Source organism: Pipistrellus kuhlii, unplaced genomic scaffold, assembly GCF_014108245.1.
Source record: "Pipistrellus kuhlii isolate mPipKuh1 unplaced genomic scaffold, mPipKuh1.p scaffold_m20_p_3, whole genome shotgun sequence".
NCBI lineage: Eukaryota > Metazoa > Chordata > Mammalia > Chiroptera > Vespertilionidae > Pipistrellus > Pipistrellus kuhlii.
Genome location: NW_023425529.1, coordinates 89508315 through 89580403, shown reverse-complemented (window position 1 = coordinate 89580403; position 72089 = coordinate 89508315). Strand labels below are relative to the sequence as shown.

Below are 72089 nucleotides of genomic sequence, written 5' to 3'. Positions count from 1 at the left end.
AAAGACATCAGCATCTGTGAAAGATCTTGAGTGACCTGGAGTTTTGATTCTGCAAAAGGAAAGAAAGTCAGTGTCTATTTCCAGTCCTTAGAAATAGCACACCCTTTCAGCAAAGGTGGAATGAGGAACTTGGGGCTTAAGAATTTATTTAGATAAGACCATGTGCTCTGGCTCTTAAAGCTATAACAGGCCAGGAAAAGAGAAACAAAAGAAAGAAAAACATGCCACTAAGAAGACAAGATTAGTGAATTCTGAAATGAGAAGTATAAGAAAAAATTTAGATTTATCAAAGGAAGACCTCCATTGAAGGCTTTTGAGTATTTGGGGATTCCATTTGATGGAACTCAAATTGTAAAGTGAACTTAGATTGTGCTTTTCATTATTTCATAAATGTTTTAAAAAAAATGCCCACATCATTTTTAAAATGGGTAAAAATGCATGGAGAATTTTCTTCCATCCCTTCACTTTCATTCTGTGTGAGTCCTTTGTTCTGAAGTGGGTCATGTTTTCTTTTCCATTCAGCTACCTTTGTCTTTTGATTAGAGAATTTAAGCCATTTACATTTAAAGTTATTATTGATAGGCACTTATCTTTTGCTATTCTTATTCTTTATGTCTGTGTTCTTCTTTTTCTATTTCTTCTTGCAACAGTCCCTTTAGCATTTCTTGCAGTGCTGATTTGGTCCTAATAAACTCTTTTAGCCTTTTTTTTTTTTTCATCTATGAAGCTCTTTATTTCCCCTTTAATATTGAAAGATAGTCTTGATGGAAAGTTTACAATAGCTAAAATTTGTAAACAGCCCAAGTGCCCATCAGCAGTTGAGTGAATAAAAAAATCTGAGGTAGCCCTGACCGGTTTGACTCAGTGGATAGAGTGTCGGCCTGCACACTGAAGGGTTCCAGGTTCGATTCCAGTCAAGGGCATGTTCGTTGGTTGCGGGCACATCCCCAGAAGGGGGTGTGCAAGAGGCAACTGATCAAGGTTTCTCTCTCATCGATGTTTCTAACTCTCTATCTCTCTCCCTTCCTCTCTGTAAAAAATCAATGAAATAAAATTTTAAAAAAATCTAAGGTAAATATACAATGGAATACTACACAGCTATAAAAAAAGAAAGAAGAACCGGTCGTTTTCCCGTGTGGGACGGGAGATGCCCACCGCAGAACTCTTACCACTTGCAACAGCATGGATAAGCCAGGAGAGTATTATACTAAGCGAAATAAGTAAATGATATGGGTTAGAGGGGATCAATGGGAAGAAAGGGGAATATCTATAATATTTTCAATAATAAAAATAAAAATTTAAAAATACTACGAACAACTCTATTCCAACAAACTGAACAACCTGGAGGAAATGGACAGATTCCTAGAGAAATACAACCTTCCAAAACTCAATCAGGAAGAATCGATAAATCTCAATAGAACAGTAACTGGGAAGAAATTGAAACAGTCATCAAAAAGCTTCCAGCAAACAAAAGCCCAGGGCCAGATGGCTTCACAGGAGAGTTTTACCAAACATTCAAGGAAGAACTAAAACCTATCCTCCACAGACTATTCCAAAAAATCCAAGAGGAAGGAACACTTCCAAACTCCTTCTATTGTATGAGGCCAGCATCACCCTAATACCAAAACCAGATAAAGACAACTCAATGAAAGAGAATTACAGGCCAATATCCCTCATGAACATAGATGCCAAAATCTTCAACAAAATTCTAGCAAATCAGCTCCAGCAGAAAATCAGAAAAACCATACACCACGACCAAGTAGGATTTATTCCAGGAATGCAAGGATGGTACAATATCCGCAAATCAATAAACGTGATACATCACATAAACAAATTGAAATATAAACATCATATAGTCATATCAATTGATGCAGAAAAAGCATTTGATAAAATCCAACACCCTTTCCTGATAAAAACTCTCAACAAGGTGGGAGTACAAGGATCATACCTCAACATAATAAAAGCTATATATGATAAACCCACAGCCAACATCATACTCAATGGGCAAAAACTAAAACCATTCCCTCTAAGAACAGGAACAAGACAGGGATGCCCACTCTCACCACTCCTGTTTGACATAGTACTGGAAGTACTAGCCATTGCAATTAGACAAGAAGAGGAAATAAAGGCATCCAAATTGGAAGAGAAGAAGTAAAGTTATCCTTATTTGCAGATGACATGATACTGTACATAAAAAAACCAAAAGACTCATCAAAATCTAATAGACTTAATAAATGAATTTGGCAATGTAACAGGATACAAAATTAATGCCAAGAAATCTATGGCATTTCTATACACCAATAGTGAACTTGCAGAAACAGAGACTAAAAAGGCAATCCCATTTACCATCACACCAAAAAAATTAAGAATACTTGAAATAAACTTAACTAAGGAGGTAAAAGACCTATTCTTGGAAAACTACATGACACTGAAAAAAGAGATAGAGGAAGATGTAAACAGATGGAAAACATACCATTTTCATGGATTGGTAGAATCAACATCATCAAAATGTCCATACTTCCCAAAGCAATCTATAGGTTCAATGCACTCCCCATTAAAAAACCAATGATATATTTCACTGACCTAGAAAAAAGCTCTTCAAAAGTTCATTTGGAACAACAAAAGACCCCGAATAGCCACAGCAATCTTGGGAAAGAAGAGTAAAGTAGGAGGGATCTCAATACCAGATTTCAAGCTGTATTACAAGGCCACTGTTCTCAAAACAGCCTGGTACTGGCACAAGAACAGACATATAGATCAATAGAATAGAATTGAGAACCCGGATATCAACCCAAATCACTATGCTCAGTTAATATTTGACAAAGGAGGCACAAATATACAATGGAGTCAAGAAAGTCTCTTCAATAAATGGTGTTGGGAAAATTGGACAGATACATGCAAAAGAATGAAACTAGATCACCAACTTACACCATACACAAAAATAAACTCAAAATGGATACAGGACTTAAACATAAGATGGGAAACCATAAAAATACTAGAGGCATCCACAGGCAGCAAAATCTCAGACATATGCCAAAAAAAACTTCTTCACTGATACTGCTCCTAGGGCAATGGAAGCTAAAGAGAAAATAAACAAATGGGACTACATCAAAATAAAAAGCTTTTTTACAGCAAAAGAAACCATCAATAAAACAATAAGAAAGCCTACTGTATGGGAGAATATACTTGCAAATGTTATCACTGATAAAGGTTTAATCTCCAACATCTACAGACAGCTTATGCAACTTAATAAAAGGAAGATAAATGACCCAATTAAAAAATGGGCAATGGACTTAAATATAATCTTCTCAAAAGAAGACAGAAGGAAGGCTAAGAGGCACATGAAAACATGCTCAAAGTCACTAATTATCCGAGAGATGCAAATCAAAACAACAATGTGGTACCATCTCACACCTGTCAGAATGGCCAACATCAACAAATCAACAAATGACAAGTGTTGGTGAGGTTGCGGAGAAAAAGGAACCCTCTTGGACTGCTGGTGAGAATATGGACTGGTGCAACCACTGTGGAGAACAGTATGGAGATTCCTCAAAAAACTGAAAATGGAACTCCCATTTGACCCAGTAATCCCTTATATACCATATAAACTATGGTATATATACACAATGGAATATTATGCTGCCATAAAAAAGAAGAAGTTCTCCTCATTTGCAGCAACCTGGATTGAATTGGAGAACATCATGCTGAGTGAAATAAGTCAGTCAATAAAAGAGAAATACCACATGACCTCACTTATTTATGGATGATAAAAAACATTATAAACTGAAGAACCAAAAGATAGATATAGAGACAGTAAAGCAACAGGCAGACTGTCATATTACAGCGGGGAGGTTGGGGAGATCTGGGGGCGATAAGAGATCAATCTAAGGACTTATATACATGCATATAAGTACAACCAATGGTCACAAAACTCTGGGGAGGGAAGGCATGTACGGGGGGGGGGGGGCAATGGTATATGTACAAAGATAATTTAATAAAAAAATTTTTTTAAATCATATGAAGCATCTTCTCAGATCAGAGTGGAATGAAATTAGAAATATATATATTGATATATTCAAACACATAGAGACTAAATAGAATGTTATTAAACACTGAATGGGTTTCCAATGAGATCAAGAAAGAAATAGAAAAACTTCCTGGAAACAAATGAAAATGAACACATAACAACCCAAAATCTCTGGGACACAGCAAAAGCAGTCCTGAGAGAAAAGTTCACAGTACTACAGGTCAACCTCAAAAACAAGAAGAAGAGAAAAAAATTATTTAACCCTAAAATTTAAAGAATTAGAGAGCAACAAGAAAAACCCAGAATAAGTAGGAGGTTGGAAATAATAAAGATTAGAGCAGAGATAAATGACATAGAGACTAAAAAATAAAAATAAATTAAAAAAAATACAAAAAGATCAATGAAACCAAGAACTGGTTCTTTGTAAATATAAGGAAGATTGATGAACCTTTAACCAGACTCAACAAAAAACAAAGAGGACCAAAATATATAAAATCAGAAACAAACCCTACCCAGTTTGGCTCAGTGGATAGAGCATGGCCTGTGGATTCAAAGGTCCCAGGTTCAATTCCTGTCAAGGGCATGTACCTAGGTTGCAGGCACATCCCCAGTGGGGGGAGTGTGCAGCAGGCAGCTGATCAATGTTTCTCTCTCATCAATGTGTCTAATTCTCTATCCCTTTCCCTTACTCTCTGAAAAAAAAATCAATAAAATATATTTTTAAAATAAAATCAAATCAGAAACAAAAGCAGTGAAATAACAACTGACATCACAGAAATACAAATTATTGTGAGAAAATACTATGAACAATTACATGCCAACATGATAGACAATGTGGATGAAATGGACACATTCCTAGAAAAACACAATCTCCCAACACTGAATCAAGAAGAATCGGAAAACCCTAATAAGTCAATAGCAACTGGTGAAATAAAAGCAGTAATAAAAAAACTACCAGGAAACTAAAACACTGGTTCAGATGGCTTCACAGGGAAATTTTACCAAACAATCAAAGAAGAACTAATACCTAACTTCCTTAACTATTTTAAAAAATCCAAGAAGTAATACTTACAATCCCTTTTTATGAAGGGCCTATGCGGCAGGGGCCAAACATGGCGGGGATCTCCCTTTTCCGCTTCCAGCACGGAAAGAGAGATGATGTTTCCTTTAACAGATTTAAACATCAAACCGGTTCTAAGTGGAGGCAGCCAGGGATTTGAGGGAAGAAAGAAAGAAAGAAAGAGAGAGAGAGAGAGAGAGAGAGAGAGAGAGAGAGAGAGAGAGAGAGAGAGAGAGAGAAATATATAGAAAGAAAGAAAGAAAGAAAGAAAGAAAGAAAGAAAGAAAGAAAGAAAGAAAGAAAGAAAGAAAGAAAGATTCAGAAATAGATTTAAAGCTGGAAGCTGGGTGGGACCTCATCCTCTCTGATGGAGAGATAGCATGACAATGACCTGACCCCTCCCAGCACATTTATTTTATACCCCCAATACCAGAAAGTAACACCAAAACATCAGTTTCTTTGAGTATAAAATGGAAATAATGATAGAACCAATTGCAGAGGCTTCCACAGCAGCAATTAAACACATTTAACATGACCAGAGTGGGCAATCATCTAAAGAATAGACTACACAGTTGTTGCCACGGAAGACTGTCACAGAGCCCATGGGCGTCTCCGAGGTGTGCAGATTGATCCTGGGATGGGTCTCAAGGCTTCTACATCCCACGGAGCCCTGCCCCTCCCCAGACAGGCTGAGGGTTGGGGGCACAGGTGTGATGTCCAAATCCTCCAGACATTTCTGGTGACTTGGTTTCATACTAATTTTTCTTAATGGTCCCACCTGAACATATTTGTCAAGATGCGCAATACAATGTAGGAGTTGAGAAATATGGTCACTGGTGATATTTTTTATACTGTTTACCGGATCTGTAGGGAAGATTGTGGAAGGTGCCATGGTGTGGACCAAGGTTGATCCAAATTTAATAAGTAGATGCCCAGGTATGGAGCCAACTGTGCACCAACAGGAAGTAGATTGAAGTTCTAAGCAACACCCACAATTCTAAATTCTGAACTGCTTGAGGCGAGTCTGCTACAGGATGCTATTAAGATTGTGGCATCAACATTACACAGATGGGGAGGAAGGGCCTCAGGAGAAATGTCTGTCTTTCCTTGGTTCCAAAAATAGTTACTCTGAAGAAATTGATCTGCTTTTATGTCAAACACCCATCCGGTTCTATGTGTTTGTTAACTCCTAGTGCCAAACCTATGGTCCAATGGAAGGAAGCATATAAAACTGCACAGTATGTGTTGTTTTCTTCTCCTCGTTCCTGGCATCACTTTATGTAGCTACCTTTCTTTCCTTTTTCTCCTGCTCCTATTTTAGTGTATATTAAAGTTATATTTGTATCTTTGTTGTAAATTGCCTTAAGTCCTTTGTGAAACAGAGCAAAATATAAAAGTTAAAAAAAATTTAAATAAATCAGCTCATTCTCTCTGTGGCATAGTATTAGGTCAAAGGGCTCATGAAGACTTGTTATCTGTAATCCCTTGAAGGAAAGAGAATTTTAAAATTCTCTGCCAAACTGCATTTTCCAGCACTACTTATGTTGCCCTTGACTTGGGTTAACCTTTATTTGAATACCTCCAAGTAGTGTCTTGTACACTTTTCTCTTTTGCATGTAATACATGAAGCTTCATCTTTCTAATTTTAGAAAGTGTATTCTAACTTCTCAGAGGACTTAGGTAGATTTATTTTTTGAAATTTTCAATAGGTTTATAAATTTGAGTAATTTTTCATCAGAAGAGATAGATACTGTAAACTGGAAATACTATTTCACTAGTCTGGATGGTGGCTTTGAAACATATGAAGATACGAAGAAAGTCACGGCAGGTTGACTCAAAAACTCACCTTTCCCAAAGTAATGTACTTTTTGCTATTACAAGCATTGAGATCCTTGCAATTACAAGCACTGAGACACTCTGTGAAGGACTCAATTCTTGAATCTCACAGACTGGCCCTAAAACCTGAACACGGTAGGTGCTCAATCCTATATTTGTTAAATGAGTAAATGAGTTAACACAACCAAACCAGATGCTGGGAAGAATGAATGAAACCCCTGGGTTAGACCTTGGCAGTTCCATTCCTCATCCTCCAAGTGGGAACTGCCAACTTTCAAAGAAGCGATGGTTTGCTAAACCAATGTTACTGTGGTTTTCTCAAGGAGAAGGGGACTGGGCAGGAAAAGGCTGGTCTATGGGAAAGGGCTGCTTTGGAATAGAAAGACTTGATAGACCAGGAAACTTCTCTGGTGAAGACAAGGAAACCCTTCCCTTCCTTCTCTCACCACCACCTCCCTCAAGTTTGGTTTACTTTTAGTAACTTGCATACTGATGCCAGCAATGAAGCCTCAAGTCTGGATGCCACAGCCCCTTTTCCTGTGCTTTGACCTCAGAGGGTTTGTATTTCCAGGGATTTTATGTCATTGACCAGGCCTCACAGCTTAAAGGACCAAAGAGGGTAATGCATGTGGGTTTGGGCTGTATAAACAACTAGTCTCTCTAATTCAGGTAAAAAACTGTACTTGTCAAGAACACACATTTTCATTGAAAATATTCATTTATATTGTAAATTTCGTCAGTTGGAATATTTTTCAGCTCAAGGGATGAGTCTCCCTGTCCTTGGCTCCTCTTCCTCTTGCTTTCTGTGTGACTCCTTTTGGATGACTTTTGAGCACCACAGCATCTGGGCCAGTTATAGCAGAAGCAGGTAGTGTTATGAGGGCCTCTCAGGAGTGGGAAGCACTGACCTTTCCACCCAGCCCCCTCCTTGCCAGGCTCATGGCTTCCTAGAGCAGCAGTCATGGCGGGAGCCTCTCCCACTTCCACAGCAAAGCTAAGGATGTCTGACTGCCAGGTCCTGAACCTGTTGAACATCCCCTGAGGGCTCCTGGACTGCAAAAGGGAATAGGCCAGGCTGAGTGCACAAATTTTGGGCCTGTATTGATCTATAATAATAAAAGTATAATATGTTAATTAGACCGGACAGCAGAATGACCTTCTGGATGTCATTCTGGACATACTTCCAGATGACCTTCAGGACAAAGCCATGGTGGTAGGGGCAGAAGCAGAGGAATACTGGGCAATCAGGCAGGCAGGCAAGTGGTTAGGGGTGATCAGGCAGGCCTAGTGGTTAGGGGTGATCAGGCAGGCAAGCAAGAAGTTAGGAGCAATCAGGCAGGTGAGTGGTTAAGGGTGATCAGACAGGCATGCAGAGTGGTTAGGGGCAATCAAGCAGGCAGGCAAGCAGTTAGAGGCAATCAGGCAGGAATGCAGAATGGTTAGTGGCAATCAGGCAGGAAGGCAGAGTGGTCAGGGATGATCAGGCAGGCAAAGGGGTTAAGAGTGATCAGGCAGGCAGGGAGAGGGAGTTAGAGGCAATCGGGCAGGCAGGCAGAGTGGTTAGGGGCAATCAGACAGGCAGGCAAGCAGTTAGGAGCCAGCAATCCCAGATTATGAGAGGGATGTCCACCTACTAGTTTAAGCACAATCCTGATCAGGCCTAAATCAGCAGTTGGTCATCCCCCGAGGGATCCTGCATTGTGAGAGGATGCAGGCTGGGCTGAGTGATTTTCCCAGCCCCCCATGCATGAATTTCGTGCACTGGGCCTCTATTAATAATAATAATACAGTAGTCCTTTCTTATCTGAGGGGGATGAATTCCTGAAACCACAGATGATACAGAAATCTATGTATACTATGTTGTTTCCTATACATCCACACCTATGAGAAAGTTTGATTTACAATCTAAGCACAGTAAGAGTAACTAATAATAAAATATAACATTATCTATACTAATAAAAGAAAAATATGCAAATTAACCATCACTCTGCTACACCAAGCCATGCCCACCAGCCAATCAGTAGCAAGTATGCAAATTAACCCTACCAAGATGGTGGCCTGCCACAGAGCTGGAGCAAGCAGCAGGCTTGGGTAGCCCCAGGGATGGAGGAAGCCAAGCTTCCTGCCCACCCTGGCCAGTCCTGGCCTCCGATCAAGGCTACAAAGTTTCAATGATAAAAGATAAATAAATCCTAGATACTTGCTTCCAGCTGGCCCTGGCCTCCACTCAAGGAGACACTGAAAATAAATAAGTAAACAAACAAACAAACAAACAAATAAAGGAGGGGCTGGGACCTTGGGTCACCAGGGGTGATCAGGCCAGGATGAGAAGATAGGGGCCATTGGGGGTAAACAGACCAGCAGGGGGGCAGTTGGGGGTGTGCAGGCCAGTGGGGAGGGAAAGTGGGGATGAGCAGGCCAGCAGGGGGGTCAGTTGGTGGTGATCAGTCTGGTGGGGTTGTGGGGAGCATTTGCAGGCAAGCAGGCCAGTGGTCGGAGGCAGTTGGGGCTGAGCAAGCTGGCAAGCAAAGTTGTTAGAGACAATCAGGTAGGCACGCAGGTAGGTGAGCAGCTGGAGCCAGCAGTCCTGGATTGTGAGAGGGATGTCTGAATGCCAGTTTAGGTTCAATCCCTATAAACCAGCAGTGGGATATCCTTTGAGAGCTCCCAGATTGGACAGGGTGCAGGCTGAACTGAGGAACAACTCCCCCATACGCAAATTTTGTGCACCAGGCCACTAGTACTAAAATAAAAGCTATGTGAATATGGTCTCCGTCTCTCAAAGTGTGGGCATTGTGATATAGAATTAGGCTATATAGGGGTGACTTGAACACAGCAATTGTAGATCTGATAACCAAAGACTGTTACAAAGTGACTAATAAGCAGGGAACATATACTACTACATTGGGATTTGATGGACAAAGAGATGATTCACATCTGGGCCAGATGGAGCCAAATGGCAAGAGATTTCATCACTGTTCCTGAGAATGACATGACATTTTAAATTTATGAATTTTTTATTTCTGGAATTTTCCATTTAATATTTTCAGACAGCATTAAACAGGAGTAACTAAGACCAAAACTGTGGATAATAGGAGACTTCTGTCATCATAATGCATGTTCACTCCTCCACCCCGCCTGTCCTTCCACCATGCAGCCGCAAGGGAACATGCACCTGGACACTCAGGAAAATGGTACCTGGGAACCATTCTGATTGCCTAAATTCGACAATTGATCTGTCATGTCATGATCCTGACTTTTAGTGAAGGTAATTATTGCTACTTTGTTAAAGCAACAGGTCCAGATATATGCTCCACCCTAAGGAGTAATGATGCCAAGGCCACTTGCTTCTCAAAGTTTCTTCTGAACCTCGCAGGCCTAGGATGGCTCTGAGCATGATAAATATTTAATCACATTTCTTATTTAACTGTCAGGGATCCAGACTAACCACAAATCATGGAGCATTACACTGGTACCTAAATGTCCCAGCTTCAAGAGATAGTTTTAATGCCACTATTGGGAGACTGTTGGCTACCAGAATTCTGTGATATGTTAATTGTCTTGGAAGCAAATTCTTGAACTGGGATAAAGAGAAAGTAATTTCAGCTTTCCTTGAGCAGAATTTCCCAGTGAGAGGAGTTGGCACATTTCTTGTGTGCCATTTAAGCTCTGAGCACAGAGCTAGGAAATTTACATGTATTGCATTTTTTATCCTTACAACAGTGAGAGAAGGGGCCATTATTGTCACCAAGGAACAGAGGCTCAAGGAGGTTAAATGACCTGTTTAGAGTCATAGACACACTCAGTGTTAGACCTAGGGGATGAAGCCTGGCTGGAGTCTATGATATGGAGAAAGGGAATCAATTACACTCTTAGCGTTGTCAGTCAGAAAACATGCTCTCAGAGACCAGACACTTGAGACTAGGGAGAATGCTCCTATACACAGGGAATGCCACCAAGTCTCATTGTGAAGTCAATGCCAAAACATTTTCCAATGCCTCATGAATGCTCATTGAGCAAACACATTCTGTCTTATCTCAAAATACATGTTTATCAAGACTCAAGGAAATGGAAAGACATTGGAGTAAGTTGCTGCAGCTAATGCTAGTGAGCAGAACCCCAGGAGCCAAATAAAAGAGATGGCAGCCACTTCATCTTTATCTTTAACCCCCACTCATTCCCAGGCATTTCCTCTGCTTCTCACACAGACCTCATGGGGCCCCCAGCCATAGTGATTGCTCATAGCCACATTGACATCAGGGAAGTTCCTTCTCATACAGCTCAGATGCTCAGGTGGTTAGTACATCCTGCTGGTTCCCACCTAGTTTACACTCCTTTGGGGTGGCACCTTAACTATACACTTACACCTTTGTCCCTCTCTGTGACCTGTGAGCTTTCAAAGGATGAATTAGTGTGTCCATCTACACTCGTGCAGTATGTTGCCTAGGGCTCGGTTCATGGAAGGCACTCTATAAAAGCTGAGTGGCAGACTGAATGAAAGGACAGTTGCCTGGGAACAGATATTTTGCATTTCCAATCCTTTTCCTGTGACAAGAAGGATCTAATTCTTGTTCTCATTGCAAACTCTATGCAATGCTTTCTCATTCAAAGATGGTCAGCCCATATGATTTTGTTCCTCATATAGTAAACAAGGTTCTACTGCCTCATAAAGAGCTCTTAAGGAATAACCAATAACTAGATAATAATCAGATGTTTACATGATAGAAAAATTGGAATAGGTGGACCTTTAGTATTCAAAGGCAATACACGACCCTGAAAAAAAAAAATGATACCCTTTAAATCTTCAAACACAGCATTTTAACATATACTTGGGACAACTGATTTCACTTTTTAAAGAATTACTTCAATCACTCAGAGTATTTACTGAGCAACTCTCAAGTACTTGGTGCTTCAGGAAATTACTATGATCTCTTTAGAAGGTGCTTCATACTTCTCAGCAAAATTGCACAGAATCACTTTGGTATTTATTGGTTTCCTCAATGTGGTAGACAGAATAGTTCCCTCAAAGGTGCCCACATCCTAATCTCTGGAACCCGTGAATATGTGACCTCACACGGCAAAAGGGACTTTGTAGATGTGATTAAAGGTCTTGATAAGGGGAGATGGTCCTGGTTTACCCAGGTGGACCCAATATCATCACCAGGCTCCTTATAAGAGTTAGGAAGGAGAGGAGAGACAAAATGGAGGAAGAATAGATGGGCGGATTCTGAGCCCTGTCCTGAAACAGAAAGAGAGAGCAGCTGATGGTCTTGTGCTGTGAGTGTTTATCAGCAAGCTGGAAGACAGCGAACACCAGAAGAAACTGCTGGGGAGCCGCTGACAGGGGTACCCCTCACAGGGAAGCACCCACGTGGGGCTACATCCCTTCCCAGAGCTACCTACCGGCTTGGACTGGGAAACATCGCCATCTTGAAAGGAAGATTGGATCGTGTCAGAGGCCTGAATATCCACAGCGGCAGCGACCACCAAGCAGCTGTGACCCCCAGAACGCTGATCCCAGGCAGAGTGAACACAGGCTCACAGGAGTGCCCCACTGCTCGGCGAAAAGGTCAGATTTTGCGGCAAGAGAGTGAGTGAGTGCTCGTGGAGAAGACAAAGACCAGCACGCACAGAGAGCGTGGAAACTGGAGGACAGGGGTGGTGATTACAAGTAGAAGCCCCGGCTGTTGGGAGGGTGTCACCCGTGAAAGTGGACGGAGCTCCTAAAGGGAGATATCTAAAGAGCAACACATTTGGATCTGGCTCGGAGGGATATCTGAGAGGTGCGGGAGATTGAAGTTGGCTCTGACTTGCCCCCACCCCCCATCCATAGAACCTGCCCCGGGGCGGGGGAAGCTGGAGAAGTCAACCTTGAAAAACTGCTACCCAGAGGCTAATTCACAAATTGACTCTAGTGTAATAAAAACAAAGCAAAACCTGCTTAAAAATCAGGACTGGATCAATAGAGGAAGCGAATGACCTTCATTACTGCAAATTTTATTTAAATTTTTAAAATTTTATTATTTTTTTAATTTTAAAAAAATTTTTTTTCATTATTTGCAACGTTTACTCAAGAAACTATTTTTTCTTCTTTTTCCTCACTTGATTTTATCTTTATAATTATCACATTGTATACGTAATCAACGTTATTACTACTACTATTTTACCTTTTTACCTTATTTTTTTGTTTATTTTTATTATTTTTATTTTATTTTATTTTGGGATTACTGTTCTACAGTCTTTATCTATCTTTCCTTCTTCAACACTTTATTCTATCTCAACCCTACCTTTATGCCTTCACTCTCTTTCCAACCTTTTCCTTTGGTACCCTGTTTATCTTAACCCTTTCCTGCTCTAGGCTTTCCCCATTCTGTCTACCCACTGCTAAAATTTCACCCTACTTGTATATATCTAATTTCCAACCCCCTGCTCCAAGCCCATTCACACCTCCCTCACCGCTGTCCTAAAAACAAGACAAAACAAAACAAAAAAATTAACAGTCTTTCTCTCTAATTCGTTGAAGTTGTATGTTGAATGTTAACTATTCTGAAGTTGTATGATTTTTTTTTTTATAAGATTGGTTTGCCTATTCTTTTTGTTTGATTGTATGTTTTTGTTAGCTGGGTTCTAGTCACCTTTATTGGTGGTTATTAATATTGCATACACATTTCTATTCAGTGCCTTATGTGTTGTACCTGGTTGTGTTGTATTTTGTGCCTTTAAATCAAAGCAGGAGAGAGAGAACTACACAACCAGACATCTTAAAAAGAGAGATCCTGAGGAGACAAAGAAACAGCCCGCATATGAAAGAAAAGCAGGCTTCACCAGAAAAGGAAGTAAACGAGATAGAGGAAAGCAACCTACCAGAGCAAGAATTCAGAGTAATGATCATAAGATGGCTTAAAAGAATGGAAGATAAATTTGATAATATGAGTAAGAACCAAAAGGAAATGAATAAGAACCAAGAAGAAATGAAAAATGACATCGCTACTGTAAAGAACTCAATAGAAAGCATCAAGAGTAGACTAGGAGAAGCAGAGGACAGCATCAGTGAGCTAGAAGACAAGATGGAAAAAAATACCCAATTAGAACAGCTTCTAGAAAAAGAAATTAAAAAGCAGGAGGAAAGTCTAAGGGAACTTTGAGACAATATAAAACAAAACAATATTAGAATAATAAGGGTTCCAGAAGGAAAGGAGACTGAGGAAGACATGGAAAACGTATTTCAAGAAATAATGAACTTTCCTGAGATAGAGAAGAAAAAACCCACACAAATCCAAGATGCTCACAGAGTCCCAAGCAAAATGAACCCCAGAAGACCGACCCCAAGGCACATTATAATTAAACTGGCAAACACCAACGACAAAAAAAGAATTTTAAAAGCAGCCAGAGAGAGACAGAAAGTTACATATAAAGGAACCACCATCAGACTAGCAACTGATTTCTCCACAGAAACTTATCAGGCCAGAAGGGAATGGGATGAAATATACAAAGTCATGCAAAGGAAGGATCTGAATCCAAGAATACTGTACCCAGCAAGGTTATCAATCAAAATTGAAGATGAAATCAGGAGCTTCACAGACAAAAACAGACTAAGGGAATTTATCTCCACCAAAGCAACAATGCAAGAAATGCTAAAGGGTCTACTGTAAAATTAAAGAAATAGAAAGCAAAGAAGGAACACAGGGGTATAGAATAAAAATGGCATCAAATAAGTATCTATCAATAATAACTTTAAATGTAAATGGTCTAAATGTTCCAATCAAAAGACAGGGTAATGGATTGGATAAGAAAACAAGACCCATATATCTGTTGTCTATAAGAAACCCACTTCAGAAAAAAAGATGCACACAGACTGAGGGTGAAGGGATGGAAAAAGGTTTTCCAGGCAAATGGAAATGAAAAAAAAAGCTGGGGTAGCAATACTTATATCTGACAAATTAGATCTCAGAGTGAAGGACATAACAAGAGATATTGAAGGCCACTTCATAATACTAAAAAGAGCAATCCAACAAGAAAAAATAACCCTGGTAAATATATATGCACCCAATATGGGAGCACCCAAATACATTAAAAAAAAAACACCAAAAAACTGCTGGAGGACATTAAGGGAGAGATTAAAAGCAAAACAATCATAGTAGGATATTTAATACCCCACTGTCACCCTTTGACAAATCATCTAAACAAAAAATAAGCAAAGAAATATCAATCCTAAATGACTCACTAGACCAGATGGAATTAATTGACATCTTCAGAGCATTCATCCAAAGCCACAGAATATACATTCTTCTCAAGCGCACATGGGACATTCTCAAAGATAGACCACATGTTGGGACATAGGCAAAGTCTCTTCAAATTTAAGAAGATAAAAATCATATCAAGCATCTTCTCTGATCATAGTGGCATATAACTGGAAATTAACTACAATAAAAATAATCCAAAGAAATCAAACACATGGAGACTAAACAGCATGCTATTAAACAAGGACTGCGTTACCAGAGAAATCAAGGAAGAAATTAAAAACATCCTGGAAACAAATGACAATGAAAACACAACAATCCAAAATCAATGGGACACAGCAAAAGCAGTTTTGAGAGGGAAGTTCATATCCCTACAAGCCTATTGCAAAAAAAACAAGAAAAAATGGTAACAAATTATCTAACCCCACAACACAAAGAGTTAGAAAAGAGCAACAAGAAAAGCCCAGTGTACGCAGAAGATAGGAAATAACAAAAATCAGAGCAGAGATAAATGACATAGAGACCAAAGAAACAATACATAAATCAAAGAGCTGGTTCTTTGAAAGAATAAACAAGATAGATGAACTTCCAGCCAGGCTAACCAAGAAACAAAGAGAGAGGACTCAAATAAACAAAATCAGAAATGAAAAGGGTAAAATAACAACAGGCCCCACTGAAATACAAAGGATTGTTACAAAATACTATGAACAACTCTTTTCCAACAAACTGAACAACCTGGAGGAAATGGACATTTTCCTAGAAAAATACAACTTCTAAAACTCAATCAGGAAGAATCTAAAAATCTCAATAGAGCAGTGACTTGGGAAGAAATTGAAACAGTCATCAAAAGCTTCCAGCAAACAAAAGCCCAGGACCAGATGACTTCACAGGAGAGTTTTACCAAACATTCAAGGAAGAACTAAAACCTATCCTCCTCAGACTATTCCAAAAAATCCAAGAGGAAGGAACACTTCCAAACTCCTTCTATGAAGCCAGCATCACCCTAATAAAAAAAAAAAAACAGATAAAGACAACTCAATGAAAGAGAATTACAGGCCAATATCCCTCATGAACATAGATGCCAAAATCATCAGTAAAATTCTAGCAAATCGGCTCCAGCAGAGCATCACAAAGATCATACACCATGACCAAGTAGGATTTATTCCAGGAATGCAAGGATGGTACAATATCCGCAAATCAATAAACGTGACACATCACATAAACAAATTGAAATATAAACATCATATAGTCATATCAATTGATGCAGAAAAAGCATTTGATAAAATCCAACACCCTTTCCTGATAAAAACTCTCAACAAGGTGGGAGTACAAGGATCATACCTCAACATAATAAAAGCTATATATGATAAACCCACAGCCAACATCATACTCAATGGGCAAAAACTAAAACCATTCCCTCTAAGAACAGGAACAAGACAGGGATGCCCACTCTCACCACTCCTGTTTGACATAGTACTGGAAGTACTAGCCATCGCAATTAGACAAGTAGAGGAAATAAAAGGCATCCAAATTGGAAAAGAAGAAGTAAAGTTATCCTTATTTGCAGATGACATGATACTGTACATAAAAACCCAAAAGACTGCATTAAAAAACTAATTGACTTAATAAATGAATTTGGCAATGTAGCAGGATACAAAATTGATGCCAAGAAATCTATGACATTTCTATACACCAACAGCGAACTTATTGAAACAGAGACTAAAAAGGCAATCCCATTTACCATCACACCAAAAAAATTAAGATACCTTGAAATAAACTTAACTAAGGAAGTAAAGAACCTATATGCAGAAAACTACACAACACTGAAAAAAGAGATAGAGGAAGATGTAAACAGATGAAAGAACATACCATTTCATGGATTGGTAGAATCAACATCATCAAAATGTCCATACTTCCTAAAGCAACCTATAGGTTCAATGCACTCCCCATTGAAATACCAATGGCATATTTCACTGACCTAGAAAGAACTCTCCAAAAGTTCATTTGGAACAATAAAAGACCCTGAATAGCCACAGCAATCTTGAGAAAGAAGAGTAAAGTAGGAGGGATCTCAATACCAGACTTCAAGCTGTATTACAAGGCCACTGTTCTCAAAACAGCCTGGTACTGGCATAAGAACAGACATATAGATCAATGGAATAGAATTGAGAACCCAGATATCAACCCAAATCACTATGCTCAGTTAATATTTGACAAAGGAGGCACAAATATACAATGGAGTCAAGATAGTCTCTTCAATAAATGGTGTTGGGAAAATTGGACAGATACATGCAAAAGAATGAAACTATAATAGATCACCAACTTACACTATACACAAAAATAAACTCAAAATGGATACAGGACTTAAACATAAGATGGGAAACCATAAAAATACTAGAGGCATCCACAGGCAGCAAAATCTCAGACATATGCCAAAAAAAAAAACAACTTCTTCACTGATACTGCCCCTAGGGCAATGGAAGCTAAAGAGAAAATAAACAAATGGGACTACATCAAAATAAAAAGCTTTTTTACAGCAAAAGAAACCATCAATAAAACAACAAGAAAGCCCACTGTATGGGAGAATATACTTGCAAATGTTATCACCTTATAAAGGTTTAATCTCCAACATCTATAGAAAGCTTATACAACTAAATAAAAGGAAGATGAATGATCCAATTAAAAAATGGGCAATGGACCTAAATAGAATATTTTTAAAAGAAGACAGAAGGAAGGCTAAGAGGCACATGAAAACATGCTCAAAGTCACTAATTATCCGAGAGATGCAAATCAAAACAACAAGGTGGTACCATCTCAAACCTGTCAGAATGGCCAACATCAACAAATCAACAAACGACAAGTGTTGGCGAGGTTGTGGAGAAAAAGGAACCCTTGTGCACTGCTGGTGGGAATGAAGACTGGTGTAACCACTGTGGAGAACAGTATGGAGTTTCCTCAAAAAACTGAAAATGGAACTCTCATTTGACCCAGTAATCCCACTCCTAGGAATATATCCCAAGAAACTAGAAACACCAATCAGAAAGGATATATGCACCCCTATGTTCATAGCAGCACAATCTAAAATACCTAAGATTTGAAAACAGCCTAGGTGCCCATCAGCAGATGATTGGATCAAAAAAATATGGTATATCTACACAATGGAATACTATGCTGCCATAAAAAATAAGGAATTCTCATCATTTGCAGCAACCTAGATAGAACTAGAGAACATCATGCTGAGTGAAATAAGCCAGTCAATGAAAGAGAAATACCACATGACCTCACTCATTTATGGATATTAAAGAACATTATAAACTGATGAAACAAAAATCAGATATAAAGACAGTAAAGCAACAAGCAGACTGTCAAATTACAGCTGGGAGGATAGGGAGATGTGGGGGAGATAAGAGATCAACCGAAGGACTTTTATACATGCATATAAGTACAACCAATGGACACAAAACTCTGGGGAGGGAGGGTATGTAAGGGAGGGGGGCAATGTTAAAATATGTACACAGATAATTATTTAATAAAAAATATATTTAAAAAAAGAGTTAGGAAGAAGGGTCAGAGTCAGTCGTAAGATGTGAAACATAGAAGGAAACAATTCAAGTGTCATGGTCATGAACCAAGGAATGCAGGTGGTGTCCAGAAGCTGACAAAAGGCAAGGGAGAGGATTCTCCCCCAGAGAATCCAGAAAACCGCAACCCTGTTGACACCTGGACTTCACACTTTTAGGTTTGTGGTGGTTTATTACAGCCACAGCACAGAAATTAATCCATCACCTTTACAGTAGAGATAATCGTTGTCCTTACCTAGTGGGTTATGCTGCTTAATGAGACCTGCATGACAAAGGGTTAGAACAGTGCCAGGCACATGGTTCATTTTGTTAGTTATTATTACCCTAGAAGTATTATTTTATTATTGTTTATTTGGAGATCTTATCCTGTGAGGTAGGCAGGTCTACTTCATATCCATAGGATGAAACTGTATTGGTCCTTGCAAGACACCAGGTACTCTGCTAACTTTGGGAACCTTAGAGGAATCGAATGGCTTTTCTGACCCCAGGAGCTCCTGGCAGGTAAAGGAAGCATTTCAGCAAGGAAGGTCAGCATTTGTGTCCAGGATTGGGAGACCAGAGGAAGGATCTCTGCTGGGGAGTGGGGATGACAAGGGAGGTCCCTCTATTGAAGAAAGGCTTGAGCTAAGAACTGCAGACAGGAGAGGCCACCAGGCAGGCAAGGGGAGATGTGCTATAGGAAGAGGGAGACCTGCAAAGGCAGCCTCCACTGAAGAGAGAATGAGAGAGCCACTCTCAGTCCCACAACCAAGACTCCAATCTCAACCTTCCTCTGCCCCTCTTTCTTTCTGCCTTGTGACATGCTCTACACATGACATGGCTGCTGGCAGTTCTCAAGGAATATACAGTCTATGTAGGGACAACCAAATACATGTTGAGGATGCAGTTTAAAACAACCACAGAAGTACTTATTTGAGAGAGTTTAAAAATAAATGGTGACAAGTGCCACAAGAAAGATGTCAAAGAAAAACAGACTTGGAGAAGATTTAGAGACCCCACAGATGGGATATTGATAGGACGTGTTGATAGGTGGAGTGAAGGAAGAAGCTTATATGTGTAGAGCTGGTCTTCCCACAGGCAGGACACAGGGTGGGTATGGGGTCCCGCTGGGTTCCAGAGGGAAGTATCAAAAACAGTCTGAATGTAGAAGTCAAGTAGGGCCTCAAAAGATATTTCCAGTTAACAGTTAATTCTTAAGGAATTTGGGATTGAGGGAGGGGGTTGTCTGCTAAAGGGGTTTTGAGTAGTATGATGATATCAATGTGTTAGGAAAACTAATTAGTCTACTGTAAGACCCAGACTTATCATTGTCTCTTCAGCGTGGTGCATGCTTTGTTGTTCATTGTTGGACTGAATTGAGATTTGTAGGGCGGGTTAGGAAGATTAAAGAAATCAGATTCTGCTCTCAGTCATACTGGCTAATTTCTCCCTCTTCCTCCCCACTCTCCCAGCCCCCCCAAAAAACAAAAAAACAAACAAACAAACAAAAAAAACTATTCCCCTCCAACTGCACTTCCAATAAATCTCAGGGAAGAACTGACTCAGATGTCCTCCACTGTAATATACTATGGCCAGGAGGGTGGTGACATGGAAAAGGATGACAGCTCCCACCTGGCTGGACTAGCAAGACAAATCAGCGTTGTTTAGCTATAACACTAGGAATCATTCTGAGCCAGGAAGTGAACTTAAGAACATGCAAAACAGATGGTGGTGGGGTGTGGCCTGAAGGGTTCTGTCAACTGCTAGATGTCACTATCTGGTTTTCCAGGTCCTATCTGACTGCCTCTTATTCCTGCAGGCCAAAAGTCCCCCTCATCATTCCCCTTATTTGAGTCAGCACTGGGTCTTCAGAAGTTGCTGATGCCTGCAGAAAGAAAACCTTCCCATTGAATTGCCATCCTGTCAGATAGACACCACAATGAGAAACAATAAGAGACACATACAAAAACCCTACTTTTTTTATCAGTCAAAGAATCATGGAAACCTGCAGCTCAAAGCGTGGGTGAAATGGGATTTGGTTAGTTTCAATTGTTCAACAGAGTTTTACAGACCTCTCCTCATGTCTATGAAGTTGACATCTATGACAAAGAGATAAATGACCAATTAGGTTGTTAGTCATTGCCCTGATCAGTGGTTAAACCTTAGCCATGGAGAGTCCTACTTGTGCCTTGCAGGAGGTAGAATGTTGATTTAATTTAGGGATAGTATAATTATATCTGTGCACTCTGCATCCTACCATTGATGTAACCAGAGTCTGTCCTACTAGTTGCAATTGTTTTCAATTCTCTGGCACCATTGACCCTCAATTGAGCCCAGAATCCACTACCAACTTGTTGGCATCCATGCCCTGCATTCTGCTGAATTCAGCCTTGAAGGCAACCCTCTGACCTTGAGTCAGCTGAGCCCATGGTTAGAGGAACAGCCACCTCAGATCCTCAGCAACAATGGTGTAGCTAAACTGAGTGTGAAGCTATTTAACACAGAGGGCTTAATGTTCTGGTTATCTGATCAATATAAATTCTGTCAACGCTTAATTATCAGATAGCTCGAGAAATGTAGGTGGGTTCACCACACTCATAGACAAACTTCATCCCTTTGCCCCCAGGCATACCCTGAGCCCAACCAGCTGGCTGACAGTCTCATAGGGTGATTGGGTGCATTCCTGAAGACAGGTGGGCCAGCCTCATCTATTGTACAGAGGAGAGTGGGTTAGCACATTGTGAAGTCGCCCCTGTACAAGAAGAGCCAACCAGAGTTTTCCCTGGTCCCAGCTGGCTCTGTTGGAACAAACTAGTGGGTCAGGGTGCCACATGTGGTGTGTGACTGCAGAGAGCAATGTGGTCTCAGTTACACTTGGCAGACTGGAGGAGACTGCATTTAAGCTCAGCACTAAAATAACAGAGCTTTGAAGCCCATGGTTTATTGGGTGTTTCCAACAAAGACACAGAACACAGGCTGCTTGGAGAGTCCCCAGCATATAACACAGCACACACCCTTCTGGCCACATCTGCACAGTAATCCCTTAGGTAGATCCAGATTCGGGCCCATGTGCCCTTCCAAGCATCTGTCAACCTCCCTCCAAAACCAAATCTATGTGGTCAGACTCCAACAGAAGAAGGAGAGGGGTGGAGCCTCAGAGAAGCGGGAAACACTCAAGACCAATGGCTCCTCAATTGCAGACAAAAGTACGCTTTTCCCTGAGACCATGAACCTGGAATGTGCCCTCTGATGATGATCACAGGCTGAATCAACACCCAAGTGATGGAAAGCAGGCCTGCTCTGCTCCCAGCTTCCAGGCTGTGGGGCAGCTGTGGCTTAATAAGGTCCAGAAGCAGGTTTTGGGGGAGGAGACAGCAGGAGCTGTTCTAAGGGGCTCCTTGCCTAGTTTGGGGGCTTGGCAGCCCCACCACCTAGCTCCAGGGCTCTGTGGTAATGCACCAGAGTCAGCTCCATCCTGCAGCATGAATACCTTGCTTGGGTGACAGGAAGATGGTGTGGTGCTAGGGTCAGAACATCTCCCCAGCCAAACCATGACCTACCTGCATCCAAATCTCTCATTACTCATAACTGCTTTTGCAAAATACAGATTGGGTTTGCTCTGTTTGCACTTGGTGGAAATAATGTATTTATTTGCTACATAACGAAGCCCCATGATGACGTATCCACAATAATACATAATGGGATGGATATAAAACAAAGGGAGGTAGATTCCCACTCATATGCCAAGCCCACCTGGTCCTTGCATCTACTCCCATTATAACACAAGCACACATTTGATGAGACTGAATTTGGGGGTCCCCCTTATAGATCAATTATATTAATAAATAAAGTTTGTATAGAAAAAGGCAAAGAGGCCTGGCCAGTGTGGCTCAGTGGTTGAGCATCAACCTATGAACCAGGAGGTCAGGTTTTGATTCCTATTGCAAACACCATACCCAGTAGAGGGCATTCAAGAGGCAGCTGATCAATGATTCTCTCTCATCATTGATGTTTCTCTCCTCCTCTCCCTCTTCCTTCCTCTACCTGCTGAACCACCTACTACCTGCTGCCAGGACAACTTTAGTGAAATGGATGCTGCTATTAAGGATACTTCCACATGAAGAAACTCAGATTTAAGTACCTGTAGTCATTGCCTCTAATCAATGGTCCCCAAGATGGAAGGTCAGTAGGTAAAAGAAATGCATGTGACCCCAATGAAGACATTCAGCCTTTTGCAGAGGTGAAGAGTGGGAAAATGGCTCCACAGAGAAATCAGGGCAAAACATTTGTTCAAATTACCACAGGAGAGCAAACTCAGACCTCCCTTTGTTAATAAGCCTCCTTGCACAGCTCTAGGAGGGAATTCTTTGCCATTTTGGGTGGTAGGTGAGGCAAAAGCACCTGATATAGCTGTTCCTTTCACCCTTATCTTTCCCATAACCACTGTTGGAGCCATTTGTCCTGTGCGACAGAACATTCTTGAGAGGCTGGAGACCTGCTCACCTCTAATCGCTTTTTGTGTCCCTGCTAGTGACCCTCTTGGGCATTGAAGAGCTGTGATTCCAGAGCAAGAAAGAAGAGGGCCTTCTCCACAGCAACAGCACAGATAATGATCTTTTAAAGGAGACCCTTGAAGGTGTAGAAGGAAGGTGCGGACTTTCCACATTAAATATTCCCCAGATTTTCTAGAAAAGTAATCACAGTACAGTGTACACCTGGCTATTCTCTTGGAGAAAGTTGCTTTGCTATCTGGAGTCTTGGCCTCTCTAAAGTGGCAGAACTCTCCAGAAGTGGCTCCCACACTGCTTTCTGTGGTCCACTTCAAGGCACCCCACAAACAGACAAGCTCACAAACTCATTCTCTTCTTGCCAAACAGATTCATGTAAACTTCTTCCTGCCCTCTGGCTTTGCCCACAAGAAATGCGTTTCAGAATATTAGAAAGTTCTAGAACTCCCTGAAAATTCTGGAAATCTGTATCATCCTGCTAGACAACCCAGCTCTCAGTACCAAGGAGCTTCAGGCTTCAGAATCTTCCAGCTGCAGGCTCTTCCCCTACCTAATGGCAGTTCAGAGACTACATGTCTTTTGTGTCTGTCACCTTCACTGCTCAGACCTCCCTACTACTCAGCATATTCTCATGCTACTGCATTTCCTTTTCTCTAATTTTTTATCAAAATCTACAGTGGATGTATGAGAGGCAGGGGACCCAAAGAGTCTCATCAGCAAGTAGTAGCAATTGTAAAAGTACCCTAACTACCAGAAGCTCCTCCATTGTGTCCTCAACTTTCAATATAAAAGCTCAATACAGCATTATACTGGGAATGTTGATTTGCCTTCCTCTGGAAAATAATAACTGTCACTTACTAAGCATTTCCTATGGGACAGTCTTTAACATTACTTATTTCCAAACCCATAAGACATGTGTTCTTTTTTTCCTATACACAGAGGAGAAAGCTAAGGTTCAAAAGGTGAAGTAACTTCTCTAAGAGCACACAACTAAGTGAAGAACTCAAGCTTCTGTTGGGGAGGCCTGGCTCCAAAGTCAACCTTATCTCTATGCCCACCTACCAGTCGGCATCCTGGAAGCCCAAGGTTTGGCCTCTGCCCTTTCTTTCTGTCCTGGAGGTTCGTCCTGGGACTGAGAGTTTCCTGGGACTTTTGGTCCTAGAACCAGAATTGCTGGTCACACCATGAGGTAGTGTAGACACCTGGACATTAAGGTGGGTCTCAGGTGGAGATCAGGCGCCAGGCTGTACAGAGCAAGAGGGAAGAGCATCACTACACTCGAATACACTTGCAGGACAGAGATGGCAACCTAAAGCTTGCCAGCTTTCCAAAATAAAACCATGACCACTTGAGGATGGAGACAGGACTTATCAGTGGGCTGAATTTGCCAAATAGTAAGAAACATCCCTGAGTTTTTCTTTCTTTATGAATCCAAGAAATCTAAAACTAGTTTAAATTTTTTAAAATGTTTATGAACCCATTTAGCTCAGCATCCTCAAATGCTCATCTCAGAGAAGACTTTAGGGTCCACACCATCACCTCTTCCCCTGAGAATATGATCAAAAGTCCCTAGAGTTCTTTTGGAGTTCTCTTGCTCTTCAGTGGCTAAGAAGTTCCTGAGTTAATGCCCACCTACACACTCACCAGGCATATGACCTTCTGTAAGTGCTCTGGCCACCATTTAGACCCAACTATCCCCTTTCCTCCAGAAACCCTCCTCATCATCCCCATCTCTCTCCTCCCAGAGCTTCCCACCACCTCTGCCCTGCCTGGGTTTGACAGCGCTCAATTGTACTGTGCGTTGATCTCACCCTCTAAGATGGGAGCCCTGCAAGGCTGTCTTACTCCCAATATCCACTACAGTGTCTGGAATGCAGATTCTCAATAAATAAATGTTTCAATGAAGTGAAAATAGGGCAATTTAGGGCATGCTGGTAATGCAAGTTAGCCCATAGTGAAAGGTGACCTGCTCCAAGTTACAACCACAGGCAATTCCAGACTTACTTACAAGCCCTGAACTTACCATCTCAGCTTCTAGCCATGGCTGTCCTGGAGGCCACCCCACAGTTGCCATGGGAACCAGGCACTCCTTGCAAAGCTTTTGGGGCCTCTGAACTCCACCCCATTCCCTGCTGTGAGTTGCTCATATGCCACCATGCCAGCAACTCTACTAGCCCATCCCTTAAAGCTGTCTTGGGCCAGAACCACCCCACCTGTAGCTGCTTTTGTGGAGAAATGCATTTAGAGTTCCCAAGCAACCAGGCTGCAAACAAACTCCTGTGAGATGAAGTGGAGTTCAGAGGCCCCCACTCTTGGCAGATAGCTTAAGAACAAAGCAAGAAGCAGGCAGGATGGGAAAGAGACACTAGGATATGTTGTCAGACCTGCCAATGGTGGGTCCCAGCAGATTTTACAAATTGACTTTGAAAAAATATTTCATAAATGATATAATTGAAGTTCAGAGAAGTTAATCAAGTCCATATTCTTATCATCTTCTTCATCATATTATCTTGCAACTCATAGTGGCCATGTGGCTAGCCAAGGGATCACAGAAGAAGCAACGTGGGCCATTTCCAGGCCTGGCCTTATAATCTCTATGCATGCCTCCATGCCCTCATCCTCTTCTGGCTGGTGAATGACGATGACCTCTGAGCAACCAGACAAGTGACCAATGACCAATGACTTGGTGAAGATGGCAGAGTCTGTGCCAATCCAAAGCTTGTAAGACTGTTGAAGAGGGTAGCTCACCAATTTCTGCACCTGCCCAGAGTATTACCTGAACAAGAAATAAACTTTTAGTGTGATTATATACATTGAGGTCTGTTTGTTACAGCAAACAGCCTTCCCTGACTAACAGAATAGGACAGTCTTGCCTATCTTTCAGCTTCCCTGCACCACATTTTACAGGTAAGGACTAGTTCCAGGGCAACCAGTGTCATCTGAGGTATGTAGGCTCAGTTGGACAGGTACAGCAATACTGGAATCAGAACTTCCGTGTTTATCACAACAGCTGCTTCCTGTACACTGGAGGGCTTCCAAGGAGTTGGCTCCAAAACGGAATATCAATCATTCACATGTCATGTTCTTAGGGAGATTATGGATTTGCTGCACAGTGTCTGATACTTAAAAGGTATTCTATAAATATGTGTCAAATGGATAGGTAGATGGCTGTATAGACAGATGGATGGATTGCTGTATGGATTGATGGATGAGTGGATAGATAATGGCCTGTCTGTACTATAAAGCAGGTAAAGGAGAGAATGTCCTAAATGGAATCTAACTGAGACACAAAAAAAGTAGGTAAAGAGAGAGCTGACCACTTCATTGACAATATCCTCTTGCTGTATGTTGACAAGTCCAGCTGGGTGAGCAGAGATGGACAGGCCTAAGGAGGCAGCAGAGGTGTGGCATCAGTGGCTCCTGCTTCCAGGAAGGCTTCACATTTGCTCCCAATCAGGGCTGGAGGTGCCACTGTAGCAAATAAAAACACAGGGTGTCCAGTTCAATTTAAATATTTTAAAATATTTTTATTGATTTCAGAGAGGAAGGGAGAGGGAGATATAGAAACATCAGTGATGAGAGAAAATCATTGATCAGCTGTCTCTTGCACACTGTCCACTGGGGATTGAGCCCAAAACCTGGGCATGTGCTCTGACTGGGAATTAAATGGTGACCTCCTAGTTCATAGGTTGACACTCAACCACTGAGCCATACTAGCTGGGCTCAATTTAAATTTCTAGTAACTGCCTATGTGATGATTGGGACACACTTAAAAATAAATCATTCCTTAAAATCTTAAATTCAAATTTAACTGAGTATTCTGCCCAGCCTGGCTGATGTTGCTCAGTGGTTGAGTGTCAACCCAGGAACTAGGAGGCCACTGGTTTGATTACCGGTTAGTGCATATGCCTGGCAGGGAGCCTGTAGGAGGTAGCTAATCATTGTTTCTCTCCCATTGATATCTATCTCTCTATCCCTTCTCATTTCTTTCCTCTCTCTAAAACTCAATGAAAATGTGTTTTTTTCAATCTTTTAATTAATAAATAAACCAGGCTGCCCAGTAAGTGATCTTGGGTAGACAAACAGAGGAGACAAAAGACATGGTCTGATCTAAAACTATTGTTTTAGGGCATAAGTCCCATTGTCCAGGGTGCTGTCTTCTTATGAATAACCAGAAGGTAGAAGACTTCTAGCAACTTCACTTGGCCTCTTCCTTGCATTTTGGAAAGTATTCTAAGTATGAAAATGGCAGGTTTATAGAGAGTGGTGTAAATTAGAACAGCAAAAAACAACAATAAAAGTTGGCCTTTAGTCCCCTGGATCCAGAAAAAAATCCTCCCAACCCAGTAACTGTTTTTGAAATCTAAAACATACAGTCTCATTCTGAATAGAAGTTATACAACAGGAGCACAACGGGTCTTTCTGTTTTTAACCTTTGGAAGAAGTTATATGTGTTTTTTAAAGACTTACAACAAACTTCGTCCACAAGTAGTTATATCAATGATATTTAATAAGTACAACCCACTGTCAGCATGGAATTCTTGGTTGGCTTTTGTATAAAAACTATTGTTCTCCTGTTAAATTCAACACTACTTTAGCTGATTTTCTTAATATGCTAGGAGCCATAGGAGATGGTTATAGAAGTAAAGAGAATCTGGCCTTACCCATTTTGCCCCACACTGATTACATTACAAATTTACATTAAAACCTCCTTGGATAAACAAATCAAGAGGACTGGAGGTAAACCAGCTCCTTCCTGAGGCAGGAAGACCACCAGCTACCTGACACCACGTCCTCGCTGGTGTGCTGACACCTCATGTTAACAAGGCTGAAAACTACACCTAAGCATCACATTGTGACCCCCACTTGTTCTAGTCCTCCATCAGTGTCCCTATTGTTGCACTTGCCTCTCAGTTCTTTCTCCACTTGCAGCCCCAGAATCATTGTAAAATGTCATTCCCCAGCTTTAAGCCTTCTGATATCTCCCCAGCCTTTTAAAGGAAAAAGTACCCAGACCCTTTCCTGTAGTCTACAATGCACTGCAAGTCAACCCCTGTGTCCACTTTCTGCTGACACTCCACCCCACCCACACTTGTTTCCTTTCTCCTCAAACACACCAGGCTTCACCCTTTACAGTGCCTGGAAAAGTCTTGCCTCTAGTGTTTGGCTTGTTGCTGCCTTGAAGTCATTCAGGTAACAGCTTAAAAGTCACCTGTCAAAGCAGCTTGTCCAGATCATAAAACCTACAATAACCCTCATCTTCCCTCTCCTCTCCATCCCATCTCATCACCCTGTTTATTCTAATCATAGCACAGATCTCTATCTGATGATTTCTTGTTTATTTGTATATTGTCTGTATCCTCCCAGTAGAATGTAAACTTCAGAAAGACAGGGCCCTGTTTGTCCCATTTACCCATATCCCCAGTACCTAGAGCAACATGTAGCACATAGTAGGCTGTCAATACATATGGTCTGAATGAACGGATGTCTTGCAGAAATTTTCAAAGCTTTGTCATCTCACTGGCACCAAATCTCATGCAGATAGCATATCACAGACGGATAATTCTAGCAAATACTTGTGCAGGACTATTACATATCTACTTCTTTTATATGTATAATTAATTCTCACAGCAGGCCTGGGAATTCTGTTTTAGTATTCATTGCATTTTTTAGATGAAGGAGGGCCTGGAGCACAGGTGGCAAAAGTAAATTGCGAGTGAGCATACAGGGGGTCAGGGAATTCCTGGATGCATCCAGGCCATCCAACTCCAAATTCTAAGCACAGACCACTAAGCTGTACCAGTGACTCCCAGTACAGCTCAAATCCTGGGGACTGGGTCCAAGCTGGGTTCTGGAAGACAGTCTCTGCGAGACTTTTGGTTGTCTACATAGACTTCTATTTACACCATTTGTTTAATTCTGCTCATATGTTCAGTGTTAGGAGAAAAGAGAACCAAGTACCAAGACTTAGGAGAGACCCAAAGACAGAAGAGGAAGGAGGCCAATGAAGACCACCAATAGAACCACCCTCTTCTGTGTCCAACCCACCTGTTTATTTGCCATTCACTCAGTGAATTTTTTGAGCACCTAATCACTGCCAGGCACTATTCTGGTCACATGTGTGTATCAGGAGGTTGTAAGTGCTATAGGGACCTAGAAACAATATAGGGGATATGGAGAGGCAAGAATGGAAGGACTCTGATTCATAGGCTTCACATGAGGGTGTTTCATGGAATGGGGACAGCCCACACAGAGGCCCTGAGGCAGAAATGTGCCTGGTGTGTCCAGAGGATAAGCAAAGAGTGGGTCTGGGACAGAGGGAGCCACTGGAGAGGCAAGGTCGGAGGAGATGGGAGAGGTCTAATGGGAGATGGGAGAGGTGCTGAAAGGTATTTGGATTTTACAACATAGTTTGGCTTCCATGTTTAGGGTCAGTCTGGATGCTCAGAGACTATGGAGCATGAGTGTTAAAGTGGACGACTAACTCAAGGGGTAATTCTACTCCCTAGTGAAAATTTGACAATGTCTGAAGACATTGTTGCTGTCACAACTTATGGTGATGGGTGAGACCGAGTATGCTACTGGCATCTGGTGAGTGCAGGAATGCTGTTAACAATCCTACAGTGTGCATGAGGCTCCCATGAGGCCTTGTGGGAACCATGCCAGGTCCTGGGTAGTCAAGGCTAGTTGGAGCACAGTGTCCTTGTTATCAATACACCAGAATGGCAAAAGGCCACTCTGGGCATGAACCTTAATGGAATGTCCAAGGACTCTGAGCCTGGGAATCCTAATCAGGCTAAGATACCATGAGAGGGTGCAAGGACATGGTACACTGTGCCCTTCTGTAGCAAATATGATTCATGTCACTATTGGCATGAAACCTTCTTTGTCTAAATGGTATAAAAGTAGGTTACTAACCACCTAGTTGGCTGCAGTTGGCTGAGGCAGGAGTGAGAAGTCTGCTGGAGTATGGAGAGAGAATAGTGAGGATGGAGTATGTGAAGAAGTCTGCTAGAGAGAGCAGCTGGGCAGGAGAGACAGGAGAAGCTGCTGAGCCAGAGAGCTCATGTACCACTCGATGGGAGGTGGTGAGTGGCTGCTCAGATAATAGCTGTGGGTACCGAGACTGATGCTGCTTTATGGGAAAGATATATGTTCCCCAGCCAGTGTCCTGCTGCCTGCCAGTATTTACTTTGCTATGAGGACTTTTCTGATGTCAACATGGCCACTGGCTTCAGCAATAAAGACTCATTATTATATACCCACAACCTCTCTTGGCTTCTCTGCCTAAGACATGGTGTCCTAGAAAGTCCAGTCCCAGGCAGAGGGGCTCAGACCCAATACCTGTTACTAGTGAGCAGAGAAAAAAGGAGAAACTTGGACTAAGTTCCCAACACTGGGTAGGATTCAAGCAGGAACAAGCCCTGGCATAGTCGGATAGGAGAATTTAGAATACATGGACTCACAGCCACTCAGAGCCAGTCAGACTAGCGGAGCTATGTGGTGCCCTTGCTGCTGGCTCTGACAAGCCCAAAATGTCGATAGTGCCAAAGGTGAGTAATCAGGGTTAGGGGAACACCCACTATATGTCCCACTGTGATCCAGGAACTGAAATAGGACAATAAGTGAAACAGCAAGGTCTTCACTGCAGAACTTCACTGCGGGGTAGAGAGGGCAGAGTGGTGAAAATGATCGGGTTTTCAAAACATCTTTTGAAGGTAAAAATGACAGGATTTTCTGAGGATTGGATATGTAGTAAGAGAGAGAGGGGGGTCAACATTGATCTTGAGGCTTTGTCCTGAGCAGGTAGTACAGAGTTGTCACTTACAGGGTGGTGGATGAAGGGTGGGAGGAGTTATTTGGGTGTTGGGGAAATTAGGGGTTGTGTTTTGACATATTAAGTGGAGACATGGCAATTGGATATTTCAGTCTGGAGGAGAAAAAGGAAAGAAGTCTCTGGTAGGAGCCACCATGATCTTTGAGCCACTTCGGAACTGGAAATACAAAGGATCAATTGGTTTCTTATGAATGTGATTTTTCTTACCTGACATGTTTTCCATAAATTAGGACAACGTTGCTGTGTTTTCAGATTTAAAGACCTGGTTCAATAGGTCTGTCCGCAGAGGAGGAAATGAAGCATCTGCTCTGTGACTCCATTAGGACGATGACTTACGACTGGCAGCTGTCAGGCTAGGCGTCTGCATTCTGATGGAGCCAGCTTCCACCCCCGTGCTGAAAGCCTTCAATAATTCACTTACAGTCACACAAACTGACCACATCCCTTCTCCACCCCACCCCAGGAACACATGAACAACACTGATGCTCACACACAATTTTGAGTATAATTTCAGTGTTTCAGCTTCCCTACCCCTCAGGTCCAGACCCTGATCCCATAACTATCAATTGTGAGTTGTGGTATCTGGGTTGAATTACTTGCTCTCTCCAAGGTGCATTTTCTTCTCTTGTACAGCTGTCTGTAATAGTAATACACTGCTTACTAGTTTGCTTTGAAGAAAAAAGGCCTGGCCAAATGGCTCAGTTGTTTGGAGCATGATTACATACACCACGAGGCTACGGGTTTGACTCCCAGTCAGGACATATACCTAGGTTGCAGGCTTGATGCTTCTCTCTCTCCCCTTTTCCTCTCTCTCTAACAACTAATGAAAACATATCCTCTGGTGAGGGGGAAAAAACAACACTTTAAAAAGATAAAAAATAAATAAGGTACGTCTGAAGCTCTTGGCACAGTGCTTTGCCCATAATGAAAGCTGGTTATCATTAGCTGTTATGGTTACACCTGAGTCATGAGTTTAAGATTCCCTAGCGAAAAATAATAATAATATATACACTTTATCAGGATCAATTTTTAAAAGAAATCTATTTTATAGGTTTTATGGAGTCATGGTTAAGAGTATGGGTTTACTTTATGATGTCCATACTTTAAAATCATTTGACGTTGTGCATGGGAACAGGAATCTGTGTTAGTGGGAGCCCTGATTCTTAGGGCACTGAGATGCTCTAATAGAAAGGTTAGCCTCCAGAGATGGTCTAGCGGCAATAAAGCAGAAAGACATCAGCTCTTGGGATCTCAGGCATCACCTGAGGCTTTGAAAATTAAGGTAGCGAGTGTCAGAAATAAGTGTTTGTTGCTGAAATGAAAGGCTTGCTATTCTACATGATGACTATCAGAAATAGACTCTGAATAATACAATTAAGTATTCAAGTCTGGAGGGCTGGGTGAGATATTCTAAGAGGTGCTCAGAGATGGAATTCATCAGGTTCACAGTTGTTTAAACTGTCCTAGGCCTGCTTTCTAAAGGAATGTTTGTTTTGTACAAATCTGAAGCCAAATTTTGCCTGAGAATTGCTTTCTTAATAACATGATAGTGAGGTGTGAGCACACAGCTAACTCTCATTCGCCATAAATATCCAAAATTACCCAGCAGTTGTACTTGGACCTATTTGATAAAGTCATTTCACAGCTTTAAGATAAAATAATGTTGAATTTGGATCCTGGATATGCTACTTCCTAACTCTTTGACCTTGTGGCAGATGTCCTCACCTGTGGGTTATTAAGGAATTAAAATAAGGCATTAATTAAATAAAATAAATAAAATACAAAATATATAGTTAAATATCTGGCACCCAGGGCATTGTCATGTTTGTTATCAAGGGTTTAAGGACTCTTGTTTTTTCTTATCATTAGTGGCTTGCCTATGTTCTTTGATGTTAATTTTTCATGATATTTACACAGAACTGTAAGTTGAAACTGTCCACAAGCTTCTGTGGCCTGCACTACTCTGGTGTTTTCTAACTCTCTGACTATTGAATGTCCTCATTAGAATTAACATCCCTTGAGGGCAGGGGTCTTGTTTCTCATAACACTACTGATGCCCAGCACCAAGCCCTGGGCCTGGAATTTGATAGAGAATATTCAAAATCACACTCAAGCCCTAACCAGTTTGTCTCAGCCGATAGTGTCAGCCTGCGGACCAAAGAGACTCTGGTTCGATTCCAGTCAAGGGTATGTAGCTCGATTGCAGGCTCAGGCCTTGGTCAGGGTTCATGCAGGAGGCAACCAATTGATGTGTTTCTCTCACATCGATGTTTCTCTCTGCTTTTCCCCTCTCTCTTCCACAATCCCTAAAAATTAATGAAAAAATATCTCAAGTGAGGATTAAATATCTCAGGTGAGGATATTCTTACTTATAAAGAATAAAGTTCTTTATTCCTTTTCCTGCATTCATTCAACCAATCATACTTCATGCTGGTTATTTATTCATAATGATACATCTTCCACTTTGTCTTCTTCAACTGCCCTCCTTTGCCAGCCTGGTCATTCCCTCAGCACCATCTTGCATTTAGACTATTGAAATTGTTACCTACCCACTATCTCTAGCTTGTTTCCTTATTCACTTCTAGCTAGTTCTTTTCTCCAAACTATCTCCTACAAAGCTGCCAGAATATTCTATTAAAACTCTTCTTTCCACAAGTCATCATTCTCTCTCAAAAAATAAAAAGATACAAAAAAACAAAAAACAAACAAACAAACAAAACCTTTAACAACTCTACTGAGAGCATCCAGATCCCACAGACTGGCTGGCACCTGACATCTTCACAAACCAAACCCATGGGCTTTCTTTCAGGAAATTTTTCACTCCAGTCAAAATGGTTGCTTACTATGTCATCCTGACCTCTGTGTTCACAGGTCAATGTCTCTCAAAACATTTTTACCAAAGTCTCCCTCAACCACAGTGGAGGGTGATGTAGAGCATAAAGATGTTGCTTCCAAGTCTTGTGTTTTATGTTAAGAACTCATATGAATTTTGCATTTCTATTACATTAAGTGTACCCATGTTTGCCTTAATATAAAAACACTAGATGCCTGGTGCACAAAATTTGTGCACTGGGGGTGGGGAGGTGGGAGGGTGAGTGTTCCTCTGCCCAGCCTGCAACCTCTCTAATCTGGGACCCCTCAGGAATCAGGCTTAAACCAGCAGTCAGACATCCCTCTCACAATTCGGGACTGCTGGCTCCCAACAGCTCGCCTGCCTGCCAGCCTAATCACGCCGTAACCATTCCCCTGCCAACCTTATCAGTGCCTGACTGCTCCCCTGCTTGCCCGATTGCCCCCAACTGCCCTCTCCTACCAGCCCGATCACCCCCAACTGCCCTCCCCTTTAGGCCTGATCACCCACAACTACCCTCCCCTGCCAGCCATCTTGTGTGGCCACCTTTGACCACATGGGAATGGCCATTTTGTGTGAGAGCATGAGGGTTAATTTGCATATTACCTCTTTATTGTATAGGATTTTAGATTGTAGCCATCTGTAAAACTGAATGAGTCCAATCTCCAGGGTACAAGAAGAGGTGTGTGGCCAGGTAAGTGGTCTGTGGGTCCGATAGCTCACCAAAGAGGACCATTTCCCCCAGTACCACAATCATACAGTCTGCTCTCCTAGGCTCCAGTGAGGCCCCTCCTCCCTACCCCTGACTATTTTGGGCAGTAGCCACTGCCTCCTCTGAGATCCTATAGTCTCTACTGCTATTTCTGCCCACTGTAGTGTAAACTATTGACTATCTGTTCATAAACAATTCTGTTACCCCAAATAAAAGGTAGCCACCTTGAGACAAAGACCTTCTATTACACCAGTGCTTACCTCTGGGTGTAGCAGCTTTGATCTCTGCACACAAGCAGCAGTGTATTCTGTATTATTCATATACTTTAAAATGCCTCTGAAACATTTTCATTTTATTGATTTTTTTTTCTTTCTTCTCTTTTCTCCTCTTATTTCCTGACCCCTCAATGACACTCCCTTCACTTTTCCTCCTTTCTTGGGTCTGACTGAACCAAACACCAAGTTAGCTCTCAATGACAGGAGTTTTTCTGATGCTATGCTTTAGAATGCTTCCAAATGAACAATAAAAAGAGCAATAACCCTAGCTGGTTGGCTCAGTGGATAGAGTGGTGCCCTGTGGACTGAAGAGTTCTGGGTTCAATTCTGATCAAGGGATGTACCTCAGTTGCAGGCTCTGGCCCTAGCCCTGGTCAGGGTATGTGCAGGAGGCAGCCAGTCGCTGTGTCTCTCTCACAGCAATGTTTCTCTCTTTGTCTCTCCCCATCCCTTCCACTATCTCTAAAAACTCAATAGAAAAATACTCTCCTGTGAGGATTAACAAACAAAAAAGAGTAATAAGAGATATAGTAATAGCTTATTTATTTATTTACTTACTTATATGTTTTACTGTTTTATGAAGGTCAGGTCCTGGGCTCAGATTTTATTTTACTTGTTTCATGATAACCAGCTGAGAATCCCTCACTGCGGTAAAGCTGAGCACTCTAAAAGAGTATAAAGCACCTCTCAGCTTCTTGGCAACTCACTTCCTTTCTCTGTCTGGTCTCATTTAATTTCTCAATTATAGCCTCAATACATAGGAAGAATGAAGGCAGGAAACTCAGGAAAGGAAGGGTTGCAATGAAATGAGGCTCAGGCATTAGCTAAGCTCTCTGTGGGCACCATTAATCCAGGTGATTGAAGGGGGAAGGATTCACTGAATCACAAAATGTTATTGAGGTTTTTCCTTCTCAGTAGGTAGGAACTGCACACACACACACACACACACACACACACACACACACACACACAGACACACACACACACAGTTTTTCCTCAGATCCCTCCCCAATCTTTTTATCCAGTCTCATGGGTTCAATCACATCAGCTGGCACTCTTTATATGTCACTGGCCAGGGCACTGATAAGTTGAAATATAATTGGGGTGAGGGAGGGAGCTATGTACCCAGAGAGGATGGCCTCCGGCTCCAGGTGAGAATAGACATTTCCAGACAGTGCTGTGGCCACATCCTGGTTGCCATTGAGGGCCTGAATGCATGCACACGGAACTAAAAGGTCATGCACCAAATCTTCATTTTTTTGCCCTCTTGTTAATTAGCTGAGCAGTTGTTTATTAACTTGAATTCTGATAAAGTTTATATTTAATTGTGTTTACGTGGTGTTTCCAGTCTATTAAACAGCAAGTCCATTTTTGCAGCAACTTCAGTGATTAAGGCCAAATTCCATTAAAATTTGTTTCCAAAAATGATTGAAAGAGAAACAGAATTTTTTACTTTTCTATGGATAGACCTTCTGATTTTCTTGAAGCCTGCCCTGACTTCTTTGAGGCAAGGGGGAGCATCCCAGTTTGCAGGGCTATGGTAAATCATATGTAGATGCTCCTTACAGACGATCTGCACTGTCTTCCAGCAGAGCATTAAGAGCTTAAGCAAGGATCATAGGAAAGAAAGAGGATAAACTTCTTCTGGGACTCAGGGCGATTGGGTTGCTGAGCCAGATTCTTAATTTGGAGAGCAATTCCACAGAAATGATCAGAAACTGCTACCTAAACATTTTAATAAGAATACACCCCTGAGCCAAGGTTCAGTCGAGTGCACTGCTTTACAGTAATTTCATTTATACAACCATTCCACAAACTGCCTCTCTCTCCACATTCAGATAACCTTTGCCTCTAGGGTACCATAAAAATGATATTTTAATAATGTGCCACATTTGTGATCAGAAATACTTAATGAAACACCCTCATGATCATGGTAACAAGCTTCGAAGAACTATTTTCCAGATTCAGACCAAACCAGGTGTTGTCCTATGGCAATTTTTATTGGCACATTTTGTAGTATTGTCTGTGAGAAATCATACCCAATGTAAGGGCCAGCATTTCTTTTCAGTCTTGAGAACTTTCTGGGTACACAGAACTAGGTCAGTTGTCCTACAGAAATATAACAAAAGCTGCACCTGTAATTTAAAATGTTCTAGTAGCCACTACTAAGAAAATTACAAAGAAAGAGGTGAAATTAATTCTAATAACACATTTTATTTAACACAATAGAGCCACAAGATTATTATTTCAATGGTAATCCATATAAAACCATTATTTAAATATTTTACTTTTTTACATTGTCTTCAAAATGTGGTGTGCATTTCACACTTGCAGCTTACTCAAGTCAGGGTAGCCTCATTTCAGGGGCTTGGTAGCCACATGTGGCTGGTATTGGTGGTACAGCTCTCAAGCTAAGAGCTTCTGAAAGGGTGGTCTGCCTCCAGCTGCATCAGGAAAAGCCTGAGAATCTTCAGAATGTGAATTCCTGAGTCCTATCCCTGACCTACCAATCATCTCTCTGGGGGTGGCGCTAAAGGCTTGCATTTTGTGCACTGAAATTTGAGAACTTCTCTTAGGCGATCTGTCCCGGATTTGCTCTTAGCCCTTTAGCCATCACCACCCCCCTCTTCCCCTACCCCACAGCGTCTCGCTCCAGAGGACACCATCCCACAACCCTATCTATTCTGTCCTTAGCTCATCAGTCTTAAGCACTGCTCTGATTATATGCCTGAACTGTTCTGGGCCCTGGGATGGGGGTAAACAACAGAGGCAAAGTCTGCCCTTTTGAAGCTTCTGTTTCAGTGGAGGAGACAGACAATAAATGAGTAAAGGGGTAAATCAGTGATCTCATGTCAGATGGTAATAAGCACACAGAAGAGAAGGAAGGAAGGGTAGGAGATGGGGTGGGGCCAAGGAAGGACTGGGCTTCTAAGCAGATGTGGTGCAGTGGTCCTGGAGGGCTCCATGAGGAGTGACCATTGGCAGGCACTGAATAAAGGAAGGTAGGAGCGCCAAGCAGTCTGGGTGCAGGCCAGCGTGAGTGGAGCTGAGCAAGCAGAGGGAGTGAACAAGGGATGGTGTGCAGAGAGGCACAGGCTCACACAGCCATGTCAAGGATATACCTTTGTCCTGAGAGCAATGAAAATTCTCTCACAGTTAGGGCCAAGAGGGGAGGGCAGTTGTAGGTGATCAGGCCAATGAGGGGGTGGCCGTTGGGAGAGATCAGGCTGGCAGGGGGGCCAGTTGGGGTGAGCAGGCTATCAGTAGGGGGTCAGTTGGAAACAATCAGGCCAGCAAGTGGGGGCAATTGGGGGTATCAGGCTGGTGGGGGGGGGGCAGTTGGGAACAATCAGGCTGACAGGAGGGGGCAGTTGGGGGTATCAGGCTGGTGGAGAGGGCGCAATTGGGGGTGAACAGGCAGGCAGGCAGGTGAGCAGTCCCTGATTGCGAGAGGGTAAATGGGTGGGGGCTGGTTTGTTTGCCCTGAAGAGTGTTCAGGATCAGAGTGGAGGTTTCCTTGAGGGGCAGGGTGGCTTGGGTAAGGGGCCTGTGGTGGTTTGCAGGCAGGCCATGCCCCCATTGGAATGGGGGGGGGGGGTCTGCACTGGGGATGGTGCCAGCCTGGGTGAGAGTCTGGGGCAGTTTGCAGGCCAGCCACACCCCCATGGGGTGAGGTCCCCACTGGGGAGGTATGACCAGCCTGGGTGAGGGGCTGATGGCTGTTTGCAGGCTGGCCAAGCCCTCCAGTGGAGACCCTCACCCTGATGGGGGTGTGATCAGCATGGGTGAGGGGTTGAGGACCATTTGCAGGCCCCTCCCTTGCAGCCAGCCCAGGCTACCCACGCGTCCCACACACTCCAGCCTGCTCCGTGGCCACAGCTCACAGCTTTGGCTGCTGGCCCAGGCAGGCAGGAAGCTTGATTTCCTCCATCACCAGGGGTAACCCAAGCCTCCCACCCGCTCCAGCTGGCTCCATGGCCACTGCCATCTTTGTCCAGCTAATTTGCATATTCCCTCCTGGGATTGGCAGTGGGTGTTGTGGAGTGATGGTCAATTACCATACTTCTCTCTTATTAGTATAGCTATATCCTATATAATAAAAGCATAGCATGCAAATTGACTGAACAGCAGAACAACTGGTCGCTATGATGCACACTGACCACCAGGGGGCAGACACTAAATGCAGGAGCTGTCCCCTGGTAGTCAGTGTGCTCCCACAAGGGGAGCATAACTCAGCCAGAAGTCAGGCTCACAGTTGGTGAACACAGTGGTGGTGGCAGGACCCTCTCCTGCCTCTGCTCCAGGCAGGTGGTAAGGAGCGAGGGGTTCCAGACTGTGAGAGGGCCCAGGGGTGGTGGACTGTGAAAGGGCACAGGCCAGGCTCAGAGACAATCCCCCACCCCCAGTGCATGAAATTCATGCATGCAGGGAGTTGTCCCTCAGCCCAGTCTGCACCCTCTCCAATCTGGGACCCCTTGAGGGATGTCCAATCCCAGTGGGATCAGGCCTAAACAGGCAATCAGACATCCCTTTCACAATCCAGGACTGCTGGCTCCCAACTTCTTGCCTGCCTGCCTTCCTAATTGCCCCTAACTGTTTCTGCCTGTCAGCCTGATCACCCCCTTAACCACTCCCCTGTCAGCCTGATTGATGCCTAACTGCTCCCCTGCCAGCCTGTTTGCCCCTAACTGCAGGCCTAGTCACCTCTAATTGCCCTCCCCTGCAGGCCTGGGCCCCCCCCTGCCCCCCAACTGCCCTTCCCTGTAGGCCCAGTCACCCATAACTTCCCTCCTCTGCCAGCCTCCTCACCCCTAACTTCCCTCCCATGCAAGCTTGATTGCCCCCAACTGCCCTCTCTTACATGCCTGGTCCCTCCTAAAAGCCCTCCCCTGCTGGCCTGATTGCCCCCAACCGCCCTCCCTTGCAGACCTGGTCCCTCCCAACTGCCCTCCTCTGCCAGCCATCTTGTTGTGGTCATCTTGTGTCCACATGGGGGCAGACTATTTGACCACATGGGGGCAGCCATCTTGTGTGTTGGAGTGATGGTCAATTTGCTTATTACTCTTTTATTAGATGGGATAGAGGCCTGGTACATGGGTGGGAGCCAGCTGGTTTTCCCTGAAGGGTATCCCGGATCAGGGTGGGGGTTTCTTTGGGGCATGGGGTGGCCTGGGCTAGGGCCTGTGGTGGTTTGCAGACCGGCCATGCCCCCCTGCAACTCAGTGAAGGCCCTGGTATCAGGGGTTTTATTTATCTTCTATAATTAAAATTTTATAGTCTTAAACGAAGGCCTGGGCCAGCCAGGGTGTGCAGAAAACTTGGCTTCCTCTGGCTCTTGGGAAACCCAAGCCTCCCTCCTGCTCTACGTGGCCACAGCCATCTATGATTGGGGTTAATTTGCATAATCACTCCTGATTGGCTGGTGGGCATGGTTTGTGGGTATAGCGGAGTGGTGGTTAATTTACATATTACTCTTTTATTAGATAGGATTATTTATTTCAGAGAGGGAGAGAGAGACAGAAACATCAATGATAAGAGAGAATCATTGATTGGCTGCCTCCTGCAAGCCCCTTACAGAGAATCGAGACGGCAAACTGGGCATGTGCCCTGACCAGAAATGAACTATGACCTCCTGGTTCATGGGTTGATGCTCAACCACTGAGCCACACCAATCAGATTCACTTATGTTATGTCTCAGCTTCATCTGTTTGGTTAAGGAGCTTCTCTGTCTCCATGAGTTGGAAGGGACTCCAGCTTTCTGCCTTATAGTATTCTCCCCAAGGTGTTCACACGTACAAATTCAGACATGGGGCATGCAGACACACACACACACACACACACACACACACACACACACACATTCTAGCCTGCTTCTGCCCAGAGCACCCACAACATCACCATCTACATAGATCCCTCTAACTCCCAAAGGCAGGAAGGCCTTCAGAGTCCTAAACTGACACACAGGTTGCATGATCTCCTCCCCATGAATGTTATCACACTGTTGCATGATAAAGTCAAAGAGAAAGAATTTTGCAACTGTAACTAAGGTTTCCAACCAGTTGACTTCAAGTTAATCAATAAGCCCTATAAAAGTGGGTCTACAGATCAGAAATGGAAAAAAGCACCAAAGATACTCTCCTGTTGGTCTTAAAGAAGAAAACCACTCTGTTGTGGAGAAGGCCATGAGTCAGGGAAGGGGCTCCAGGAACTGGGGGGCCTCAGTCCTACAACTGCAAAGCACTGAGCCAATAATCAGTGAGCCTGGAAGAGAAGCTGAAGCCTGACAGCTCAGGCTGACGCCTTGATAACAGCCTGGTAAGACCTTGAGCAGAGGACCCAGCTCACCCTGAGGACATCTGACCCAGGGAAACTGTGAGATGGTAAATGTATGTGTTTTAAGCCACTATGTTTGTGGGAATTTGTTCTGCAGCAATAGAAAACTAATACAATATGATAACAATAATAAATACAGCAATAATATTCAGTATTTGCTATGTGCTCACCATTTTTATTTGCTTTATGTCACTCTCTTTCACGACAACTCTCTAAATTTAGCACTATTATTATCCCAGTCTAACACATGAAAAAACTGAGGCTTAGGAAGAAGTCACAGAACTGAGGAGGTGACAGATTCAGTCCAGCCCCAGAGCTCTGAAGACAGAGAATTTGACCACTTCAGTACTGCCTCCCTTCAGAGGAAGAGCCCCTCCTGCACTGAGACTCTTTTCTGTGCAGCCGGAAGCCCGCTCCAGCCACGTCTTAACCCCTCTTGCCCTCAGTTACACAGGCTCCATTCAGGCCACCATTCACAGAGCCTCTGGATGGAACATATCATCATTTCCTCTCCCTGCACTGTAAGGTCCCATGGTCATTTTGCACAGTGTGGCTTCTAGGCACTAAGGCTCCCCAGGATCCACTGGGAATATTCTGGCCTGGTCCACTCTTAGGGAGACAACTTATATTGATTTTCCCAGTACTGCCTCAGTTTTAAAACTGAAAGCCCCACCTCCCAGAAACTCCTCAGCCCCAGGCAAGCTGCGACAATCAATCACCCTGCAAACTAAGCTCAGGCTGAGGTGGGCCACATTGCCCTTGAAGCCTGCCATGATTTTTCCTGTCATCAAGAACAGAAATGTCCAGCTAGGATATTCGAATCCTACTCTCAACAGGGAGCTAATAGTAAGAGCAAAAGCAACTACAAAAGCAATAGCACTAAGAAGCTTCTGCTGGATAGGCTCGGCAGGGAAAGCCCAGACAGGCTTGAGCCAGCACCATCAGACAGGCCTGGGAAACTGTCTGCTCTTCCCCAAGTCCAGAGGTCTGCTGCCTTGAGCATCTCACAAGAGGCACATTGACCCAGACACTACACAGGCCAGACTCTTTGCCTTCAACTGCTTCACTCCCCAATCAGGCAACTCAGGGGAAGTTGAGAAAGCTTTGACCCCTAGACTTGCCTAAGATGGGGACCCTTATAAGACTCAGTTGGGATTGAAGGGCACCACCTCTTGCTGGTAACCTCAACTGAGAGCTCAGTCCTGATGAGTTGACACCCCTATAGGGTCTAACTTCTCTCTGTTGAGTATCCTAGACTCCTGACCACACCCAGCCATCTTCCAAATTGTGTTTTTTGTGCCAAAGGACACCATGTGTGACAGTGGTTGAACCACCATGCGTCTATCCACAATATGGGAAATGACTCAACACATATTTTATTAAATACTGCCACCCAGCAATCTATGAGCTCAATCATTCAGTTATTCACTTATTCAACCACTATGTGGGGGCATCTGTGATGGACCTGGGCTTATCAGAGGTGCTGACACTAAGTTACAGAACATTTCAAACTAAATAATATGAGTAAAACCTAATCTTCATGGGGCCAAGAGGTGGGGAGTGGTGCACAGTCAACAAATGATTCTTAAGGTAGTCTATTTGTCTGTGGGAAGGATAGTGTTTTTTCTCTTCTTTCCTTTTTTGTTTTTGTTTTTGGGCTTTTCTCCACAATTTATCTCATTAAAATATTTTTTTAAAAAACACATCTTAATCTCATAAAACTCACTCCTACAGTCCTCTACAATATAACACTTAACAGGATATTTGTTTGAGTTACCAGATAGTTTGAGTCATTGGTACCGTCTTTGGGCCCATCCCTTAGCATAGAACAGGAAAAGAACAACTGGACATTAGGGATATTCAAGAGCTGATGATTTAGTGGGGCAGAGATATATCTTGAGATGTGCATAGGGTGCTGTGGGAGGTCAGAGGGCAACATAGACTAACCTTGAGTTAGGGAAGGCTTCTTAGGAAAGACAAGGCTTCAGTTGTATCTCTTCTGTTTCTTTCTTTAATGGGATTTGCTCATTAAGAGATAATCACAGGCCAAAACCAGTTTGGCTTAGCAGTAGAGCATCGGTTTGCGGACTGAAAGGTCCCAGGTTCGATTCCAGTCAAGGGCATGTACGTTGGTTGCGGGCACATCCCCGATAGGGGGTGTGCAAGAGGCAGCTGGTCAATGTTTCTTTCTCATAGGCATTTCTAGCTCTCTATCTCTCTTCCTTTCTCTCTGTAAAAAATCAATAAAATATATATTAAAAAAAAAGAGAGAGAGAGAGATAATCACAGTGTTTTGCTGAATACCCTTTCAGGGTTGTGTGTGTGTGTGTGTGTGTGTGTGTGTGTGTGTGTGTGTGTGTGTGTAAGGATAATGTATGTTTTATTATCATTATTTAGGTTGAGTAAAACTAGTTATTCAACTTTAGCAACAGACAACACAAAATTCAAACACCAACTTCCTACATGTCTCTACATTTTATTTTAGGAAAACACAAATCTGGTCCCAAAACATACTCAGAAAGCAGGATAAGTCAAGGAACATAGAGAGTGAGTCTGGGTAACAAATCTTGAAATACTGACATTTTCCGGGGGGGGGGGGGGGGGGGAGGAGAGCTGATGCAGGATTATTTTCTTCCAGGAAAAGCAAGGTGAACTCAAGCTGTGAAGCCCAGATGGTCATTAGATTTATTTCCTATCTAAGAGGGCTGCATCCCTCAAGGGCTGAGTTATGATGACTTCTAGGTATTGATCAGATGAGAGCACCAACCCTGTATTCAGCAGAGAGTTAGGGAATGAGAAGCAGAGGAGAGATGGTGGTGGTGATCGTCTTTATGTAGTTTTCAAAGTCACTTCCAAAAATTAGGATGAGGTAATGGTTGAATATGCCAGCAAGGGACATGAGAAACAGGAACAGTATGATACGCTTCCCAAATATGTAGCCAGGTGTGCTGGAAAAGAAGAGAGAAACATGTAGAAACTGCACAAATGACACCCTTTCTCTCCCCACCCCCCTCTCTCTCTCACACACACACACACATACACACCACTTTGAAATACATGGGGTTTAAATTATAGCTCCTTTCACTCAAGAATGCTCCATTTACTTCATATGAAGGATGGAGGTCTCTTAGCTATTATTACTCATTGAACATATTTCAAAACCCAGCTAAAAAGCCCAGACTTCAGACCCCTCATCCATAAGGCTCAGCATACAGCTGCTCTGTGTGCTCCTGGATTTCTCTGAATTCTAGTCCTTGACATCATGAAAGTAGCAGGTTTTGCTGGTCATTGGGCATTCTGACTGGGGGTTAGGAATCCCATCGACTCATCCAGACCTTCTCTACCCTGCTCCTCCCCAGGAGTGCCTGAAAGAGCGTCAGGGCATTGTGTATAATACAAGCCTTTAAGGGCCTCCAGGAGAGAAGTGATGGTTTAAATGAGCTAACAAGGCTGGTGAAATCTAAAAGGTGCTTTGGCATCTGAGACTTCAATCTGCCTGGGAATAACTCATGTTCACTCTAATGAGAGCTGGGCCCCCAGCAGTGAAAGACGGGTGTTAAATGAATGGAGGGAGACAGGCTTTTTATACTAGAACATTCATACTCTTCTATCAAAAGCTGTAATCAGGAGCTGCTGAAGCATATCATCGACTGGGGTCAGGAGCTTCTCCCCAGGAATATGTGACCACCAAATTGCTCACAGCAGGCCCCTGGCTTCCTCCCTCCATCTGCAGAATTCTATAATCTCTGCCGCTGGGTCTATCTGTGTGGCATTAGCAAAGTCCAGCCAAATGTCTCATTATAGCTGGGAAGGGAGCCTTTGACAACCAGGACTCCTCAACAAGAACAGCTAGCCCAGCTGAGCATGTGAGTTAATACTGTTGAGTCTGACTCTTGATATAATCAGAGAGCAAAATTTGGTGTCCACAAGTTTGTTAGAAATTTTATCTTTTTGAAATAGACCCCAAAAGTTCACAATATAACCCATAATTTTCCTGGTCAAGCATTTGAAAACCACTCAGTAATTGAGTATCAACCTTCCCACTACTCGAAGTGTGATCCTTGGACCAACAGCATGGAGCTAGTTAGAAATTCATAATTCCAGGCCCCTCCCGGGCCTACAGATCAGAATCTGCATTTTGACAAGTTTTTTCAGTGACTCCCAGGCATATTCACATTTGAGAAGTGCTGCTGAGGCACCCTGCTCCTTGGCCAGCTATGTTCTTTTCTCCTTGACTTTTTGGTTCATAGTCATGCTCATGAAATGAGAAGTTCTATCTCTGTACTGGGGAGGGGGTCCCAAAAGAGAGGGTTGTGGGCTAAATTGTGTCCTACTCAAATTCATTAATTTAATTTCTAAGTCCCATATTTCAGAATACTGCTGTATTTGGAAATAGGGTCTTTAAAGACTCAGTCTGACAGAAGGATGACCATGTGTGAAGACACAGGGAAAGATGACCATCTGCACAACAAGAAAAGAGGCCTCAGAAGGAGGCAATGTCCAGAACTGTGAAATGCTAAGTTTCTGTTGTTTGAACCACCTATCTGTGGCATTTTGTTATGGTGACACTAGCGATAAATATTAGAGTTACCTGCTAATGCTGGTAAGGAAGAGAAAAGAATGACAAGGAGTTTATTTTTCAGACAGAGAACAGAGGGTGCAGAAGCGTTAAATTGTGAAAAGTCAAATATTGTGGTGGCTCTAATTTACCACATGAATGAGGCCACCATATGCTCATTGCAAAAAAATAAAAAAGGAATTTGTGAAGCTGTTCAGAACACACACAAGATAAATCTGTGGTAAGGAATAAAATGATGATGCCTCCTAATGGAATAGTGGTCTTCTTAAATTTGGGCAGGAGTTTTGCAAACATCTCAAGGTATACTTCCCCCAAAAGAGATATGTCGTCTTCTCAGGCAGTGCAGAGAACTTAGCACACATACCTACCATGTGCAGGGCCAACATGGATGGACTTAGAGGGTATTATGTTAAGTGAATAAGTCAGACAGAGAAAGACAAATACCAGATGATTTCACTTATATGGGGAATCTATGAAAACAAAATAAATGAACTATCAAAACAGACATAGACATAGAAAACAAAATGAAAACAAAATAAATGAACTATCAAAACAGACATAGACTCATATATACAGAGAACAAACTGTCAGATGGGAGGAACATTGGGGAGTAAAAAAAGGTGAAGGAATTAAAAAATACAAATTAACTGTTACAAAATAATCAATGGGGTGTAAAGTACAGCAAAGGGAATATAGCCAAAAATATTGTAAGAACTATGTACGGTGCCAGGTGGGTACTAGACTTACTGGGGGATCATTTTTAAGTTATATAAATATCTAACCATTATGCTGAGCAAAATTAATTTAATGTTAAATGTCAACCATATTGTTTTTAAATAATAAAAATTAAGATTGGGATCATATAGTTCTCTCTAAATAAGGTAGGGAAGGTTAGAATGAAATAATTAATCATCTGTAGAAACCAGGAGTTTTATACCTGTGATTTCATTTAACTCTTAGAACCACTCCATGAGATATGATTAGCTTATTTTCCAGGGGGGGGGGGGGGGGGGGGGGGGATGAGAACAGACAAGTTGAACAATTTGCCTAAGGTCACACAGCCAGGAAGAGGCAGAGTAGGAATTCAAACCTATCTGTGTGAGGCCAGAGTCTTCCTCTTTCTGCCACATTGACTTCCTGAGGACTCCTTCAGATTCTGGAGACTCGGATTTGGTTATTAGTTTTGCAATAAATGTGCCCACACACGCACATAGCATAAAATCTACAGGAAAACATACAAGAGGCATTGTAAAACAATTCCCATCTCAAATGTATCTAAAGCTTCCAAGAAGTGGAGATGTGGTAGAAGAGAGGTGAACTCAGGCATTTGGAGACACAGTTCCAGCCCCAGCTCTCTGCAATGTGGCCTTGGACAACTCACCACCCCTCTCCTACCTCACACAAAAATGTACACCAAATATGAAATTTTATGGTTCCTCTGGCTTTAAATTTCTATTCTTTTCAATAAAGAAATATCACTTTAAACCTGGTAACTTCTAAAGGGAAAAAAATGGTAAGATTAATGAGAATAGGATACTGTCTCCTTCATTCACCCACTCATCTCAAATAAGTCAGGACTTCCATAAATGTGTGTCACATTAATGAATCATTCTCAGAAAAAAAAAAAAGAAAAAGAAAAAAAAAAAGCATGAGCAGCCTTCTGTGGCTCCCAAACTCTATGTGTATAAGAATCACCTGCAGATTCCTGAGCCTTCACCCCAGAGATTCTGGTTCCATATGTCTGGGAGGGCCCCATGACTCTACTTTGAATAAGCATCATAGGAGAGTCTGGTGCAGTTGGTTGGTGGATTTCACTTTGAAAATTCCAGACTTGATATCCATGTGCTCACCAAGGAATTCCAAAAGAAGCAAGCTCATTCTGACTCTGGTGAACTAACCCATGGCCCCATAATTGGGAGGTGGGACAGACTTTAAAGTGGTGAGTGGCTCAGCATATGAATGGCCTGTCTTGCCTCATGCTTCAGACTTCCCTAAAATATATCAAACTAGCAGCATCTGGCCTCAGTGTGTCCCATACCTCTCACTAAGTGGCCCAGGCCTAACACTAGCAGCAGCCCCTTGGTTCACAGCTTGGCCTCTTCTGGACAGCTCCAAGCCTAGCATAAGAAGCAGCCATCTACAGATCCAGGCAGAACAGAGACAGCAACTGGCCTTGGCCTGAACCTCCTGGCAGGCCTCAGAGCTAGTCTACCCAGGACAAACAAAACATCACTACCCAATCACCTCCACAAGGAACACACTAAAGGGGAAGACTCAGCAGGCACCCGACCCCTACTAAAGTAAGCTATGCTCTGTGGGGTGGGCCCCTGCACAACTGATCCTCCACAGTTATCAGAGATCAGTAGTCAGTAGTTGTAGCCAGTCCTTGTGGTTGATCTGCCTGGAGGTAAATCCCTCCCATTAATGTGCTAACTGTAAAAGGAGGCTATACACAGCCTACACAGGGCTGCACCTCAAGGATCCAGCTTGGGTGATCAGAGGGCTATGGCACTGACCCTACAGAACACATACTATATTAGGCCACTTAGTGAACCTGAGAGATGTAGCAGCCCTACCTAATAGAAACAAACATATGGAGGTTGCCAAAATGAGGAGACAAAGAAGCACGTCACAAATGAAAGAACAGAAGAAAACTCCAGAAAAAGAACTAAACAAAAAGGACACAAGCAACCTACCAGATATAAAGTTGGAAACACTTATTATTTCCCTGGCCAGTTTGACTAAGTGGTTAGAGCATTGGCCTGCAGACTGAAGGGTATTGCATTTTATTCCAGTCAAGGACATTCAGTTTAAGGCTCTATTCCCATCCTCAGTCAGATTGCATGTGGGAGGCAACTAGTTAATATGTCCCTCTCACAAAAATGTTTCTCTCTGTGTGTCTCTGTCCCCCCGCCCCGCCCCTTCCATTATATCTCTTAAAAAAAAAATCAATAGAAAAACTGATGAGGATTAACAATAAATAAATAAATAAATAAATAAATAAATAAATAAATAAATAAAACACTGGTTATTAGGATGCTCAATAAGCTTAGTGAAAACTTCCTCAACATAAAAAAGAACCAGTTAGAAATGAAGGATAGACTAACTGAAATGAAGAATAATTTACAGGGAATCAATAGTAGAATAGATGAAGTCAAGAATATAATCAGTGATTTGGAATATAAGGAAGAAAACAAACATACACACACACACACACAAAAAAAAAAAAAATCAGAACATCAAAAGGAAAAAATGAATCCAAAAAATTAGGATAGTGTAAGGAGCCTCTGGGTCAACTTCAACCATACCAACATTCACATCACAGGGGTGCCAGAAAGAGAAGAGAGAGAGCAAGAAATTTAAAATCTCTTAGAAAAAATAATTATGGGAAACTTCCCTAAGTTGGGGAAGGAAATAGATACACAAGTCCAGGAAGTACAGAGAGTTCCAAACAAGATAAACCCACACCAAAACACATCAAAATTAAAATACCAAGGTTTAAAGACAAAGAGAATTTTCAAAGCAGTTACCTACAAAGGAGCTTCCATAAGACCTTCAGATAATTTCTCAACAAAAATATTTCAGGCCAGAAGGGATTGGCAAGAAATATTCAAATTGATGAAAAACAAGAATCTACAACCAAGATTATTCTACCCAGAAAAGCTAATGTTTAGAATCAGGAGACATTTGAAAAGCTTACCAGACAAGTAAAAGCTAAAGGAGTTCATCACCACCAAACCAGTATTACTATGAATGTTAAGGGATCTTCTTTAAAAAGAAGAAGGAAAAAGATTTAAAAAAAATATATGAACAATAAAATAGAAATAAATGTATATTTATCAACAATTGGATCTTAAAAAATAAAATAAGCAAAACCAGACTCATAGACACAGAGAACATTTTGACATTTGCCAGATTGGAGGATGTTTGAGGGGATGAGTAAAAAGGTGAAGGAATTAAGAAATACAAATTGGTAATTATAGAATAATCATGGGGATGTAAAGTACAGCATGGGAATATAGTCAATAGAAATCTAATTACTATGTATAATGTCAGATAGTGCAAGATTTATCAGGATGATCAGTTAGTAAGTTATATAATGCTAGTCACAGGGGTGTACACCTGAAACTAATATAGAAATGTATGTCAACTGTAATTTTAACAAATTATAAATGATTTTAAAAGAAGAGGTTAAGCCATTTACATTTCAATGAAGTTTAGAGAAATCAAATACTTTTCAGATTTTAAGTCCATATGCTATTGTTTATTTTTGCTGCCTCTATCTATTTCCTAGTAGTGATTATCTCTAAAATAAGAAGTGCCTATGGTAAATGGACTACTTTTGTCATAAGCCACAGATTGTCCTAGAATTAGAGCAACTTTAAGATCTCAGTCAAGTGGTGACTGATAAAGAGAAAAATTGTGACCTAGCCAAATGCCTGTGTTTTAGGGGAGAAAGACAGGGCTGCATGGGAAGCCAAACCCCCTTATTTTATTGATGGACACCCCCACAACGCCTGATAGCAGGTAATCTGGGGAAGGCAGAGTAAAGGTTTTCCCAGGTAAAAGAGAATAAAGAACATTATTTAGGGCAGTGTTGATAAGAATAAGAGAGATAATGGAAATGTGATTTTAGAGGATGAATAGGAAGGCCACTAGAGAGGAATGAAGGAGACATGAGCACCAGGAAAGAATTGTAAGAAAAAGCCATTATTCTTCGGCTGCTCACTACTAAGCTAACAAGTCACTTAGCTTTGCAGCTCCCAGTTCCCCAGAAATAATGCTTTCACCTGCTGACCTCCTGGGATGTCAGCGCCTTTGTCACTGTTGTAGGATGCTATCTAAATGGAGAACCCATTAGCCACTGGAGAGGGGTGCTATTGTAAAAGGCCAGGAGGGTTGTGAAAGCAGACAAGAAAACTGAAGGGGAAGCCTAGGCCCGACCTCCCAGAACAAATACCTGGCTCTCAGAGCCCCTCTGCTACATTAGGAATCCTGTTCTCTTGGGTGTACTGCCATTGGAAGGTGTCTTCTATAAGTGCCATCATTTATTTTACTAGAATCGGATTTCCCAATCCAGGTGGAGTGGAAGTGTCATTGCTAATTTGGCACCATCTGTAAGCCATGCAACATTGACTTCATATTCAGTTCCCATTCTCTGCCTGTGATTGTACCTTATGTTCTCAACATTCCTTCTGTTGGCCTCTGGAAAATCTGTTATTCAAAAGAACTTATCACCCGGTGCAAGCTTTAGTTCTCATTTCTCTAAGCAAACAATGAAATGTTTCACTCACCGGAGGCTGGGAAAACTAGACATAGGATGTCATTCAAGCCCCAGACTGTGACGGTGGGAATAGAGGGTGTGGGGTTGCAAGGAATGTGCAGCACATGGCATTAAAGCACCTTTGTGAACCCAACACCAGGGGCAGGAATTGTTCAGTGTTCGAGGCCCCCAGCTGTATTTTCAGAGCCCACGAAGTTCAGGGAGAAAAAGGAGAGGGATCCTAGTCAGCTTTGGCCGTCCCACCTCAAGTGGTCCCCCAGGCCTTCGAATGCTACCCAGAATATGGTTGTGAATTACCACTCTTCCTGCTCAAGAAGTATGACTGCTCCCTGGTTCTTAAACACTCCCAGTGCCTACCTCTGAGTTCTTTCTCCTAGGTAGCCAACGAAGTACTTTTGCCTCACGAACAGGTACATCAGCCCAGCAAAGGCAGCAGGAACTAAGTGGAAAAAGAAAAAGAAAAACACCTTAGTTTCACATATGCCAAACAGGCTAACTTAACACAACATTAATACAGTTTAATACAGTCATTGCGGCCTGGCCGGCGTAGCTCAGTGGTTGAGCATCGACCAATTTCTGGTCAGGGTTGAGGGCTCGATCCCCAGCTGGAGACATGCAGGAGGCATCTGATCAGTGATTCTCTCCCATCATTGATGTTTCTATCTCTCTCTCCCTCTCCCTTCCTCTCTGAAATCAATAAAAATATTTTTTTAAAATTATCATTGTGCAATTACTGCCTGTCACAAAATCTAGCAGAGGCCTCAAGTTCTGACAGTCTGGGCTGATGTAAACTTCAGCAAAAGAGCCTAGGGCTGGAAGAAATCTGAACATTTTAATAATAGTGATGTTACAGGTGGCCAACCTATACTAATAATAGCCTATATGGTTGTCACACTCTCATGCATCATGCCCTAACAGCATCACAAGATGGCTGTCACAAGATGACCACATGCACAGTGGAGGTGGGGCCTGGCGAAGGAGGCAGGTCGTGGCAGGGGAGGACAGTTGTGGGCAATCAGGTCAGCAGGGTAAGGCAGTTGGGGGTGATCAGGCTGGCAGGCAGAAGCGGTTAGGGGCAATCAAGCAGGCAGGCAGGCAGGCAGGTGAGTGATTAGGAGCCAGCAGTTCCAGATTGTGAGAGGGATGTCCAACTACTGGGTTAAGTGGGATCAGGCTTAAACTGGCAGTTGGACAGCCCCCAAGGGGTCCCAGGTTGGTGAGGGTGCAGGTCGGGCTGAGGGATACATTCCCCCACCCCCTGTGAATGAATTTTGTGCACTGGGCCTCTACAAGGCATATAAAAAGATGCCCAGCATCACTAATCATCAGAGAACTGCAAATTAAAACCACAATGAGATAGCACCTTACACCTGTCAGAATGGCTACCATTAATAAATAAAAGGAAAATCTTATGCACTGCTGGTGGGAAGGCAGCCTGGAGCAGCCACTGTGGAGAAAAGTATGGAGGCTCCTCACAAAACTAAAAATAGAACTCCCATAGGACCCAACAATCCCACTTTTGGGTATGTATTCAAAAGTAATCCAAAACACTAATTTGAAAAGATATATGCACCCCTATGCAGTGGAATGTTCATTGAAGCATTGTTTACAATAGCCAGGATATGGAGTCAACCTGAGTGTCCATAAATAGAAGAATGGATAAAAAAGAGGTAATGCATATATACAATGGAATGTTACTCAGCCACTAAAAAGAATGAAATCTTACCATTTGTGAGAACATGGATGAACCTAGGCGGTATTATATTAAGTGAAATAAATCAGTCAGAGAAAGGCAAATACCATATTAATTCACTTATATGTGGAATCTAAAGAACAAAATTAATGCCTAAACCAATTGAAACAGACTCATAAACACAGAGAACAGATTAATGGCTCTCAGATGGGAGAAGAAGGTAGGAGAATTAAAAAGTACAAATTGATAGTTACAAAATAATCACAGAGATGTAAAGTGCAGCATAAGGAATGTAGTTAATAATATTGTAGTAATTATGAATGGTACCAAGCTGGTACTAGACTCATCAGAGGGACCACTTTATAAAATATATAAATGTCTAATCACTATTTTGTACACCTGAAACTAATGTAATATTGAATGTCAACTGTAATTAAAAATTAAAAATAATAATAGTGATGTAACTTTATATTGGCATTGTGGTATTGTTTGCCAAGAATTTTCATAACCATCATCTAATTTAAATCCTTTCCTCATGACCAGTATCATCTTTTCCATTTCCAGATGTGGGAAACTTGGGCTTGAGCAGCCAGGTGTTAGATGTATCTGTGGGAGGAAGGGGCAGACCCAGAGCACAGCTCTGAGCCTACTTCCTTTGAAAGTATAACCTTCTCCTCTGGACTTCCAAGCAGCACAATGCTCATACTTCTCTGAACAATTGCTATCTCTCTCTCCCTCTCCCTTCCTCTCTGAAATCAATAAAAAAAGACCATTCAGAAAAGATCTCTGGAGAAAGAGATTTCATTTGCATTCCAGCCTGTGAGGAGCAACCATAAGCCGCACCCAAATAATCCTGCAGTCTGGAGCTTGGAGCTGAGTCAGAAAGCATGGCCCCACTTGGACTGCCATGAGCTGGAGCTAATACTTAATTTGGTCTACATCTGGACAAAAGGCCAATTACAGCTTCCCACCTATCAGGAATAATCCAGAGTCAAATAAAGTAAAGCATAAGTATGAAGGCACTTGGAAAACCTTCTAGCATTATTCAAATGCCAGATGAATGTGCTGAGTGAGCACTTTTCATATGCCAGTAGTGCCAAGGCTCTTTGGATATATGGGTCTTCTATCCTCTCAGCCACCTGATAAGGAGCACACTGCTGTCACTATTTGACATTTAAAGAAATTTAGGTTCCAGAGAGTCAGTTTGCCCAGATTCACCTGCCAGACCAAAAGACTCCTGAGGACAGCCATATTTCACCAGCCTTCATCTCTGTGCCTGGCCTTATGCCTGGCACATATTGGCTTTCTATATTTTTCTTTTTCTTTTTCTTTTTCTTTTTTAAATAAATCTTTATTGTTCATATTATTACAAATGTTCCTCTCCCCCCCCCCCCATTGCTCTCCTCCACCAGGTTCCCACCCCACCCTCTGCCCTTTCCCCACCCCCCATTGTCCTCATCCTTAGGTGCACAGTTTATGTTCAGTCTCTTCCCACATCCCCCTCTCCCCTTTTCCCCAAGCATCGTCAGTTCACTCCCCTTCCATACCTCTGATTCTATTATATTCACCAATTAATATTGTTCATCAGTTTTGTTTTTTTAATTTCCTTGGTTTTTAGATTCACTTGTTGATAGTTACATATTTGTTGTTCATAGTTTTTATCTTTATTTACTTTCTCTTCTGAAAGAACCCCCTTCAGCAATTCATATAATTCTGGTTTGGCGGTGATGAACTCCTTTAGCTTTTTTTTTTTTATTAGTGAAGCTCTTTATCTGGCCTTCGATTCTGAGTGATAGCGTTGCTGGGTAGATTATTTTTGGCTGTAGGTACTTACTATTCATCACCTTGAATATCTCTTGCCATTCCCGTCTGGCCTGCATGGTTTCTGTTGAGAAGTTAGCTGACAATCGTATAGGTGCTCCTTTATAGGTAACTACCTTCTTTGCTCTTGCTGCTTTTAATATTCTCTCTTTGTCTTTTGCTCTAGGAATTTTAATTATGATGTGTCTTGGTGTGGTCTTCTTTGGATTCCTTTTGTTTGGAGTTCTGTGCGCTTCCTGGACTTGTGAGTCTAATTCTTTCACCAGGTGGGGGAAGTTTTCTGTCACTATTTCTTTCAGTATGTTTTTGATATCTTGCTCTCTCTCATCTTCTGGGACCCCCATAATTCTGATGTTGGTTCGCTTGAAGTTGTCCCAGAGGTTTCTTACATTATCTTCAATTTTCTGTATTCTCTTTCCTTCTTGCTTCTGCAGAGGAGTGTCTTCTGTCTTTATGTTCCAAATCTTTGACTTGATTCTTGCGATACTCCATTCTGTTTTTAGGATTCTGTATAATATTTTTTTATTTCAGACAATGTATTCTTTGTTTCTTGTTGATCCCTTATTATTTCTTGTTGATTCCTTATTAATTCTAGTTGATCCCTTTTCATCTCCTCATAGGTCTTATCGACCTTTTCTAGGAAATTCTTGAAAAACCTTATAAGCGTAGATTTGAACTCTATATCCAGTCGCTTTTTGTCCTCCATTTCTTTCGTTTGTGATCTATTTCGTTGTCTCAGCATTTTTGCAGCTTCCCTTAGGCTTTTACAGCTCCTCCACGCTTCCTTCTGGTTTTCTCCTTGCTTCTCGTTGTAGAATTTCCAGTCAGTCGACTTTCCTGTAGTTCTGGGTAATGTCCATTTTATATTTTAGTTGTATTTTATTGAAATTGTTGTGTGCGGCTGCGGCTAGGTGTTTACCTGTGCAGCCATCTTGGATTCTTCTCGGCTTTCTATATCTTTCAACTGAATGAATAAAAGTCATATAGGTTGGCCAAGAGAGAGGTGGAATTTGAAAACAGGTCTGAGTTCAAAGCATTATTACCATCACTAGCGCCATCAATAATAACACTTACTAAGTTTCTATTGTTAAGCTGAACTATATGAAAGTGCCATTATCATGAGTCACAGTCAACTAGCTGCAGTTTTATATGGTTTAATCCGATATGCCAAGCACTGTGTCAGGGGCTGAATGCATATTATTTCATATAATCATCCCGGGAATCTAGTCATTCCTGTTTTACACATGAGGAAACTCAGGTTTAGGAAAGCGGAGTGACAGCCCAGGGTCACAACAGCAGTGGAATCATCCCAGTGTATCAGTCCCCAAGACCCATGTTCTTTCCACAACTCTGCCTTGCCTCCAAAAATCTATTGTTACATGACAAAGAAGGAATCCAAAGCACAAAAGGAACTGCTTATGAAGTTCATCCTATTTTCTGAAAGCCACAAAATTATCACAATTCACAATTTGTTCTAGGCAAAGTCTTTCCTGGTTGGTTCCATCAGGATGGCTCTGAGCTAACTTACCAGCCCATCTTTTTTACTAGGAACTGCACTGAACTATAATAGGAGTCAGAGTAGTAAGTAGCCACACTTGTTGCCCTCATGCCAGATATGGTGTATGCCTCTGTGCACCTGGGCTTCTTAGAAAAGCAAGAGAAGCACAGGGGGTGCAAATCTGGGCTCTACGATTCTAAAGTCTGAGCTAGCCACTTGTCCCATTGGGGCTTGGGCTCCTTTTCTATAAAGAGTTTGGGCTCAAATGATCCCCAAGGTTCCCTTTCAGCTAAGAAATTGTATCACCTACTATTTTGATATGATATATGCTACCAAACAGGGTTTACTGACACTTTTGTTCCCTGACAATGCCAACACATGTTTGTCAGGTAATGCATGGTCCCAGGCTCTGAAACACCTGTAGACTCCCTTTGTATTTGTCTAACTGGAACAACTCTATAGTCATCCACATCAAGTATCATCAAAAACATAAAAGGAATCATAACTCCTACTGTGAGCATATTTTGACCTGGTTTTTAAGTCTTTTTGGACATATTTCTTATTTAACTAAGGACATAAAGTGGAAAATAAATAGTGAGCTTAGTGACAGCCTCATGGAGCACAGAAAAAGGCCACAAGGTGTCCCTGAAATGGTTTCTCTGCCATCCCTCACCTCTCTTCTCTATCACTGCTCTTATTCTTTTCCTTCATGCTACCTCCCACCCTTGGTAATAATTTATCAAGTATAAATTATTTCACTGATTTTCTGTGTTTCATCTTGCCAACTACTGTGGGTTTCCCCACCATCTTTTATCAGTCACTGTGTATCCAAGCACAGGGCTTGTCACAGAGTAGGTGTTCTATGTATGTGAATCATGTAAATGAATAAAGTAAAAGGCTCCTTGTGAAAAATCCAGGATGTAGCAACAAAACAAAACAAAAACAACAACAACAAAAAAAAAACCTGGGCTCTCAATGTGTTTCATTATTCACCAGCTCAGCAATCTTGAGCAAATGACCTTATCTCTCTGAACCAAAGTGTCCTCAAGGATGATGAGGGAATGATATCCACTCTACCTGCTTTATGAAGCAATAGGAGGTGATGAGGGTTAAATAGCTCATCAGAGAACACAAATGACTTCTTCTGGCACCCCCTGCTTGGCTGACCAAGGCATGCTACCCTTCCCTCTGACACAGTGCCAGTGTTCAAAGGGGATCAAAAAATATTACTCTGGTTTCCATTTAACTTTAAATCCATTCTAGGAATCAACTTGCTGAAGTCAAGGCTGTGGGCTGCTGATTACTGGGGAAAGCTGGAGACCTGGAATCCATCCCAAGACTCTGCAGACAAGGCCCGAGGGAGGACTGCCAGCCTGGAAGCTTATTAGCAAGAGAGCCAAGTGACAGCAGCACCAGAATAGATCCCTCTGGCACTCTCATTTAGAATGCCCTTGTATCTGAGCTAACACTGCTTACGGATTCTGAGTCACATTTAGCCTTAAACCACCCTTGTCAGTGCAGGCATTCTCAATCACAGGAAGCCAGCATTAGCAATGTATTACCCACCAATTCACTGGCACAGAGCTCAGGAAACCTGGCCTCTGGCCACACCTCTCCAGGGTTTCACAGGTCAGAGCTGGAGGTCAGACAAACTTCTTTCAACAGAGCCTGAACTGGAGCCTCCTCTGGCACATTTGAGACAGAAAACAGAGAGAAGCTGGTTACCTTGGCTGCACAGTAGCCCGGCACTCCAGAGCACGACAAGGAAAGTGGGGTACGCATCGACACAGTTTTGGCTGTAGAATAAATAAATAAATTTAAAGAAGAAAAATCAGAAAACATGTTACCACAGTGTCCTCTGAAATCACAAATTAATACACCCCATCACATCTGGTGCAAAAGCCCCACTCATAATTCCACATACATCTACTCATGAAGACCGGCACCAGCTGCCACCTCAGAAATGGACAGCGGAGTAAAGCGACATGTGTTCAGAACCCACTCACTCTCTTCCTCAGTGAAGCCCATTGGAGATTCGGGTTTCTTGATGGACTCACTATAGCATAGTTCCAGCACCTGGCTTTGCCACCAAAGTGCTTCTGAAATTGACAAGTGAGCAAAGCAGTGGTGGCCATTAGGGTGGGGTGGCTGGGAGAAGAGCCCAGCTAAGAAGACCTTTATGGCAGACACACACTCAGCTCAGACCCAAGGCCAGGCTGAGGAAGGAAAGGCAACATCACACATTAAAGAAGCCAGGGTAGGTTAAGAAAAGCTCATATTCAGAAAGTTATCTTGCTGATTGTGTGATTTCTCTGTTCAGGGCTCAGTCCTTGCTCCCATGGAGGGACTCTCGCTCTACCCCAAGTACCATACTGGTGTTTTACATTTTTGTCTCCTTAAAGCTTACCATGGACCTGTGAGTACACATGGTGACTGCGTGAATTTTCAATGGTGTTTGTAACAAATAGCCACAAACTTACTGCCTTAAAACAAGACAAATCTATTATCTGGAAGTCACAAGTCCAAAATGGGTCTCGTTGGGATAAAATCCAGGTGTCTGCGTTCCTTCCAGAGATCTAGGGCAGATCCATTTCCTTGCCTTTTTTAGCTTATAGATATGACTTATATTCCTTGTTTGTGGCTCCTCCCAATATCAAAGCCAGCAATGGCGGATCAAATCTTTTTTACACTGAATTTCTCTGATACCAACTCTTTTGCCTCCTTCCTACCCAGATAATCCTGAACAATTTCTTTATAAGTGGTTACTCACCTTGGCTTCCCCTTGCCGTGTAATATAACATATTCATAGGTGCCTGGGGTGATCCTTGAGGGGCCATGATTCTGCCTACAACTACTCTCACATTTCAGGTGAGAAACAGAGGTTGGGAGAAATTGAATAAGTTTCCCAGGGTCACCCAGTTATGGAGTGGCAAAGCCAGGATTTACACACTGGTCAGTCTGACTCTAAACCAGGTCTGTTACCTCTTTGACTATAAGAAATTAAATTACCAGTGTCCTCTTGAGGAGTTTACAGTCTACATCAGGAAAGATGATACCTATTTCCACAGAAAAATAACCCAACAGTACAGGAAGCACAGAAGAGGAGGGGCACCATGATAGAGGGGCATGGCACTAGGATTGAGTCCCTGACCTGATTAACCAGTTGTTGGTCATTGGCACAGCAATCTCTTTAAACTTAATCTCCTTGCCTATAAAACTAAGAGACTGGTAGTGAATAACTGTAAGATCCATTTAAGCTCAAAGAGTTAGTGATCTAGTTGGTGGTTCTCAGAGTGTTGACCTAGACCAGCAGAATCCCCTGGGAAACTCATTAGATATGCAGATGTCAATGCCCACTTCAGACCTCTAGAATCAAAAACTCTGGGGCTGGTCCAGCAGTCTTTATTTTAACAAGACCTCCAAGTGACACTGATGTATGTTCAAGTTTGAGTTCCATTGTTTTCATGTAATTCAAACTGTGCAGGTAAAAGCCAAGAGGCAATTTTCAAAATATATTTGGCCTTTGATCCAAATTCCTTCCTTGGATTCTTTCATCTGGATCTCTCTTGATCCTTTCTCATGATTTTCCTCCTCAATTGGCTATGAACACCTGTTCAAACTAATAGGGCCTTGGGCCTCAGGGGGACCAGAGGGAACTTTGGAATCACCAGCCTGGGCCCGATCCCTTCAGAACCCAGAGAGGCTGGCAGTGTTCCTGACAACAGGGGCCTTGCCATCCCCTGATGATTAAAACAGCCTTTTCTGGAGGAGTCAATGAATGTAAAAGCTAAGAAACTGGAGTGTCCTATGCCGGCATATGGATACAGGATAGAGCAGAGCCTGCTGACCTCATTGTCCCTTACCTAATGGACAGGGTAGGAGCCCCTTACAAATGCCACCTGGGAAAAATATGTGGTTAATAAAGAGGTCCCAGAATGGTAGCTGCAGCAGCTGTTATGCATGAACATGACCTCCATTCTTATATGTTATGAGAGAACAAAACTGCAGCCTGATGACTGAGAATGTAGCCCATTTTCTAGTACAAGGAAATAAGAGTGAACACCCCTTTTTATTTAGTTGAATTAAGTCTTGTATCTGATGGGATCTAATATTTGATGCTCCTACAGTTTGAAAGTTTATTAATATTTAATACCAAAGATCATCCTTGCTTCCTCCTCAGTCTCATGCTTCTGCTTTGGTTGGTTAATTGGTTGGTTGATTGATTTTAAAGAACTGATTTTGTCAGAGTGATGCAACATTCCTAAAAATTCTGCCTTGATCAAAGAACTTGCTCATTAGACAGAATGTCTAGTGATTTGACATTGGATCAGCCATTCAGTCATTCTTGCTTATTGTCTCAAGCCACCATGGTCCCTAATAAAATGTCTGCGGAGTAAAATGAAACTCTCTCAGCTACAAGAGAATGGATTCCTCTTATGGGTTTTCAGAATATGCTCCAATCCTGTCTCTCGCTCTAACTAAGCAAGTACCTTCTTCCCATCCAGGATCTCTGATGTATCTCCACCAGAACAAAGCTCTATGCACACTTGCCTCTTCTTGACAGAGGGCTGCTGGTGGGATGAATTCAAGTAGCTTTGGTCAATGACATAGTGCCTCGTGGACATTCTTGTGGTTTTCAAAATCCCAAAGCCCTGGGTCCAATGTGGGAATGCCACTTAGCAACTGTGTGAAAGTGAGTGCGTCTCCTAGCCTCCCAAAACCTCAATTTTCTCATCTACTGATGGTGAATGGGCACATCAGTAATTCCCTTTCTGGATTGTTATGGGAATAGCATGAGATAAAGCAGTGTCTTGCTTGTCAATAGCATTTAAGAAACAGTGGCTATTCTTGCTCCAGTGTCTTCCTTCTTAGAATCCCTTATTAAATTTGTCTTTCCTACTGACAAATATTTATCATTCCAAAATATCTTTTGTGGAGACTTTTGAGCCATTTTTTTCCTGCAAGACAAAACCGACAAACCCATTTTTGCTTTCATTGCCCTGAGATCTAACTATGAGCTACTCGGCAGATCTAACAACAGCTAACTGGGTGCTACATCTAATTTGCTGTGACACACAATCAGTTTGTTGTGCCAACATTTTTATGGAGAAAAGAACTCATTGTTACTTTCTCTTTCACTTTTCTCTACCTTTCAGAAAGAGATATAGAAGCACTCAGTGTTTTGTTAGTATCGGTTAATTTAAAATAAGTACCTAAGAGTAGTTGTATCAGTACTAATTAATAGATTCAATGTACATCTATCACCTTCAAACAATTGTAAGGGAATCTAGAGTGGATTCTGAGAGGTGCAGGGATAAAGGAACATGGGGGTGACATTTCCCAAAATGCATTTTGTAAAACCCCTCCCCTTCCTGGAGAACTGAAAATCACAGTGTCCCTTAGCACAGCGAAGGCTCTCAAAAAATCTTGCTGTACAGAACTTATTCCTGTAACACTTGTCAACAGCACATGAACTTGTCAACTATGAAGTTAGGTAACTAGACACCTCCTCTCTACAACCTGTGTTTACCTGCACTAGTGGGGAAGAGTCTTAGGTACAATAACTGATATTTTTCTCCAAAAAATAAACTTTGACTGATGTACCTTGCTCATCAGATATGAATAGGGCTTTGAACTATGACTTATACCCATGAACAGAGAGTCAAGGTCAAGATTCCTTTTCTCTCAATTGCCGACTCAGGTCTGCCCTCATGGGTATGGGGTTGAGGAGACCATTAATGGAGGCCAAGTCTGAGCTGATGGGCTATACTTGGCTGTGATGTCTGTTTTTCAATTGCCCCACAATCTTGAACTATCTGTATTAGTCCACAGCCATATGTTATACTGGAAAATATGTATGGGGCTTTTCAATCACGAGCACCATTTATCCTTCCTACTGCTTTTGCCTTCATAACCAGTCTATAAATATTTACAATAGTATAATGCAATTCATCAACCAAAAGTATTTATCATGCAATCCTCTGATAAATATATTTTATATCATTATATACATATTGGAGGCCCGATGCATGAAATTCATGCATTTGGGGGAGGGGGGTCCCTCAGCCCAGCCTGTGCTCTCTCCAACCTGGGACATCACTCTCATAATCAGGGACTGCTGGCTCCTAATTGATCATCTGCCTGCCTGCCTAATCACCCCTAACTGCCCCCCATGCTAACCTGATTTCCCCTAACCACCTCTGCTTGCCAGCCAGATCACCCCTAACTGCCCCCCCTTGGTCTGGTCACCCTTTACTGCCCTCGTTGCTGGCCTGATTGCCCCCAACTTCCCCCCCCCTCCGCCAGTCTGATCACCCCTAACCACCTATGCCTACCAACCTGGTTGCCCCTTACTGCCCCCCCTACTGGCCTGGTCACCCCCAACTACCCAACCTGCTGGCCTGGTCACCCCTAATTTTCCCATCCTGCTGGTCTGGTTGCCACATACAGCCTGTTGTTCAGTTGTTTGATGGTCCCTCACTAACACCCTACCAGCTTTGTGACCCCACACAGCCTGCTGTTCAGTCATCCATCTGGTTGTTTCAGTTGTGATGGCCCCTAAATTTTCATATATTAGGATACTACTCTCCATGTGTATATTAAAAATGAGTAAATATAGCCCTAGCCTGTTTGGCTAGGGCAATGGATAGAGCATTGGCCTGTGGACAGCAGGGTCCCAGATTCTATTCCAGTCAAGGGCACATACCTCAGTTTCAGGCTTCTCCCAGAACTAGGGTGTGTTCAGGAGGCAACACATCAATATTTCTCTCTGTCTCTCCCTCTCTCTTTCACTCTCTCTAAAAATCAATGGAAAAAAATAAAATAATAACAGTAATAAATAAATAAATTTTTAAAAATAAAAATGAGTAGATCTTAAGTTTTTATTTTTTTAGACAGCAAAGTTAATGACATTTTCTTTTCTTGCACCATCAGGATTCACTTTGCACCATTCTTTGGTACTTTTGGAGGCCCCTGGAAACGATGTGGCTGGGGTTTGCTTTCTACTTGACTAACACATCACCCCGCTCTGTAGCTTTCAAAGACTTGGGGGCTGTGACTTTCACCAACAGGCTGTACCTTGTTGCATTGATCTCCAGAACCTTCTATCATCCACCACAGGCTCAGGCACACACCTGCTGTTAGCTGGTCAAGGAGGAAATGTCTTTGTAACAGAACCACAGCAGTGTCTGGTCAACCTTTATCTTTCAAAAGATAACCTTTATCTTTCTTTCCTGTTCCCCCTTCCTCACAGCTCCCTCTCTCTCTTCCTCTCATCCTTCTCCTCCTTATCTCCAGTCCCATAAAAGTTAACTGAGAAAGACATTTAATGATTCTGGTTTTGGGAACAGAGAGCCCCAGCAGCATCAAAGGCCCACCATGCTCTTCTAGTTTCTTCTTATGTCAGAAATGCCACAACATTGCAGAACCTCCAGCCACCCTCTGACCACTACCAAATGGCACTTCTGCAATTTGAAGGCTGGCAACAGGCAAGGTGTGAACACAGTGACTTCTTATAAGCAGAGCTAGTTCACTCCTGGGGAGAATGGCAGAGACAGACAGCCCAAACTACTCTGTTGTTTCTTCATTACCAGCAAAAGACAACCTACTTTCTCCCCAAGAGACAGTGGAATTCTGTTGCATGGCCAAAATGCCTAACCTCTTCCAAGTAGGCAAGCTGAGGAGTACCTAAGAACACAACATAACTGGTTAGGAAGTAGTGATATGGGAGGAGGAAAGTTTCTCTTTCCAAACCTGTGGAGAGTATCAGTGTTACTTTGGACTCTGTGTTCAAAGAGGTTTTTATGTCACCCCAAGTCAAAGACACTTTTGTTTCAGCTGTTTCAGATTATGACTGAAGGGAGCTCTCACCTCTCCCTTTGCAAGTGGGTGACGGCACCATGTGTGTTCCCTACTCTCCTTTAAATGGATCCAAAATGCCTATAGCCACCAGATCTTTACATTTCTTCAATTGGTTCTGAGAATTAATACAGTGAAGGCCCAAATGTTAAGATAGAAATCTCCCTATAATTAATTAAGCAAAGGATTTCCTTGAGATCGGGCTGCTGGAATAATAGGGAACAAAATAGGGGCCAGAAAATCAGCTTGGGATGACTCTACAACTGTTCCCAGGAGTTGGTCAGACCATATATGCAGAAATTTAGAAGCTTGGGGACAGAGGGGACTGATAATGAAAAGTGGCAATAGAGAGGACTCCCCCTCCGTCTTTCCCATTATGTCAATTTAAAAAATAAAAAAATAAAAAATAAAAATAGCTAGGTGAGGCAAAGGACAGAAGCAAAAGTGTATCAGGGAGTATGATGAAGCTTACCCAGTGAGACCCTTCTAAGTCACTTTAATTCTCAGAAGCCATCAGTAGCCCTGTGTGTGGAGCCTTCCCCCAAGTTGCTCCCTTAGAGCCTCTGACTCCAGGATGACTCCATCTTTGTGTCTGCTTGCGCTGTCCTTGCCAACCTAAAAGTCCTTTCCTTGGGTGCCCATGATTCCTCCCTTGGAAGGATCTCTAGACACATCAGAGTTGCTTCCAAGCTGAGCTTGAAGGTCATTCACCAGCTCACAGCGAAAGCCTTCCTTTACTACAGGCCTCTAATCACGGGCACAGAGGAGCAGCAGACATGCTGGGCTGAACCCTCTGTTCAAATGCATTTTGCCCAGAGGGAAAATGAGGGTTTTTAATAAAATCCATTGCATCCCCAAAAGCACCAGCTCCTTCACTGGACTGTTCCAGTGTTTCCAGTCTTTATATTCAAAAAGCAAAGAATTAAAAGTGGGAAAGCCATTGCATAATCCTCCCATTCTTTCTGTTCTTGTTCTGGTTGCTCAAGGAGAGCAGCATTATGAAAGGTACTGTGTCACCTCCAGATTTCCACCAAGGGATTGCAGGGTCAATGAGTGGCAGGCTTCTGCCAGTAGGTCCTGTCTGTTGCTTCTGCAGGCAGAAGGTGAGAAGTGTCTGGTTTTCATTGTATTACTTCTGCACTAACCACACAGGAAATTGGTCAACTATGTGACAAAATGACTGGCTCCCAAGCTCTGGAACAAGGAGGAGTTGTAGTGATCTTACCCCTCACCCCCAGGGTCCCCACTTACTTTCTTTGAATACACTTACTGAGATGGTGAGGGGTTTTCACAAAGCCTCCCAGAGGGAGTTCTACTTCCCCGGGAACCCTATCTCCCTGGCATTGGGAAGGTTGGGCCACACAGACATGTGGCCTTGAGGTTGGTTCTCACTCCAGTAGAAAGACCCTGATGCCCATGCCTCCACTCTGTTAGTCAGCAGTGCCAGGGTTTAAACTCACTTGGCAGTATAGACTCGCTCAAAGGCAAGTGTCCCTGTCCTCTGGAAGCTCCGCCCAGGGTGGGTCCTGCTTTCGTGCTCCACTTTGTGGGCGAAGAATCCTGTTAAGAAAAAGATTTGTATTTGGGTTATAACAAATATAGTCATGATCCTGCCATCTCATATTAAATGTTAAAAAAAAAATTGTCTTGACTTCCAAACAGCCCAAAATGTCCTCCATCAAATGTAATTTAGCAAAATTTATTCAGCAACTACTCTCCCCTTGGTTTTGGTGGTGCGATTGTGAGCAAGGCATAGCCCCCTTTCAAGGACCTTATAGTTGAAAGAAATAGACAAAGAAGTAGAGCAGAAATTAGCTTACAGTGATTCATACTAAGATGAGATTGAGTAAGAGCACAGTGCTATAGTGGAACAAAGGAGGCAACCTAATTCAGTGTTCGGATCACAAAATTCCTGGAGGAAGTGACAACTAGAATAAAGTCTTAAGAACAATTATGAGCCGAGACCAGTTTGGCTCAGTGGATAGAGTGTCGGCCTGGGGACTGAAAGGTCCCGGGTTCGATTCCAGTCAAGGGCATGTACCTTGGTTACGGGCACATCCCCGATGGGGGGTGTGCAGGAGGCAGCTGATCGATGATTCTCTCTCATCGATGTTTCTAGCTCTCTGTCCCTCTCTCTTCCTCTCTGTAAAAAAATCAATAAAATATTAAAAAAAGAACAATTATGAATTAGCTAAGGAGATAGAGGGGCAGGTGACAATAGGGGAAATCATTCTACTCGAGTGGAATGGAATATGCAAAGGTCTGGAGTCAAGAACTATCCTTGGTTCAGTATGTCTATCTTATGATGAGGAGTGGGAAGTGTGGTAGAACTTGGCTGAATTATAAATGAGGCCAGAGAGATAGATGGTAAATTGTTCTTTCAATGACATGTATCTATTATCACTTGCCATAAGCCAGACACTTAGCTTGAATCCTAGAACAAAACACACAAATAGTCTTGGCCTAGAGAGCTTATGTTCTGGCAAGGATAGAATAGGAGACAGATCATACAAGCAAACAAAATACATCAATTACAATTACACAGTGTGTGGAGCTATTGACAAAGAGAAGGCGGAGCATGGTACAGGACCATTGGAAGAACCCTACAGATTGGGCAGAGTGCACCTCAGTGAGGAAACAGTAAGCCAAGGCTTGAAGAAGATGATGGTTGACAAGTATCCACTGGATTTAACAGCGTCACTGAGACCTTGCTGAGAGCCAAGTTAATAAATTTGGAATTTATTTACACCTTGAGAACAAAGAGGCGTTACTGGCAAGTGTAAGCTGATCCATGGTGTAATCAGAAAGCCACCCTGTTTTTAGTGTGGAGACCACAGAGAAGAGTGAGAAGAAAATGGGAGGGGGATCAATTAGGGTGATGGCTGTGGGATGTAAGAGATACTGTGGAGGAGACAGAATCCAGAGGATTTGTCTATACATTGGGTGTTGGAGGAAGGGAGTGAAGGTCTCTCTTTTACTCCCTTCCACCTATCTTATTCCTTTATTCCTATTTCAAGATTGAAAAGGGGGGTGGAAAGTGAGATTGTCATGAATCCATCTACCAGGCTCTCTTTCATCAACTTCTTATAAATCTCAGAAAGGTATGGAAAATATGTCTTATATTTGAATAAAAGCCTTTATGGTTTTCTGCTTGGCAAAATTGCATTTTTTCCCTCCAAGAATGGGCTCATTTTGAGCCCATTTCCAGAGCTGACTTGTATAAAGGGAATCTACCATATTGCAGGCACTCTGGTCCGCATGGAATATAGGTTCCCTTATTGGGCCAGTGCTGTTCCCACTTTGTAGATAAGGACACTATGCCTCAGGGAGGCTAAATAATAATGTCAGAGTCACTTCACTAGGCTCAGTAAAGCTGAAGATCAGATCCACCTGGGTCTATGAGGATGTGTTTTCCTCTCACTGTCACACAGATGCTCACTGCCACACAGATGCTCACTGCATGGATTCCCTCAGCTACACAGGGTTTAAGCACACGCTGTCCATTCTGAATGTCTCTTCTTAGTACAAAATCCAGTAGAATATTCTAATAATTGTCTTTCCAGAACTTAAGGTAACATCCTGGCCTCTGAACATGTAAACTGGGACAGTATTAAGAAAGTCAGAGGTTATTTTTGCAAACAGCATCACAATTTGATTCTACTTCCCTAACTCTCCCCTTCTTTTCTCTACTGTCTCCAGTTAGGCTCACCCTCTCCTCCAAATCTGTGACCCATCTTTGCTCCATGTCAAAGCTTTTGGCACTTGGGCAGGAGAAACTGAAGGTTCATTGGATGCTTTTCTTAGGAAATACCTCTCTCTATCCTCCTTAGGAAAGGAGGCACTGGTGATTCTGGCCTCACTTTCTTACAATGATCTATTTCAGACTTGTTCTGCATGTCCATATCTGTGTTCTGCTAGATCAGGCTGGAAGAAGGCCACATGTTCAAAGATCTTGATGACTAAAGGACATTTGAGAGGCAAAGGAGGAAGTTCCACCAAGTGGCCGCACCCTGGTCTCTCCAGAATATGAGCTCACACTGAACAGCAAGGCACAGAGCCCCACACACCAGCATGGACAATCAGGGACTTGTCTTGAGACAAAGACAATGTGTGCAGTGCCTCACCATAACATGTAAATATTTCTTAAAACAAACAGGAAGGGTTTGGAATAATGTTTTGTGGACAAGGGGGAAAGCACAGTTTTTGCATATTTTCCAAATCCTGTAAGGTAGATCTTTGGCTGCTACATGGAGGTTGATTAGAATTGCAAAGAGAGGCTCTGGGACACACATTTGGACTTTTGTGTTTGCCTAGAAACTCACAGAGAAAACAAGCAGAGATGCTGTCTCCCAAGTCACTGGAATTATTCTTGTTCTCCTACATGGCATGTTTAACAGTTATAAACAAAAAGGCTTCATGCCTGTGCCTCTCAAGGGTGCACACCTGTCCTGAGTCACCCAAGTGGTGACAAGGGCTCTTTCTGTGGCTTTAGTTTTTGTCCTTTCCCTAAACACTAGTGAGGGCAGCATTGTACAAGGTCACTCTGCTCCCAAGTTGCTGGAGTTCACAGGGAAACGGGAGGGACAGAGACAGGTGGGGGGCCATGTGGGATCTGCCCAGAACAAAAGTCTCCAGCCCAAAACAGTAGCTCTGTGTTTGTCCATATTTGTGTCATCCCCTCCAGGAAGCCTCCATCCCACTCATCAGTTGGTGGAACTCTGTGACAGCACAGCGTTCCATCTTTACCTAGCATAAATGGCCTGGAGATTGTGGTTAAGACTTAGACATCAGACCATCTATATATAATCCCTCCTTCCCCTTTGTATCAAAGAACTTCTGAATCTCATCTACCAAAAATAATTAAAATCTCACCATCTCTGCTCAGGGTGCACCATGCCATTACAGAGAAGCCCAGCACCCACTCGACAGCCCAGGGCGAGGGCCCAGTGCATCTTCCTTATGAGAGATGAAGAGACTGTTCTTACAACAGGAGACACTGCAAAAATCCCTCAACTGCCTGTCTCACCAGGTCTGAACTGAGAGGAAGAAGCTCAGAGTAAAGGCCAACGAACCTCTGGGCTAAGCTCAGTCCTCTTTGCAGGCAGTGAGAAGGCTCTTGCTCCCTGGCCAGGACACCCCTCAGCTGCATTGATGGTTCCATGTGGAAGGGCTGGGAGAAAGATCCTGCACAGAGCTGAAATACCACTGTGTGCCTACCACCCACACTGCTGCCTCCCAGAGAGGTCGTTGTAGCTTCCTGCTGACCACATCTGCTCCCACTGCTCTTTCCCTCCTGGGGGCAGGAACTAGAGCTGACTGCTCAAAGAAAAAGAACACTGCTGGCACAGAGCAGGGTCCCTGTGCAGTGCACAGGGATGAATGAACCCTTTGCCCATTGACAAACTGAGGGAGCTCATTGAAATGGTGCCCCCATGAAACAGCAGTGACTTGAAGAAATGGCAGCCAAAAGAGTCCGGTTATTCCCTCTCGAGTTGCAACTCTACTGTGTGTGATTTTGTATAAAAACATTTGGGTCAGAAAGTATTATGTTAAGTGAAATAAGCCAGTCAGAGAAAGATAAATATCACATGATCTCACTCATTTATAGATTATAATGAACAACACAAACTGATAAACAAAGACAGATCCAGAGAAGAGAAACATCGATCAAACTTCAGAGGGAAGGTAGGGGAGGGTGGGGTAAGGGGGATCAACCAAAGGGCTTGTATGCATGCATATAGGCCTAACCAATTGACACAGACAACAAGGGGTGAGGGGGGTGAGAGAGGCTAATGGGGGGATGAGGACACATATGTAATACCTTAATCAACAAAGAAATTAAAAATTTAAAAATAAAGTAAAATTTAAAAAGAAAGAAAGCTGCAAAGTGCTACCCCATACAGGAAATCTTCTCAGAGTGTGCCTCTGAGCCTTGCTTTGTGCTCAGAAGGTTAAATCACCAGTCTGTCCACATTCAAATTGGGAAAAAAATATCAGAATATCTGAAATTGATGAAATATTCAATTTTCCAAAGTGTGGTGATGTGTGAATATTCATTACCATTAAGTTATAGAGCTGTCCTTAGTAAGTACTCTCCTTTTTCTCTATCTTACTAAATTGCAAAATGCAAAGCCACTGGAGATACTGATAAAAATAATCTGATGCAGTCCTAACTCAGAACCTTAAGGAGAGAGTCCTACATTGCCCTACCTTTGTCGGGTCTGAGTATCCTGTTTGGCTTTTTAAAACTGTTAGCAAGATTAATAGATTCACAGCCCCAAAGAAACAGACAAAAAAATGTTCCGCCTTCTCTCTCTTTATATAAGTATATAATGCATATGGGAAAAATATAGGTTGCTAGAGAGGGAAAAGTATTACAAAAGATATGTTTCTTCAAAAGAAAAAACAATGACAAGGTGATTTCCCTTTCACAAACCCGAAAATTCACTTTTTTTTTTAGCCTACACTTGACAGTAACCTCAGATGCACTGAAGTCAGCCCAGCTGCACAAAATAAAGCCCAGTGTCTGAATGAATATATGTCTCATCTTCCCTTTCTAGGATTCTTGCCCACCTCTCTGGCCCCACTGCTAATAATAGTTACAATGCTGATTGCAGGCCCTTCGGTGAGGGTCTTTGAAAAGCCTCCAGTTGGCTGCCCTGGCACTGCAAGCCTGGTTAGTTATCACTACTAAAGTGAATGAAAGAACAGGATAAGCAAAACACCCAATCTACATGGAAACACACACACCTCTATACATTCAAATAAAAAGAAACAAATATAGATCAAACAAAAGGACAGAGAGAGAACCTAGAGTATTGTGTAAGCCTGACTTCCATACAACTAACAAAATTTCCCCTTGCTTTCCCACCCAAGTAAGAGGCTTCTCTTACCGTTCTGCACCACGCTAATGAGGGTGACAATGACCAACAGGACAATATCGCCCAAGGTTTCTTGGTCCATGTTTGCTTCAAGCTCACCAACGAGGACTGCTCTGTGCCACCTACGTCTGCACTGTGCAGAAAGGGGAAGTGAGAGCTTGCATTCCGTCTTTCATCATTAGAATTTCTGAACGTCCCAGCAGAGTACACAGTGCTGCTTTCTCCTTCCCCTCCTCCTCCTCCTCCACCTATTCTTCCTCCTTCCTTTTCTTCTTCTTTCATTTCTCCTCCTCCTCCTCCTTCTCCTCCTTCTCCTTCTTTTTCTTATCAGCCACCAAAGTGCCCTGGCTTAGTGTGACTGCCAGGAGAAACAGGAGGAGGGAAAAAAAAAAGAAACTTTTTTATTTACAAAGCACCAAAATGATCTGTGTCCTGAGTACTGCCTTTCTTTTCTTGAATTCCTAGGGGGTGGGAGAAGGAATACTTAATACATGGTAGGGTCCACAGTGGCAGTCAGGTAATAAGATAGATAAATGGATAGATGATGGATGGATGGATGGATGGATTAGAAAAAGGAGGAGGAGGAGGAGGAGGAGGAGGAGCATCTGAAAGCAACAAGAGAATTAAAACTCAACCAAAGAATTGAGACAAAGGGCAGAAATAGGGTTGCTAATGACCCCTAAGGAAAAATTCCAAACAGGAAGTGTTATTAAACACCGAAACTGGCTCCCGTGAGGTAATTGTAGAGACACCTTCCCTGGAGTCTTCTCAACATAATGACAAGCATACAGAGAAGGTGTGAGTGTAGACCTGCTGGGTGGGGCAGATGGTCGCCTGGCAGTTTACAGGATGGCTTTCCCTGGTAAATGGCAATCCCTTGGAAGTTGCAAGAGAAAATGCAAGATTCTTGCAACCTTCATCCCAAACTTAACTCTTTAGCAGTGATTAAGAGGATCTTTTAGCAAAACCTCACTTGGAAAGAGAATATTGGCCAGTATATTTGGTGGCAGCAGGGATCTGCCTCTTGATGTGGAAGAGGCCAGCATGGGGAGATAGTCACACAGCCCTCTATGGACAGCAGCAGAGGCCAGCTCAGCCTGAGAGTATGAGGTGCACAGAGGCCGGCTGCAAGGGCGTCCAGGCTGGTCATGACTTGAGCACCCTCTGCACTTTCTGCACTAGAAAGATTTTTGTGTTCTCCTTAACATCTCATTTCTATGTGAGTTTGGTAAGTCTC

At 42.6% G+C, this 72089-nt stretch overlaps 1 protein-coding gene across 1 annotated transcript; it reads right to left on the bottom strand.

The window, feature by feature from the left end:
* Positions 1-43700: 43700 nt before the first annotated feature.
* On the bottom strand, positions 43701-71079 carry LOC118730431 (arachidonate 5-lipoxygenase activating protein). The gene is made up of 5 exons (XM_036458404.2): positions 70865-71079; positions 65432-65531; positions 57840-57910; positions 51460-51541; positions 43701-44187 (listed from the first exon to the last, which is right to left on the bottom strand). Exons 1-5 carry the CDS (start codon positions 70932-70934, stop codon positions 44025-44027), a joined length of 486 nt encoding a protein of 161 aa, XP_036314297.1. The 5' UTR covers positions 70935-71079; the 3' UTR covers positions 43701-44024.
* Between the last annotated feature and the right edge of the window lie 1010 nt (positions 71080-72089).

What these genes read in the sequence shown, in the direction of transcription:
- LOC118730431 (XM_036458404.2), bottom strand. Translation starts at nt 70,934, where the DNA reads ATGGACCAAGAAACCTTGGGCGATATTGTCCTGTTGGTCATTGTCACC. An exon ending in CATTAGCGTGGTGCAGAACG is followed by an intron (nt 65,532 to 70,864) that starts GTAAGAGAAGCC and finishes TTTTCTTAACAG; the next exon opens with GATTCTTCGCCCACAAAGTG. An exon ending in GAGCGAGTCTATACTGCCAA is followed by an intron (nt 57,911 to 65,431) that starts GTGAGTTTAAAC and finishes TTTATTCTACAG; the next exon opens with CCAAAACTGTGTCGATGCGT.